The sequence below is a fragment of the Punica granatum genome, chromosome 6, assembly GCF_007655135.1.
Source record: "Punica granatum isolate Tunisia-2019 chromosome 6, ASM765513v2, whole genome shotgun sequence".
In the NCBI taxonomy this organism is placed as follows: domain Eukaryota; kingdom Viridiplantae; phylum Streptophyta; class Magnoliopsida; order Myrtales; family Lythraceae; genus Punica; species Punica granatum.
In genome coordinates this window covers 4,262,142-4,334,230 of record NC_045132.1, presented here as the reverse complement: position 1 = coordinate 4,334,230, position 72,089 = coordinate 4,262,142, and the positions used below count along the sequence as shown (strand labels likewise).

The 72,089-nt window shown below is 37.1% G+C and overlaps 4 protein-coding genes and 1 non-coding gene across 7 annotated transcripts in view; 3 read left to right on the top strand and 2 right to left on the bottom strand.

Moving 5' to 3' along the window:
• Positions 1 to 1,098, bottom strand: part of LOC116209859 (NEP1-interacting protein 1) — a 1,956-nt gene extending 858 nt beyond the window's left edge. Inside the window, exons 1-3 of the mRNA XM_031543589.1 lie at positions 726 to 1,098; positions 180 to 358; positions 1 to 84 (exon numbers count right to left, since the gene is read on the bottom strand). Coding sequence (XP_031399449.1) covers positions 1 to 84; positions 180 to 358; positions 726 to 879 — 417 coding nt within the window. The 5' untranslated portion in view covers positions 880 to 1,098. The remainder of the gene's footprint in view (positions 85 to 179; positions 359 to 725) is intronic.
• A 14,911-nt stretch (positions 1,099 to 16,009) lies between these two features.
• On the bottom strand, positions 16,010 to 17,667 carry LOC116212068. Its single transcript, XM_031546659.1, has 2 exons — positions 16,897 to 17,667; positions 16,010 to 16,528 (listed from the first exon to the last, which is right to left on the bottom strand). The coding sequence occupies exons 1-2, from the start codon at positions 17,665 to 17,667 to the stop codon at positions 16,010 to 16,012; spliced, it is 1,290 nt and encodes a 429-aa protein (XP_031402519.1).
• An 11,306-nt stretch (positions 17,668 to 28,973) lies between these two features.
• On the top strand, positions 28,974 to 36,118 carry LOC116211050 (aconitate hydratase 1). Its single transcript, XM_031545244.1, has 20 exons — positions 28,974 to 29,215; positions 29,330 to 29,437; positions 29,765 to 29,925; positions 30,036 to 30,128; positions 30,322 to 30,507; positions 30,785 to 30,946; positions 31,031 to 31,175; positions 31,341 to 31,483; positions 31,555 to 31,611; positions 31,725 to 31,804; positions 32,073 to 32,148; positions 32,280 to 32,465; positions 32,694 to 32,761; positions 32,845 to 32,963; positions 33,553 to 33,674; positions 33,799 to 33,897; positions 34,066 to 34,545; positions 35,098 to 35,196; positions 35,294 to 35,536; positions 35,687 to 36,118. Exons 1-20 carry the CDS (start codon positions 29,212 to 29,214, stop codon positions 35,759 to 35,761), a joined length of 2,706 nt encoding a protein of 901 aa, XP_031401104.1. The 5' UTR covers positions 28,974 to 29,211; the 3' UTR covers positions 35,762 to 36,118.
• An 8,970-nt stretch (positions 36,119 to 45,088) lies between these two features.
• On the top strand, positions 45,089 to 45,161 carry TRNAN-GUU. Its single transcript has one exon. It is a non-coding gene; the product is annotated as a tRNA-Asn (tRNA).
• A 3,537-nt stretch (positions 45,162 to 48,698) lies between these two features.
• LOC116211631 (DNA-directed RNA polymerase II subunit 1) lies at positions 48,699 to 57,622 on the top strand. Of its 3 annotated transcripts, none has more exons than XM_031546094.1 (14): positions 48,699 to 49,024; positions 49,534 to 49,797; positions 50,410 to 50,709; positions 50,820 to 51,140; positions 51,258 to 51,478; positions 51,553 to 51,694; positions 51,777 to 52,112; positions 52,206 to 52,492; positions 52,915 to 53,173; positions 53,422 to 56,525; positions 56,711 to 56,782; positions 56,920 to 56,973; positions 57,065 to 57,212; positions 57,364 to 57,622. In XM_031546094.1, the coding sequence occupies exons 1-13, from the start codon at positions 48,941 to 48,943 to the stop codon at positions 57,180 to 57,182; spliced, it is 5,562 nt and encodes a 1,853-aa protein (XP_031401954.1). In that variant the 5' UTR covers positions 48,699 to 48,940; the 3' UTR covers positions 57,183 to 57,212; positions 57,364 to 57,622. The 3 variants fall into 3 exon arrangements, 2 of the variants coding, with proteins under 2 accessions (XP_031401954.1, XP_031401955.1); XR_004157710.1 differs by having other exon boundaries at positions 48,941 to 49,024; positions 57,097 to 57,212; XM_031546095.1 differs by having other exon boundaries at positions 48,941 to 49,024; positions 57,097 to 57,622.
• The last annotated feature ends 14,467 nt before the right edge of the window (positions 57,623 to 72,089 follow it).

Genomic DNA, 72,089 nt, shown 5'->3' with positions numbered 1-72,089 from the left:
CTGACTCTGGACTGCACTTAGCATCGCAGGACCAATCCGTTCACGGACAAGTCTCCCACTTAAGAGGCTGGAAATGACATCAATCTGCAATTTGTCGAGTAACGTATTAGCCGGGCAATCTGGAAGTTCAATCCTTCAGCAAGAAAGATCCAAGAGAGCTACAAAGCTAAATAACATACCAAGTAGAGAAGGCATCTGAGTCCCGATTCGTCCGACTGCCAAAGAATGAGAGAAGACTCGAAGACCTCGATAGAGAAGACCGCCCCAGATATCGCACCAACCGCAGCTCCTCTAATGAACCCGCTCTCCGTTTCTTGCCCTATAAGAGCTCCAGTCATGGCTCCTAACAACGTCCCGACTGCAAAACGATACAAATGAGCAAGGAACATAACTCGAACTGATTTGATACAAAGATAGTAACATCAGTTCACGATATAAGAGCTCCTTATCGGAATCTCGATTCCCGAAATGCACAACTTACAACATCAACGGAAGACCAAAGCTTGGTTCTTTTCCATTTTGAAATCTCGATTCCCGAAAACACAAGTAACAACATCAATGGAAGACCAAAGCAGCATAAACGAGAAACACGATATATTTCTAGCTTAAACCCAGATTTTGTCTCTGCCCCTACAAGCTGTTCCATCAATCAAACGAGGAGAAATAGCAGGGGAGATCATACAAGTTCCCTGATTGCATAGGGAAATTAAGGCAGATGAACAAACCTAGTGCGAAGAAGAAGGTGAAGATTGCAGAGAAGACGTTTCCAAGAACAGCAGAGACCGCAAAACGGCACATTTCCTTGACCCTTTCGAAGAGATCGCCGACTGTAGACGTTACGGGCACTGAGAAACGAGGTGGGTAGGCGAGGAACTCCATTCTTGTTTGTCCCCCAGGACACGAAGCAGAAGAAGAAGAAAATTATTTAAGGACCAGCTCAATGAATATGTAAAGATGGGCTTTTTTTTTCTTTTTTTTTTTTGGGAAATCGATGAAGAAGAAGAAGAAGAAGAAGGAGACGAAGAAATTGATTAAATTAATGTCGGGGGAGGGAGATGGGCGAAATGGCGGGGTTCAACTGCCTGGTCGGATCGAAGGGCGAAAATGACTTTATATACATACATACATATATGTTTAGGAAATAAATTATAAACGAATTAAGGAAGGAAGAAGGAAGGAAAGAAATTCCCACATATCGACCTACTCTGCTCGTACTTATTAGCATTTTATTTGATTTTCGGACTCAGGCTGTCTTTCAGCTTTTCGAGAAAAATTATTAGGTGAATTTAAATCATATTATCCCAGTATTGATTTATTATTATGCATTTTTTTAGTAAGTAAATTACCATTTCGATGCAATGTTTACCGTCCCTCTAATTTCAGTAATTCATTAGTCTTAAATTTAAACTTTTATTTGTCACTATGTACTTTTCGAACTTTAGACCTTTTTAAGGTAAAAAATAAAAAAGTCTAATCACCGGGAAAAGAAAGACGTTGATAGTAATTAATTAGTATTTTTGTATGTTATAAAAAATAATTCACTTTTTCGAGGGAGAAAAAACTGGAGAATCTGAAAATATTGATAGAAATTTTGACTAACTCGTGCTCGTTAGTATTGGCATTAAATCAGCAGCCGCGATGATAGAGCGGATGCAACCGTTAACAAAAATCTCCATTTCCCCTGTTCGACGTATATCCGTTGTCTCCCATGGTTGGCGGTGGACTTAATTTTACAGAGGTTGAACATAGCATCAGCCCATCTTGAATCTGTCGATTATTTTATAGAAGGAGACGACAATTGTCTTGAGAATTCAATAGTGGTAGTGCGGTAGTGGCGATATTGCCGCCCCACTGCGCAATATCCGAACTCTCGTGTTCAACCGCGAATATATCAGACGAACTAAACAATCGGCGCAAATACTGGCCTCGTCATCGTAGCATCGCCAAAGGCCTAGTACAGTTTACAGAAACCGGTGTCCCCAAGCACAAGTCAAAGAATACACAACTAGTAATTATTTTTTACAATGCAGTAGAGCGGATTTAAACGGGGAATCTTAGGGTTACCAAATCACATAGGAGTAATCTTGTTAACCACTAAAGTGCTAACTTTGGTAGTTAAAATGGTATAGGGGTAGATCTATTGTGCTTTGTGTCGATCTGATTAAGAATAGATGCTTATGAAAGCATGACTTTTGGACCTTCAAAGAAATCGAGTATACTGGTTAATTCTCTTCTTTATGCGTGTAGAATTAATTAATGGTACATGCATGACGGTATGACTAATTGAACGTCGTGATAGGTATATGTATACTTTTCTAATTTTTATTTCTTGGATGACTTTTCCTTTGAATTTTTATGTGATTCATAGACGATTTGAGCCAAAGATCGAATTCGCAACGTACTGTGGATTGTCAAAGGCACGACAAAGATGAGAAGCTTCTGTTGACAAATTCGACGATTGAGGGCGGATTCCTTCTTCTCAGTATGAGTTTCCATCACTCGTTTTCTCCAGTGAGAGAGGAGACGGTGTCAATAAAAGGTGTGGACAATTTTTATTTTTATTGTTAATTTTCTCTTTTTTTTAAAAAAAAATTGTTATTATTATTCTTATCCTTTTGGTTCAATCATGTGTAGTTTCTCCTGCTTAGGATTTTTGGCTACAAATTTCTTCTTTTTATTTTTTTTCCCTTCACTTTCCGGTTTGGTGTTTTAAATGGTCTTTTTTAGGGTAAATTACATTGATAGTCCAAAATGTTTTACAAATGTTTCATTATGTTTCAAAAAGTTTTTTTCGCTACATGATGGTACAAAATGTTTCAAAGTTGTTTCATGATGGTACAAACTGTCAACTCGAGCTTGACGTCGTCAAGCCAACATTGACGTGACTACTACGTGTCACCTCCTTACTAATGTGGCCGAAAAATTTTAAATAATTCTAAAAATTTAAAACTTTTAAAACTTTTAAAAATAATTCTAAAATAATTTTAAAAATAATTTTAAATTTTACAAACTTTTAAAAATAATTTAAAACTTTTAATTTAAATTTAAAATTTAAAATTTAAAATTATTTTTATTATTTTAAATAAAAAAATTTTAATATTAAATTAAAAATAATTTTAATTTTTTATAAAATTATTTAAAATTATTTTTAAAAATAAAATAAAATTTAAAATATTTTAAAATATTATTTTTTTTTTCTAAATTTTTACTCTTTTTTTGTTTTTTATTATTTTTTTGTATTTTTTTGGACTTTTTAAATTTTTATTTTCTCTTAAATGACGTAGCGCACTATGATTGGTTCCACGTAACAAAAGTGAAACATAGGACGTGTCACGTCAGCAAAATGTTAACGGCGTTAGGGCCAATTGACAGTTTGTACCATCATGAAATAATTTTGAAACATTTTGTACTATCATGTAGCGAAAAAAACTTTTTGAACCATAATGAAACATTTGTAAAATATTTTTGACCACCCGTGCAATTTATCTTTTTTTTTTAAAGGATATTGGTGATTGGATTTGTCTAACATGACATTGATTGTCGATAACACATTTGATACTTTCAGTTTAAGTATTTAGTACCACAGTTCGAGTATTAAATATTTTTAGTACTTATAATTAGTACAAGCGTTTTTTTACTTCTATTTTAAGTATTTGGTATCTCAATTCAAGTGTATAATATTATAATACTTGTGATTTAACAAGTGTTTTTTTACTTATACCTAAAGTACAATTGTTTAGTATTTTAGTTTAAGTATTTGATACATGACATTGATTGTTGATAATACATTTGATACTTTCAATTTAAGTATTTAGTATCTCAGTTCGAGTATTAAGTATTTTTAGTACTTATAATTAATACAAGCGTTTTTTTACTTCTATTTTAAGTTCAAGTATTTTGTATCTCAATTCAAGTGTTTAATATTATAATACTTGTGATTTAACAAGTGTTTTTTACTTATACCTAAAGTACAATTGTTTAGTATTTTAATTCGGGTATTTAATGTTTTATACGGTCAATCACATGTAATAAAAGTATAAACACTTTAACTAAAATATTGAATACTTAAGTTGTAAATGGTCAACAGACCACGTAGGGGCATTTATGATGAAAATATCTTCCATAGGACGTTATAAAATTATATATGTGAATGAAGAACTCATTACGCACAGGACTAATTTGTTTCGATCGAAGATTCCAAGAAGGCCATGTTCTTCAATAATCTATATTATACATGAACTTGACTACACTCCAAGAAATAGGGATAGAATAGTAAATGTCTTCATAATTTAGTAAGCTGTATATAAATTAAATAACCATAATTATTATTATCACTATAATTAAAGAAAATATGTCCAAAAAATATTTAAAAAAGATTTCAATCACTTATTGTTATTTTATTAGTAAATAAATAAATATACATAATTTTGAGAAAATTAAGAACTTAAAATTATATTAAACTTTTCTTTAACAATCATTATTAGTCTTATAAAAGTTAAATTAAGTAAATCTCGCAGCGAAATGATTGATCGTTTTATCTTAAATTATTTATATTAAGAAAACTTAATATATGAAAGATGAAAAAGTATAAGACAACAATAAATACTCAACTTTAAATTTTATAGATTTTACGATTATTATTATTTCATTAATTAAATTCAGGAATTTTGAATTTCACGCTTTTGATTTTCTTACAGATTAACTTGATAATTGGGATTATATGTTTATGACATATTTTATATGAATTACTTGCTTATGAGCTCTTTAATTACATTATTTTGCGTAAGTTTGAAATTTACTGTATTAAAATTCATATAGTATAAAAATAATTTTTCTATGTGTTAATGTAAAGTATCAATTGATACAAATTGTTGTCTTAATATTTAACTTCTCATAATAAAATTGTCTTTACTAAATCCATGCAACACACGGGGTCAATAACTAGTATCGTCGGTCAATCAATCATCAACATATATAGTAAAGTAGAATTGACACATTAAATGTGCAACAATTAGCCTTATTCTATTATTAAAATAAATAAAAGTAAAAATATAAAATGCTTATAATATGCATATTTAGTTAAATATTTTAAGTATATGCACTCCAAAAATCAAGAAAAATAATAATAGAATTTATAGCCCTAACAATATATTATTTATAAATTGATTAATTAAAAAGTTAATATAGTTTCCTTAGTGGGCTGACCTGGCACGAACTGGGTTAGTTAGGGCATGTTAGACTTTTCGATACCATGGTACCCACAAAAAAAAAGTTAATATAGTCATTAATATGATTAAAATTCGAAATATTCAAAGCATTTGACGGAAAAATACATGCAATATTTATAATGCATTATATTTAAATAACTAAATCGATGAATCATAAAAATTACAATTTGTGTCTCAAAATCACACTTTTGACAAATTAACTTATTAAAAATAGCAAAATATTGTTGCTAACTAATTTAAAATAGAAATACTCAAGCACTTGACCTCGAAAATATTTAACATATGCTAATTAATTTAATAAATTATACGGTTTATTATATGCATGTCTATCAATTGTGTTTATAAAGTGGTGGTCTAGGTAAAATACGCATACAATATATAAATATATATCTATGTTATATTTATATTAGGTAAACCACATTAGAATAGTTTATTTTTTATATGTTTAAAAAATATTACTGAGTTAATTATCCAAAAACTTTATAATATAAAAATTAAGATAGTTATAAATGAAGTCAAGTTAATCATATAATGGGAGGTTAAAAACGCTAAGATTAAAAAAGAATGTCACAAAAATTAGAAAAAAAACTCCAGAGAATACGAATACTAATAAAATCTTGTGCAACCCATTCACTTAAGTTTCAAAATAAGCAATGATGCATTTATATTACATAATTAAGACATCACATTTGATTATGTTAAATGCATTACTGATATACAAACATGATATATTTTTATCTGAAAAATGTTTGTATAATCATATGTCTCTTCCTTGCTAATATATAAAGAAAATGATGTTGAAAAAAAGGTATAAATAGAATTATGAGACATATAATCAAGCATAGAAATTATATATTGACATTAAAAGTACAATTAGTTTTACTAAGTTTGATTAATAACTAATGTAAAAATAAAATGTGAATTAATTTGTGAAGTGCGTTAATGAATATAAAATGTAAACTAATTTAACACAAAAAAATGTAAACTAATTTGGATATATAGATAAACATATATAAAAAGACAAATTATACAAAAAAACCTAAGTTTTGTAAAACGTCTCAGTTTTGTCCTAAATTTTGTTTTATAACAAAAAAAATCACATGTTTTGAGAATCGTCTCAGATTTGACCTTCCGTTACCATTCTATTAAGTTTGCCGTCTGTTTGCTTACGTGGATTTCACGGGACTCACAAAGTTTACACATCATCTGATAAACCATATGGTTTTTTTCATTACATACAAATTTTTTGATGAAATTGAGACTTTTTTGAAAATTTGAATTTTTTTATTTAACCTATCTTATTTGTTTATTAATTTATGTCTGAAGTTAACAGTCCATGTATGCAAAATTGACGAAATTTATAATGGAGGTCATTTTTGAGACAATTTAGAAAACTTATGATATGTTTTGTTACAAAACAAAATTTAGGATAAAATTGAGATGTTTTACAAAATTTAGGTTTTTTTGTATAATTTTCCCTATATAAAATTTACAATTCACATATACAATATTATACCCATAAGTATTATAATTATTATTAATGATTATTATTAATTCTCAGTATAGAAGAATATAGTATGACGTATTATAATTAATATTGGTGATTTAAAAATTAATTAAAATTATTAGAGATTATTTTTATAAATTATATGAAATTTTATTCCTTACCAAAAATTAAGAAGTTCTTTAAGTTTTGTTTGCCATATACAGTATTTTATTTAAAAGAATAATAAATATAAAATGAGCTAATAAAAATTGTTACAAGTTAGTAAATCGACATACTTAGAAAACTACTATTATATAATGAAGTAAAAAGTACATGAAAGGACTCAAATTGTTATTGGATTAAAGCGTATCAGATATTCTTATAATTAATGTTACGTAGCTGTATATTTTATCTATACAGAAGTTAATTGGACAATGAAAAGATAAGAGTATATCATAAAAATCTGAAATCAAGATATTGCTTGACAAATGTTATTGTATTTAGCATTGAAACGTAACATCCATGTATCGCACGGGTCATGAGACTAGTATATAATTATACTGCACTCGTCAAAATTATTACTTCCAATAGCTTTCGAAACAGAAAGCTATGCAATAGCAGCAGTACAATGTTAGAGGAGCAAATTTCTACCTGACCGTCCAATATGTGCTAAGAGCGTAGACAATAATTCGATTATATGAAGCTTGTATTGAGATATAAACAGCCGATTCGAATTTTAAAGTTCTTTATTCGTGGTCTTATTCACTCATATATATATATATATATATATATATATAAAATAAAAGAAAGAGAGTTACTATTAATGCCGTTGGATAAAGATACAAAGTTGGGTTAAAAATAGTAATGGCTGATTCAATAGCTTTAAATTTTTTAAGAACAAAATTGACAGAATATCAAACTTTAAAATATATTTTTTCCTAATTTTTTCAACAAAAAAAAAAGGGGCAGAGGGAAAGGATCGGTAGGGTGGGTCTACTGACTGAGTAGATTCTGAGTGAATATTTATGGTCTACTGCTTAATTTATTGGACCCCATGTTTCTGAGGATTGGTTGTACTTATTCAATATTAGAACTCATCCTTCAAAAGTACTACAGACCCATCCTTAGATTTTGTCAAATTTTATTGTTTAATTTGGGTATCAACTTATTGCTCGAAAGATTTTCACAGCAATGTCGAAGAAGCAATTCAATTAATTCATGGCTACTTTTCAACCAGAAATTAGTGAGATCGAGGTGGACATGTTCTGCGCGAATAATAGTTCTCTCAAGTTCCATAGCGATGATTAGCTAACTAACTAGGATTTCTCAATTTAGCATTTATAGATATGATGAAGTTTGCAAATCGTAAGACATAAGCATGCATTCGTCTTTCATGCCAAACATTGTGCAATGGCAAGTCATTCTTTCAACACATTATATCGAACGAGAAGGACAGAAATTAAACTGCAATGGTGAATTGTGGACTTGCAGAATGCACTTCGATCATAAGATTCACGATATTGTACGTAGGGAAATATATAAGATTGTTTCACGTGTAACTCTTCGATCTTAGGTTGCAAAGAACTGAGCGGCCCGTTTGTTTTCAGAGTTAAAATCACAAAAACTTTAACTTTAACTTTAACTCAACCCATTACACAACAAAAATACACATTTCCTAAGTTAACTTTAACTTTAACTCAACACACTATATAACATTTGTCATTTTCCACAATCAAAATCAAAATTACTTTAACTCTGAAACCAAACGCCTCAGAAGTATTTCTAGATCTCCTGTATTATTAGTCATCAAATTGAATGACCATGCAAGTTCGCCATGGCCCGTGCAAGCAAATTCTTAAGAAACTGAAAGATCGAGGATTTTAATTGTCTGTGTAACTCAAGGTATCATTCAAATTTATGTGTACTGTGCCTCAAGACATCATACGTTATGAATGTGTGAGTGATCTATAAATAAGAAATGGTTTCTGAAGATTTTGGTTGTTTCTTTTGGCTAATTAATAGATTGCTTGCAAATAGGTGAAAGGGTTTTCCTTTGGCTTGACGAAGCGGTAATGGAGATCCAGAAAATTCTCAATAGAACATTGCTTCGATCTTAGGGCATGTTTAGCAGCACGAAATGGGGATTTTGATCCGCTACCAAATATGCCGTTAGTTCTCCTTAATAATAAAAAATCAAGAGATTAATTTATTACAATGCATCAATTTGCGGCGCCAAAAAAAAAAAAAAAGAAAGGGGTCTTCCTTAGATTTCGTTTTACTTTAAAGTTCGAAGTACGTAAGGAATTTATGGAATGAAAATATGGACTTTCCCCGTCACCAAATCATTTACTCTTTTTTTTTAAGGATCATATTAATATTAATTATATATCCATATTTGATCGAGTTTCAAGGTCATTGACATGTTGTCGGAGAGTTATGCTTTATCAAGCTTGCACACTTATTAATCATGTTTGTGCTCGCTATCAACAGGCATTTTAACTTGCATGTTATAGAATGAAAAAGGGAAAACAAAAAGGTGTTTCAGAAGTCTGATCATCGAAAATTCTGGCAAGAATAAACCTATTTTTTTTTCTCTATCTTTGAGCTTGTGGAAGAACATAATCAACGCGAGTTTTGCTTATGCAGGCAATAAAGATTTTTCTAGGCTCATATAGAAAAAAGATAAGCCTAGATAAATGATCCTTCTCTTTATTTTTCTTGTTTAAAGGGCTGGAAAGGAGATGTAATAATATCTTGAATACTAACAATCAAAGATTTTGTTGAATCTTATGAATTCCGATCATAGAGATCTTGTCGATACTTATTTTAACTCCAATCAGAGCCCAATTCCTTCTGGCCTGTTGTAGGCCTCATAAGAATTTCGTTAATTTATTATTGGACATTCCATTCTCTGTTTTTTATTTTCCCATGAATTCTTCATTTGGTGGGTAAGCTATAAGAATGACTGGATACAAATCACCATGTGCATGTAAAACCTGCAAATTGGGGATCCTTCAATAAGTCAACCAATTTGGATTATTTTAAATTTAATTAAGTATAAAAATAAAAATAATAACAAAAAAGAGACTTGGAGTGAGCCCTCAATCCAGTCTCTACGCCAAACATTGGAACTGAATGCCTTGCCTTTCTTGTTTGTCTCCTTGGTTTTGCCTCACAAAATTGCTTCTAAATTAGTTTGTGGGCAGCGAGTCAATAGTTTCATCGATTAGTTGCCCTTCTGAATAATTTTGGATAGTTGTTTGATGTCTTGTAGTTGCGCAACCCATGATCGTATCATTGAGATGGCATCGTTTGGTATTAGTGTAGAGCTTATATCCGCAAATATTGCTGCAACGTTATGAAGTTATTCGTGTTCTCACTATACTCATTAGTGTGATTGAGATAGCAAAGGGGAGGGTTCGCCAATAGATGGGACATGAAGGACGACTGTAAATATTCGGACTGTGTTAAGAAATTTTGGCCCAGCAAGGCGTGGCCATCATCGTCCAGCTCACAAACAGTTCAGGGATGAAAATTGTAGTAATTAATTCCACAAAAGGACGTTAAGAGATTGTCTTAATCACATTAAAAATGTTTTGCAGGTTCTTAGATGCTTTTTGAGGCTGAACCGGTTTTTGGTCCTTATGCATGGTCTTGGTTGCAGATAGGATATTGTGCAGCAATGAAATTGAGGGTCACCCACTGCCCGATTCTTCCCAGGAAGAATTTGATGTGTTGGTTCGCTGTCAACAGAGTAAGTGTATATTGAATCTCTTACTGTCCTTACACAGGAAACAAGCATCAGAGATTGAGGTGTGGATTGTTTTTTCCGATGATTATTGCAATTGTTTGGTAAACTTTCAATAGCTTGGCCTTAGTAATTTAACTACCATCATTGGATTCTAGGACAAAACATCCATTTGGAACCGTTTCCTCTCTAATTATAGAGCCAGGGAAACACATGTGCCAGGTTGTATGGGTCGTTCGTGCTTCTCTTCCCATCGGAGTCTTGGACCCATTTAGTCAAACGTTAATATAAGTTATTTTTTGAGAGAAATCTTGATGGTTACTTGACTGCATTATTGACTGGTTGCATTCGTACTTTTCATCTTCTTTACCATCCTCATCTGCAGACATGATGTGACATATTAAGCTTTTCTCCTTTTCATCACGAGAGAGGGATCTATAATGGGATTTTGTCCGCAAAGCATGGAAGTGCGGTTCGTCCATTTTGTAGGGCCATTTTCATTCGACTTAACAATGAAATCGTAGTTGTATTACTTTCAGTAGTCCACTATGTGCAAACTCAACTATTGTTGATGTATGATCTCTCATGAATATCTATAGGGGAGAAAGGAAATATTGAAGGGAACGAAAGGTCATGTCGGCGAGATAGCTTAGGATCGATTCTAGACATTAGCTAGTCCAGTTTCCATTTCGCTCATTCCTCAGAATTTAGTTTTCACATTATATTATATACTTATATGCTTGTGTCAACATTTTTTTCTTTGTTTTATGACACAAAACTTGTTAAGAAGGTTAACTTCTAATAACCTCTTCTGTCGATACTTTACCCACTTGATTTCATTTGGACTTACAATCATTATATGTAATTTTCTTGGGTAATGATAGATAGATGGTCATTAGATTTAGGCAATTCTAAGAGAGGCGGTTCTTGATAATATTTTTATGGGAAAAAGGCAAAACCCCCCAATGTGATTTGGGATCGGAACAAATCGCACAATATTCTTTTGTTTGGGACAATTAACCCCTATGTGATTTGTTCCGTTAAACATAGGGGTTACGGCGTTAATTTTTTTTTCATTTTCAGTCCTCAATCTTTAGCCTTTTATAATCATTTTGCTTCTAATTTTTTCTTTTATCATTCATATCTTCAACTTTTCATTTTATTTCATTTTAGTCCTATAAAGAAAATTGAAAGAGAATGAGGGGTCGGGGCCGTCCACCGAGGTCACCGGTACCCACAGAGGATGCTGGCGACCCCGACCCCTCCACCGAGGTCGCCGGCGTCCTCTGTGGGTATCGGTGACCTCGGTGGAGGGGTCAGGCTAGCCGATTGGTGGCCCCGACCCCTCCTTTTTTTCGATTTTCTTTATAGGATTAAAATGAAGTAAAATGAAAAGTTGAGGATAGGAATGATAAAAGAAAAAAATTTAAAATCAAAATAATTAAAAGACTAAAGATTGAGGATTGAAAATGAAATAAATTAACGCAATAATCCATTATGTTTGACAGAGTAAACTATAAGAAAATTAATTGTCCTAAACAAAAGAATATTATGCGATTTATTCGATTTGAAATAACAATGGGTTTTTGCCTTTTTCCCTTTTTTTAATTCTAATTCTTTCTTTCCATCCTGCTGACGTTTCTGTCAGATCAACTGCTTTATTCAATATCTGATTACATCTTCCAATCATTTCGGGTAGAGTTGAAGTAGGACAAAATAGACGATTTGGTCCCTCAAAGATGCTGCTCACGGCAAGTTCATCCCCGAAAGATTTTCCCTATACTATTTGGTCCGGCCGTTTGAAACCTTTGGACTAATTGGTCCTTCTGTTCCAAACATTGCAAGTCCCTGACGGAAATTGTACTAGACGCCGTGAGCAACGAACAGAAGTCGCCTCTGCTCATCTTCTTCACGCATTCCCGCTCGAATTTCCCCCAAATCGAGCAAACCCTGAGATCTTCCGATTCCCTAGTGTTCTTCCTCCAGCCGCCGCAAGCTTTCTGGTGGTTGTTTTTCGGAGAGAAGCCCGACAGCTGCTCCAGGTTCTGCTTCCTCATTCTGGTTCTGGTGTGTTGCTCGTCCGCTGTGTTCGTTGGTTCTGCTGTGTTGAAATTGCAGATTTTCGCAAAACTGAAGCTCATCTTAGGGCTGCTCTCTCCATAGAGTAGGTAAGATTGAGAAGCAGCTTCCTTTGAGATGGATATTTCTTTGCATTTTCCGGAAGTTTTAGTTCGATAGCTTTGATTGAGGTGGTGGGAGGTATATAACCAGAATCCGAGAGCGCTGGAGTTTAGATTCGATTTTGTTCTTTAACAGTATGATTAAGAAGTTTCATAGTTAGGGAGAGTCTCTAATTCTTTTCCTCTGTACATGCGATCTGCTATATGAGAAGGAGATTTTGATGAGAGTTCAGATTTTAATTTCCATTAGAAATAGAAGCTTCTAATTTATTTATTTTTCCTGAGTTCGGAACCTACTTGTTACTTTCGACTAGTCCTATTCAAGTTCTACAAAATCATTGAAGAGAATACAAATGATGATGGTGATTAAAGTCATCAATTTGAGATGGTGACGGAGTCAGATTATTTTGAGATTCTTAATACATCGTCGGCTCGGAATGTACTTAGCTAAGACTTGGCACGGAACAAGCAAACAAATGTCGGCTCGATAGAATTAGAAGTAGCCTAAAATTCGAAACACATGCATTTGATTGCGCCTAAAAATTCGTACGGACTGTCCGAGCTTGCTTTCATCTGATCAAAGTTGGGAAATAAGTTTGAGTCTTTGCCTTGTTAGGAACTGGTTCTGGTGTTGAGAATTATATTTCTCTACCATTGTCTTTTTTTTTCTGACATATTTTGTAACACGACGAAACCAAAGAAGCAGAAGTAGTAAACATTCTACTGGCAGACCAGATGAAATTTTGAACAGGGTTTATTGAATTTATAGTTTTATAGTTAATTTTATGTATATGGGAATGAGAGTAGAGGTTGATTCTTCTACAACCTGTTTCCTCTGTGTTTCCTTTCTGAAAGCAAGCTCTTTTAAAAGGTTTTTACCTGCTTTCTCATATATATATATATATATATATGCAGATTCCTGGAGATGTGATAGGTTTTATTCCTCTAGGCTTTGCTGTTAATCATTCTTTGATTTTGTAGCTTTTCCAATCTCACAGTGAGCAGAGTTCTCATATGCTTGAGGCTGTGAATTTTAGCACATATTCATGCGGCTGTGAATTTGTGAATTTTGCTGTTGAACTTGGTATCACGTATTTGTATTCTCAGCACTGTGATTTTTGCTGCTGAACTTGGTATCACTTGGACTTGGTAGCACATGAATTTTGCTGCATTTGCTTGGTGCTCTGTTTAGGTACCTGAATTATGCTTGCGTGCGGTTGCTTGGTTTGTTGCCGTGCATGTGCTTGGTGCTTGTATTCACATCACATGTACTTGTATGTTTAATTTCATGGTCCTGCTTTTCAAATTATTAGCCCATTTGGAAGCGACATTGAACAGAGACAGTACAAGCAAAGAGAGAGAACAGAGAGGGGAATCACAATAGATATGGGAGGTGAGGGAAGCCATTGGAGTGGGACAAACCAATATGTCCAAAAGTCCACGGCTTATTCACCGGTTGAGAAATCAGTCAATCTCTGTGGGTGTGGAAGGAAGCTCCTATTACAAACATCTACAAAGAAACAGAGCTATGGTAGGCGTTTCCTTGGTTGTCCCTTATGGAAAAGAAGTGATCTTACATGTGGATACTTTGAATGGGTTGATAATGAGGAGCAACTTGAAGTGCAGCAGACTGCAAGACCTCGGACTGGAGCTTCTTTTACATCCCCGAAGAAACAAGCTTTAAATGGAGAAGATAACAAGCTCATAAAGAAGATGAAGAAGAAAATTCGAATGTATGAACATGAAAACAAAATGCTTAAGATTGCATGTGGTGTATTGGTTTTCATCATTGTTTTAGTCGTAGTTTGTGTTGTATTGAGATGACTCTAGTATTGATAATATAATACAATGTTTGTCTTTGCGTAATCTGCTGTTATTGTTGCAAATTCTGCGTGGCTTTCTGTTATTGTTGTCTGTAATGTATTTTTTAGACAGAATACAGAAGAAAATGCATTTTTCAACAGAATACAAAATAATTTGTATTTTTTCACCAAATACATAAGATAAAGCGTTTTTTCAACAGAATACAAAACAATTTGCATTTTCTAACAGAATACATAATAGAATGCATTTTCACAACAGAATACATAATAGAAAGCGTTTTTTCAATAGAATACATAACAAAATGCATTTTCACAACAGAATACATAACAGAATGCATTTTCACAACAGAATACATAATAAAATGCATTTTCACAACATAATACATAACAGAATGCATTTTTTCAACAGAATACAAAACAAAATGCATTTTCACAACAGAATATATAACAGAATGCATTTTGTCAACAGAATACATAACAGAATGCATTTGTTCAACAGAATACAAAACAAAATGCATTTTCACAACAGAATATATAACAGAAAGCGTTTATCCAACATAATACATAACAGAATGCATTTTTTCAACATAATACATAACAGAATGCATTTTCACAACATAATACATAACAGAAAGCGTTTTTTCAACAGAATACATAACAAAATGCATTTTCCAACATAATACATAACATAATGCATTTTCAACTTCAGAATACATAACATAAAGCGTTTTTTCAATAGAATACCACACATAATACATAACCACAAACATACAACTGCCTATATGGTCTACTAACTCCTGAAGATCTTCGATTAATGGTGTTTGATCCTTGTGATGAGCTTGAATGAGAAGTTGAAGCTGAAGCTGTTGAAGCTGGTGCAAGTCCTCTTGGCCTTATAGGAGGGGCTCTATAAGCATGAGTACTCCAATTGCCTCTACCCATCACTGCTGCAGGGAACCTGAATGGAAATGTACTTGGACTTTGAGATGGATTAAATGGTGTTGGAGGCCTCCAATTAGGACCTTGGTTTACCAGTATCCCCATTCCTGAGCTAAAAGTCCTTCGTTGAACTTGTAAAAACAAGATTAGACAATATGTTGGCATCCCTTAATTAAAACAAAATTGCAATACTCAATGTAAGTTCAATCAACCTGTGCAGAAGAATGTGAAGCCGATCGACTGGATCCCATTGAAACGGGTACACTAGGCCCGAGGATGATAGAGTCTTGAGACCCTACAATGGGGACTGAGGGGTCTAGGGGGGCTTCAACCTATCAAAAGAGCAAAACGATTTGCATTTATAAGACACAACTAATTAAATTTATCATAATTAACATAATAAACAATGGTCAAACCTGTGAATCAGATGCATTTAGACCCTCCATTGTTCTTCTATTTCCCCTCGTATTTGGAGCATCATTAGTGGCTTCATTCATACATCTTCTAATGTTATGACCAGCCTCTCCACATTTAGAGCAGTGAATCTCACCATATTTTCTTGTTGCCTTGGACGAGTTGACAGAGTTGCTTGCCTCACCTTCAGATTACCTTCTCCTTTGCTTAGGCCTTCCAGCTGGTCTTTTAAATGCTGGTGGTTCAATTGGTGACAGTTCAGTTTGGTGCCAGTCACTTTCACCAGTAATTGGTTCGATGTATGGAACATATGTGGCTCTCCATCGTTCAGTAGAATACCACGAGTGAACATACTTCTCGGGTTCCAAATTATTATAAGCCATGCAAGCAATAGCATGTGCACATGGTATCCCAGTTAACTGCCACATTCTACAACTACAAGTTCCAACACCTAAATCTACCACCTTGCATTGAGGCCTTTTCCACACTTGAAATTTGTAACCATCTGCATCACCAACCCACTCAGGAGTCCAATATGAACTATCTTTTCTAGACTTGTCTAGCCTACTCTGTGCTACTGGACAAATTGGACCCACAAAGCTATTTGCCTTCAATCTGTGCTTATTCATCTTCCCCATCAAATAACATCTAATCTCTTCAAGTATCGTAATGATTGGCTTACCTTTGAACTTCACAATCTTCGAGTTAAACTGCTCACAAGTATTATTTAGTAGATTATCATTTTTAGAATAATCACTAAACCCAGCTTTGCTCCAAGCGTTAGGATTAAATCTCTTCAGCCATACCGATGCATCCTCATTCATTCTCTTAATTATCATCATATTACGTTCAAACTCCACCATTGTGGTACTTCTTACACATTTCCATAGTTGCTTGGTTAGTTCCATGTTCTTGAATTTGCTATAGAAATTCCTCCATATGTGCAATACACAATTTCTATGTGGAGCACCAGGACATAATTCCTCCAAAGCCAATTTCAACCCTACAAGAATCTTTATTGTCAAATAATATTCTAGTTTTATTCAATATTAAAAAATAATAGTTAATTGATAGGTACCTTCTGCTGATCTGATATAAAGTTCCAACCATTGTCACTGTACTGTCCAATATCCCCAAGCAAATTACTCAAAAACCAACTCCATGTATCCCTATTTTCTTGCGCAACAACAGCTATTGCAATCACATAGAAATGTTGATTGCCATCTTGAGCAACAGCAGACAGTAACTGTCCTCCATAATATCCCTTTAGAAAACACCCATCCAACCCAATGAGGGGTCTGCATCCTTCTTTAAACCCATGTACATTTGCATTAAAGCAAATGTATAGCCTATCAAATGTTGGTGGCAGCTCTAAAGTAGGTCTATCTACTGTCAAACCAAATGTAGAATTAGGATTCCGCCTCCTAAGCTCCTTACAATAGTCCCACAATTTTTGATATTGCAACCTCTCAAATCCCTCTACAATTTTCCTGGCCACGCTCATTGCTCTGTATATCTGATAGTCATATACATGAATATCTCTATACCTTTTAAACCACTCAAAAGCATCATGTGCTGACATTGTCAGGTAAGATCTTAATTTATCAACAAGTTGAGCAGCCAACCACTTCTTATTAGCTTGCTTGTTTTTGAACCCCCTAGCACAAGTATGTGGCTCCACGAACTTCTTTATTTTGAAAGTTTTCACCTCATTACTCCAAGAACAAAAGATCTCCCATTTGCACCCTTCCGATCTACACTTTGCCCTAACCCTTTTGTTGTCATTCTTCACAAACTTGAACACCCTTCCTATTGCTATGTTATAATCTGTCACAGCTTTCTTGAACATAGTTAAGTTTGTGAATAACATATGTAACTGTAATTAAACCTCCCCAAACGTGGCATTCTCATCAAACTCGGGGTACTTTCTTAACTCCTCTTCACCATTGTCATCATCAGAGATACACTTGTCCACTAACTCTTCTGAAATATAGCCTTCCTCTTCGTCACTGGATATAACCATATCCGTTGTTGTTGGTGATAATCTAACAACTATTTCCTCCCCATTTTTAGAATCTGATCGATCACCAAGATGCTCTTCTTCTTCACCCAAATGACCTTCAACATCGTCATTAACCAAAATGCATTCTTCATCCCAATAAACTCCTGAATCAACATGTTCAACACCTTCATATTCAAACTGATCCTCCTGCCTATTTACATCAAATCCTTCAAAATTATTCTCCTCACCAACCTCATAATCATTCCTTCACAAAACCAAACAATATAGTTAATATATAATTAATACCAAACAGAAAGACCAATTGGAATGAAATAGATATTTATCTCTATAATGAGTTGGAAAAAAGAGCATTCTATACTTTGATAATCTTTTTTCTTCAACTTAATAAAGTGATCATTCTGTCGCGAAACTTAAGTAGTGTTCTTTATATCATTCCAACTAATTTTCATACAAATATCATATATTTTCTTTTAAACTCCTATATATAAATAAATGCATATAATGACATTTTGGTCAACCAATTATTTTTTAATTACAAATTGAAGATTACTGTATTGCTATATGAGAAGAAAAGGGGGTATCTTCCTTGTGTATATAAAAGGGACTAATTAAAGAAGAATATAGATATAAATAATCACATTATTATAGTGAAATTGTCATTTTGGTATCGGTTTTGCTAATTCTGTAATCTAAATAGACACTCACAATAGCCACCTAAAACCAAAAAAAAAAAATGCACTCACAATGTAAAAATTCTGGTTGTAATAAGATCAATCTTATTAGACACGATAAGAAGGAGGTTTTACAAGTACAGGAAAAATTAAAGCTACTTCATAACCATAATAAAATTATAAAAGAGTAGACATTAACATGTACCAAGAGCAGCATCACGAAACCTAGAAGTTTATTATCCATGAGTTCATACATTTGCTACAAAAAATATAGAAAATACTGTTCAAGAATGCTGGAGCGAAGAAGACAAAGAAAATTGCAGGTCCAACACATTCTAAGATAATTGATGTTACAATTAAACTCATGTGCATAAAACTGTCGAAAATACCTACTGCATTGCAGCACGAGAAGCAACACAATACGGATACGCAAATACAGCAATTGTACTATAAAGGTATAATGATTACTGATGATACGAAGAGTCCCCTGCTTCCAACCAAAGTTTGACAAGTGAACAATGCCAAACATGAGAAGCGATGCTCACATCCCAGTGGCAACACGATGTCACATATCGAGGCACAGTGGACTTCCAATTTCATTCACGGGAAAGCACAAAAATCCATCAGATCAAAAAAACAAGTAGTTGGTGAGCGGACATGCATCCCATAGAGCACCAGCAATAATTGGTAGATTATTACGCACCCGACGGCGAAGAAGACAAACACAAGAAAAAAAGATAAAACTTTCCAAGGAAATGAGTTGGATGACATAATTCCATTTTCCATTCTCAATTCTGTTTAAAGTTTTGCTTTTTGGATTGTTGAGACCAGTGATGTATTGTAGTTAGAATGCAGAAAATAATTAAGTTCTTTCATGTATGTGGAACTTCAATAGATTATGTTCTCACACATCCATATCATCCAGGATTTGAACTTACCGACTCCTCATGTGCAACAATCGGGCTTCTCCCACGAAAACTTTAACAACACAGCAGAACAGACTGTTCGGGCAGCAGAACAATGACCAACCAACGATCAATCGGGCCTTCTCACACCAAAACGTCAACACAGCAGAACAATGTTTGTTCGGACAGCAGAACATAGCCCGACAAGCTCGACTTCGGGGAGCAGAACACAGCAGAACCAGCGCGACTTCGGGGAGCATAACACACCAGAACCAGCGCGACTTTGAGTTGAGCAGAACCAACAAACACAGCAGACGAGCAACACACCAGAACCAGAATGAGGAAGCAGAACCTGGAGCAGCTGTCGGGCTTCTCTCCGAAAAACAACCACCAGAAAGCTTGCGGCGGCTGGAGGAAGAACACTAGGGAATCGGAAGATCTCAGGGTTTGCTCGATTTGGGGGAAATTCGACGGGAATGCGTGAAGAAGATGAGCAGGGGCGACTTCTGTTCGTTGCTCCCGGCGTCTAGTACAATTTCCGTCAGGGACTTGCAATGTTTGGAACAAAAGGACCAATTAGTCCAAAGGTTTCAAACGGCCGGACCAAATAGTATAGGGAAAATCTTTCGGGGATGAACTTGCCATGAGCAGCATCTTTGAGGGACCAAATCGTCTATTTTGTCTATTGAAGTTGCCTTAGGCGGATCACATGGGGTCATGCTGCTTTATTCATATCTAGAAAACATTATCTATAAAACAAGCTCGTCTCCTGGCCTTCAATTTTCCTTCTTTCAGGATATGTCTGAAATTTCCTGCTGCCACATACTCTTATTTAGATATAGACGAGTAAGGATATTAGTTATATATGCTGGAAAAAAAAATGAATCTGGTGAATAAAATGAAGTGTATTTAGAGTGTTTTCCATGATTTGGAACATACTTGTTTGGATATGTTATTAATTCTCCACTTCCGTTCCAAGTTTACTCGTATAATTCGTAAAAATTGTGAATCACAATGATTATATGTCACGTTTGGTGGTTATGCCTTACGACCATCACATATTTTTATATCTGGAGTCTACCTTTTTTGTAACTGAAAATTACTGTACAAGTTCGACTTCATAGAGAGTGATCTAGTGAGTTCTCTAAAATGTGGCGCGAAAGTCATATAGCAACTGAACTCTCCGGCTATTATTATTATCGAAGATAAGTCATTATGATATATAGTCGCCTCTCTCGGTTGGGCTTAGCTGAGTTAATACAATCTTTAAGCTACTATATACCATCAGAACGTGTCATACACCTAATCGTCTTTTGTTCAACTCGATATACTAATTAATAATGCATAACAGTATTGAGACTACTGCATAATCTTAGTCTTCCCCTCTTTTTCTTTCTTTTCTTCTGGCAAAATAGATTACTTCAAAATATCTCGTTTTAAGTCTCATATAGTCTTGACATTTGTGTCTATTAGTCTCCATGGTTATAACTTATAACTAATTAGTTCATTAACACTTGAAATTAAGTTGAAAATTAAAACAAAGAAATAAGATTACACCTATCATTTGGTGACTGGTATATGACAGAATGGTCATGTGGAAGTATATTGCCAAAACAGTCAGGTCATTATATGTTTTTCACACAATAATGACAAACAGATGCAAATCATCTTATGGAAAGGATTAGAGGGTAAAATGCAGTTAATTTTTTTTATTATAAAATAATATACCTGCATTAAAGGATTATATTCCCATTTTCGTATGAATTTTATTTCACATTCTAGGTGTGTGCATCATGGCCGACTGAATAAAAGTGTTTTTAAAGTGTAAGAGAATTCTGAACTCATATTACACCTACACAAAGTTCCATGGTGAGTTTAATGATATATAAATACATATATATATATATATAATATATGAATAACATACTAATTTTATTTAAGATATGTGATACTTCAATAGCAAAACGAAAACACCTGATGCACGTGCTAATACACTAGTCTGAAAATGAAAAAAAAAAAAACAAAGAATGGATTGTAAGAGTAAGCCCTCAAGAAATTGGCAGAACAAATCTACTTTGTACTTCATGCAAATTACAGATTGAATCACGCTTTCATATACTTCTTATTTTGAATTAATCACGTTGGTGCATGCGATTGAGAAACGCGCAAGTATTCAGAGTATTTGCCCATCTTAGGCTGATGGTGAATGGAACTGATGAGATAAACAAGTGACAACGAAATATATAATATATTATATTATTAGGTTATAAATTTAATAATACTAGATGCGATTCAATCGTGCTACACGCATAAATTGCATTTTGAAAGAACTAAAACAATCAAGAAAAAGAATTTAAAAAAGGGTTTACTTTTACTTCCACTACTTTTTCCCCTCAAATTTTCTATTGGTAACTCTTTCTTATATTTCTCTTTATAAAATATCTAAATATATTATCCTATGAAAAAAAAATTGCCGAGAACATGGATAGTTACATTGAACGTGGGTAGTTTTTCTATCGTGAAAGCCAGAAGATTTTTTCCGAAGTTTTTTTCCCCCCGTTGTCTTCACTTTGATTCATTTATTTGCATATTTGGTTTCTTGAAATTTTTCAAGGACATTCTTGTACGTATACTTTTAGGGAAGGCTTTCTCTTTATAATTAGTACTGGATTTGGGGAACATTGATCACTTTTACAGTTTTACTTTTTTTTTTGGGTGTTAATTACAGTTTTTCTTGAAAATAAAAGTAATGACAAGTTTGTGGTACTCTGATGGGAAAAATTCATGTTGGAAACCTGATCATGTTGGGTTGAATTTGAAAGGTTTCTCAAGGTAAATTAATTTATGCTACCATGAATATGTGTATCAAATACCATCGATTCGAGAATGGAATACGTTCCTTTTGCTTAATTAATAAAAGTTGATGTGTATTAGAAAATTTCCTTTATTCATCAAATCTTATCTTACTTCCTGAAGGCATATTAGAAAACAGAAAACCTTCAACTGTTCATGACACATGGCGAAGAAAAAGCAAAAAGATTTTTGATCATTTTATTCAATGAATCTTTTCTTATAATGATGTGGGCAAAAAAAAAACAAATTATATCATTATACAAATTCATGCGCCTACTATCATGTGTGATAAGTCCATTGAACCCCCCTTTTTTTTTCAATTCTATTATATTAGTGCTCCTTTACGACAATATTCACCAGTAGAATTACAGAAGAATTTATGATTAGGAAAACTAAATTGAAAAGCTTAAAAGGCCTTTTATTGGGCTGGAAACTCACGTTGGGGGTAAGGATCTCTTAATGGGCTCTCTCGCAAAATATTATATATATCCAATTGACTCAATTGAGGGAGAGAACCGTAGAAAGGAGAACGACTAAGACGAGAATATAAAAAGAGAATTAAATAGTAAAAGCTGTTTAAACGTCACCCGAATTAAGAAAAGGAAGAATGATATACATAATCTATTATAGGTATTTAAAGTAGGTTCCCCGAGCTCGTGCGAGGAGGAGCTTCCGTTCGTGCGATGTGAGTCTACCACGTAGTATTCTTGAGCAACTTCTTAACTCCTGGTTGATCGATTTTTGGTATACCTAGCAACCGAAACCTCCCATGGAAACTGAAGTTAGAACATAAGTCAATAAATTTTCTCGAGAAGACACAGATCATATCTCTGTGTGTTCTCGGTTACATATATCTCTCTGTGTTTTTATATGCACATGTGCTGTTCTTTGAGATTGATCACAAAACAGAGGAGCGAAGACAATTCCAACCTTCAAGTCAGCTATGCAAAACCAACGTTGCCTGACCATGGCGGCAAAGCCAAGCCGGAGTAATGAGGTGCTGGATGTTGAGCATTAGCTCTGGAATGCTGATCTGGTCGGGGTGCAGTTCGACTTCATCAGCCCCAAGCGGCCTGCCAAGCTGAGCCGTAGCGAGTCGGACTCAGCGCAGGTCACGTCAGACGGAATTTTCCCGTGTTCCGCTTCATCGCACCCAACCTCCAATCTCAATCTCAGGTGACATCAAATTATCAATAATCTGGAACTGATTATGAATTTTCAGTTTTTCTAATTGTAATTTGATGGATCATCTCACATATCGATAAGTCATATTCTCCAAAGAGGGAGAGGTGGCTCCAGTGATCGCGGACGAATATGTGGAGACAAAGCACTACAAGGAGCTCGGCTCGATCGACAAGCAGCATCACAAGGTACGCACTATTCGTTTTTCGCGCGGCTTGATTACTTATATGCGTTTGAGCTTAACGGTCATGAATCAAATGATTCTCAGACGGGCAATGGATTCATAAAGATGGAGAGCGGAGGATACGAGGTCGGGTCTGGTATCCAGCTGGAGAGGCCTGGCGGAGTTGGAGAATATTGCCGACCGGAAAACACCGGTCCGACCCTAACAACCAGATTATTTTGTCTGGATGGATTAACCGAATCATCTATTACCTTATTTGGATCCGACTTAAAAGAGTTGGAAAAAAAAAGGAGAATTTTAAGAATATTGTAAAAACTCAAAAAAAAAAAAAGAAATCTATCCATTCCATATATAAAAGTATTAGGTGTTTCTCTAATTTTAATTATTTCAAAAATGTCATTGTATTCTCGTATCCTCTTGACTTTTTCAGGCTCGTGACTTTTGATTGCTCACTTTTACTATATATATAGCTCTTTCTGTTTATCGCCTATTTTTTACATTTCATTACCTCTCATCCGTCTCAACTGAGTTAGCCCTTCACTACAAGTACGTTTGCACTATATTTTTGTATTGGCTTATAACTTCAAAATTTTACTCATCCATATGTTCGTTCTTAACATTCGTTATCTCATCATGCTCAACATTCTTTGTCTCATCATTGTGCCTGGCTCGCTGTGATGTAATTGATAGTAAATTCTACTCATGCCGATATGACTTGCAAAGAAACCTAAATGAACTTCGAAGAGAATTTCTTTACGTAGTTGGTGGGAACAAAGAGAACTTTTTTTTTCAATAATCTGATGCTAAGAACTTTATATGCTATATATAAAAGTACGATCTCCTCTACGTTGTTTCTCCCATTTTTCTTCCTAAAATACCTCCGCCACTTATTAGTTTTTGCCTAGATTGGTGACTCATGATATTTCAATAAGTATCATTTTAAAATTCTGGCCAAAGATTATTTACTGTTTCATCTTCAAATTAACGCACATTCCATGCAACATATATAATGTGATTATTCGTCTATAATATCATGTCATGAATTAATTGGCGTGAACAAAAATTATTTTTTTTAAAATTGTTGTTGCTTCTGTCATTGAAAGAACACCTCAATATGTGAATGTCTAGACTCACATATAAGCACAGGGGTTTTAGTATTGCTTGATTTTAGAATTAATTAATATGTTAAAATTTACATATTCTATTAGTTACGTGTAATCCAATAGTTGAAATCGTAATTCTAAAGGTATTGAATATATATTTATGTATGTTAGTACTATTTTTTTCTGTGATCGTCCTCTATTAATATGATTGAAACAATTTGCTCCTTCTACATGGATATTTCTTCTTCTTCTTTTTTTTCATTTTGATGATTTAAAACTTAATGTGTTCATGAATGCCTTAATTCCATGGAGATTATTTATCAATTGATATAATGATTTCTTTCGTTTCTATTATCTAATGATTTTAGTTTCCTAAGACATGGATATTTCTTAAATAATCTTTTTGCTCTTATATTATAATTGTAGCAATTGAGTTTATGTGTGTGTGTATATATATATAACATCGATAATATTCCAATGAAGAAGTATAATGTACAATGTTTAATATATTAGTTTTTATTATTTAAGTAAAAACTTGAAAAGATCTATTTTCATATTTTTATACAACATGAAAGTCATTAATATGATATTTATAAAAATATACAATTTACTTATGAAACTAAATTTGATGCAAATTGAAAATGCAAATATTCATAAAAGAAATCACTTGGTAAAAGAATTAATTATATTTTTCTCACATTTGTATAATTCATTCATTATTTGAGTTCCCAAAATACAATTATGTCATTACATAAAATCTTTCAATTAGAATTTGTTAATTTTGATAATATTTTAACACATATTTGAGCAAAATAAACACCGTCAAACATCCATGCATTAAACGGGAAAATGTAACTCTCATATCATATGTATATGTTAAAATAGACTATGCCTATAATAAGTGTCCTAATATAATAAATAATCCTAATATTATAAAAACTAAATTTCATGAATTGAAAATTATAATAAATAAAATGTTATTCTAAATAAAATAACTATAATAGTAATATAATAATTTTTAAGATACAACAAACAAGTCTTATACAAACATTAGAAAAAAAGCGCGAAACAAATATTTATTTTAATTGGACAAGACTTGAGAACAAGTCTGAGACAAGCACTACAAATTAAATTATAGTTAATTTATATACAAATAAAAATATAAAGAATTGGCCAAAAAAGAAAATATAAGCACCATGAAAAAATTTAATTGATCATATATACGATTTTCATAACAAAATATGTCCTACAGAAAAACTGATGACACTAATATGAATATAAGCTCATAAATAGAACAAAAAATAAAACTTAAAAATAAGAATGTCATAAGCACTCTTTAAATAAAAAAAGTAAAAGAAATTTTTGTTTTAATTGCGAAACTATATGGCATATTTATATTTTTAATTGACTTAAATATATGATGCATATTAATTGAAAAAACTAGTTTCAAACTATTATTAAAATAACTAATTTACTCTAATTTTTAATAAAAAAATATTAAACATTATTATATGAAAATTAAAAATAAAAATTATTATCTCATTTAGTCTTGATAGCAGCTAGTTCCTTTACTACATCGTTCAATTCAAAGGGTTATTCTAGCATCTGCTTTCATTTTTAATTAAAAATTAGTGTTTCAAAATATAAATAATTACAATAAAAATGATGGAAAGATATATAAAAAAGAACCTGCAACGCACAGGCTAAAAACACTAGTACCTAAGTAAAGGAGAATTGGTACAATTAATAATGTGAATTAATAAAGACAAAAAAAATGATAAATTAATTTGAATATATGAATAAAGATATATAATATAAAACTAATTATATAGTTTCAAAAAGGGGTTATTACGCCATATATTCCACGGTATCATTCATTTTTCAAATCTATCTAATGGTTTAAAAATTACCCAGAAAGACCCATGATTTACAAAAAAATCATAGGTTTGATTTCTTAATTTGTTAAAAAAAATAATTTCTTAATTTTATATTTTGATTTTTGGAAAGGAGGGAATTTCAGTCCCCTCTAATTATTCTGATTCCATTCCGTGTTAATTCCGAGATCCGACCAAATATAGGTTTTGAATTAGAATTTCAATTCTAATCATTCAAATTTCATCCTTTTTTTTCAATTCTACTCCCCCTCAATTTCATCCAGTGAACCAAACGCCATGGTAGTACTTTGATTTTGGGCGTTAGTATAATAATATATTTTGAAAGTACTAGGCATTTAAAAAAAGTACCGCACCTTTCAATAGAAAGAACCATCTTATTAAGGTCATAAATTGTCACCTTATAACATCCCTATATTTATATTACTAAATGATATGGCATACGTCTTTACCTAGAAACCTAGATTTTTCAGGTTCATATCTCGTGGTGGGACTGTCTATGAGTCTTATTAGTTAAAATTTTTTTAAAAAAAATTTCGTACTAAGTTCAAGGTCTCATTTACAGTTGAGAAAAGGGATCATTGTTTAAAGAGGAAATTACGCCATATATCATATGGTTTCACCGGATTCTCAAATATATTCTATGCTTTAAAAATTACCAAATATATCCTATGATTTACATTTGATTATAAATCTATCTCGCCATTATATCTTTCTTCAACATTTAACAATGTTGCTGACATGGAACGTAAGTGGATCCATTCTTGCCATTGTAGCCCTTTAACTGGGATAGGTTTGAGGAAAAAAACAAAAATCATGGGATAAGTTTGGAGCCTACTTACGTTTCATTAACAAATAAATTGACGGTGGGATAGATTTCGAACCAAATGTAAACCTTGAGATATTCTGAATAATTTTTAAAGTATATTATAGATTTGAGAATCCGCTGAAACCATGAGATATATGGGGTAATAACATCTTTTTAAAAAAATATATATTTTTCTCGATATTTGAACACTTTTTCGATTTAGAATTTGACGTGTTTTCCATTTCAAGCATTGACTCATGGTGACATCAAATGCACAACAACCCTAGCTCACCATTTTAATGATTAATCACTTAGAAAAGTACGACATTTACATTTTTTTTTAAATATAGTACGACTTTTAAAAAATAGCATAAAAAGACACGACATTTGTATTTTTTTCTTAAATATAGCATGATTTTTGGAAAGTAGCATAGAAAGACACAATCCTTGCACTTTTTCTTAAATATAACATGACCTTTAAAAAATAGTATAGAAACACACAACATTAAGGTTTAGCTGCCATTTTAGCACATCAAAAAAGAAGATCATGCCTAAAAGTCGTGCATTCTACTCTATTTTTTAAAGATCATATTATATTTAGAAAAAAATTCAAAGATCATGCCTTTTGTATTGTTTTTCAAAGATCGTACTATATTTAGGAAAAAGTTTAAATGTAGTATTTTTCTAAGTGATTAATCCCAATTTTAATGACAAGCAAGAGCTCTGCTTAAAATTAAATAATAAGAAAGGACCAAAAGGTAAGATTCGAAACAATTATTCTCCTTATATTTAGTAATAGTAGTAGTAATAATAATAATAATAATAATATACCAAAACAAAAAACATTCCATATATTTATGTATATACATAAGAAAGAAAAGTAAAATAAAAATTTAAAGGTTATGATTCACTTAATGGAAACTTGATCATATTGCCAATAGTCAGCGCTCAAAAAAGAATTGTTTTCAGTAAGTGAATTATGATAAAATCTTAAATGATCACATTTCATATTGACATGATGATGGAGATAATAAAAATTCTTTAATGATAAATAATTATGGTAATTATTCGAGTGATTAACATCAATTTTCTTTTCTCATACAATTTAATTGAATATTCCTCACGTCACTTAACGAAATAAGATTACCCAATACCTTCTCTAGAATTAAGAATGTAGCTTTTATCTCATCTAGAAAATACAATTGTCATTATAATAGAGAGGATCAATAAGGTTAATAAAGAGACAAGTAAAATAAATGGAAATAAATGAATTCTAGTATAAGCATCGACCTCGCAACATTTTGATTAAGGAAACGTCTACAACTTGATCACATTTTCTTAAACGTCGTCACTCACAAGAGAATCTTTAGAACGATCTTTCACATACTTAAATGTGACAATGAAAAAACTTACGATTTCAGTACTTTCTCACGATACATAACGAGATCCGACTTTACTTGGTCATATATATGTATATATATATATATATATATTGATATTCATCATATGTTATCCATGATTGCTAGATGGGAAGGCAGTTCGAGAATCGCCTCACTTAAAGCATCTCCGGTCCCCAAAATTATATTAAGGAAAAAAAAAAGGATTTTTCTGTGGGAGGCCCCCCCTGCAATGATATTCTAACCTCTCTGTCTCTGCTCTGTCGCTCCCTTTCTCGCTCTGTCTGTCTCGCTTTCTGTAGATCTCATCCTAAAACCTCCAAGTCTCCCTTTTCCTCTGGAGATTTGATCGGATCTTTACCCCTCAATCATTTCATGGGTATATACCCACCAGCTTCAGTCTCCTCAGTTGTTCATTTCTATCTTCTGTCTGTACACGTATGGCTTAGCAGCTTCGGTTTTCATTAATTGTGCTGATTTGGTTGGTGGGCAGCTTTCGAGAATCCATTCAAGAGCATACTCAAGACCCTCGAGAAGCCCGGCGGTGCCGGCGAGTTCGGCAAGTACTACAGCTTGCCGTCCCTCAACGACCCTCGAATCGGTCGGTCACTGCCCTTTTTCCTTCCCGCGCTGAAAGTTCGTAGATTTATTTCCTCGAGCAATAAGTTGAAATGGACTAGAAAGGATTGATATTTTTTTTTCCCCTTTTTGGATGTCTTTTCTCGGTTATGGGTTATCGAGGATCATGGTTTTTCTTGAATCTCTGCTGTCTTGTCCTTTTCTCTTATATGCTCTGTCTTGTGGTTTCTTGCTGGGAAAATGTCTCGTTTCAATTTATGGTATATTTCTTGAAGAACTGGGTATGGTATAATTCAGCAAAAGTTAAGGATTGTTGATGGTGGGGTCGGTTTTGATGGTGATGTTGCAGATAGGCTGCCCTACTCGATTCGGATTCTTCTTGAATCGGCTATTCGGAACTGCGATGAGTTTCAGGTCAAAAGTAAGGATGTCGAGAAGATCATTGACTGGGAAAACACTTCCCCTAAGCAGGTTGAAATCCCATTCAAGCCCGCGAGGGTGCTGCTTCAGGTATAGAACCCTTTTTAACTCTCTTCAAACCTGCTTATGCTACAGATAATTCATAGTTCAATACTTTTCCTTGGAGAAATTTAAGTGGCATTCTGTGATTGTTTTATCAGGATTTTACTGGGGTTCCAGCTGTCGTGGATTTGGCTTGTATGCGTGATGCGATGAATAGCCTTGGAGGTGATCCGAACAAGATTAACCCACTGGTGAGCTTGCTTCTGTGCATTCAGTGTTAGCTTTAGCTTTTTCTCGAACTGAGTTCATTTTCAATTCGGGCTTTACTCTCAATGAAGGACAGTTATTCTTCAAGTTTGAATGGATGCAGAACTCGCAAATTTATGTCGATTTCATCTTGAAAATGGGTCCAGTAGGTTCATTTGCAGATTCTTTTGCTTGCAGGTTCCTGTAGATCTTGTGATCGATCACTCTGTTCAGGTTGATGTGGCTAGATCAGAGAATGCTGTGCAAGCAAACATGGAACTCGAATTCCACAGGAACAAAGAAAGGTTTGGTTTTCTTAAGTGGGGATCTAATGCATTCCACAACATGCTTGTGGTTCCTCCTGGATCGGGAATTGTCCATCAGGTACTGGCAGCATTTTTGTGTTTCGGAGCATGGAAAGGTCAATATAGCTTTTCTTTTGGTTGCCACATAAGTTCTGCAAATCCTGGAAAGTTGGCGTCTCTTCATGAAGTTCATTTACTGGGTCTCAGTTCGTTTAAAATGGGGGCTAGAATGTCTAACCTGGCAGGTTGTCTGTGGTAACCAATCTACATACATGTAGGATGAAGGCAGATAGCTTCCTGCTTTCCTGAAATGCACACTTTGTTAAATTGACTGTTTCATGCATTTTGATTTGCAGGTGAACTTAGAATATCTTGGGAGAGTCGTTTTCAGTACAAATGGCATCCTCTACCCTGATAGCGTAGTCGGGACTGATTCCCACACGACCATGATTGATGGATTGGGTGTTGCTGGGTGGGGAGTTGGAGGAATTGAAGCTGAGGCTGCAATGCTTGGTCAAGTATGATATCTGAAACTTACTGACTGGATAATAACATTGTCCAAATTAACTGTCTTGAAGCTTTTTTATGTTTATATTGTGTAGCCTATGAGCATGGTCATTCCTGGTGTTGTTGGATTCAAATTAACGGGAAAACTCAGAAATGGTGTGACAGCTACTGATTTGGTCCTGACTGTTACCCAAATGCTGAGGAAGCATGGAGTTGTTGGCAAGTTTGTGGAGTTTCATGGTATGCAAGTTGATTCCTGTTTGTGGCTTATTTCATTTCTTTTCTTGAAATCCAGGAAAAGGGGAAAGTTTTACAAAATACAAAAGGAAAACTAGCACATTTGATGAATTTCGAGTAATTTCTGGTCCTCACTTGTGCTAATCGTTTATGGACTCTCATTTGCAGGAGAGGGCATGAGTGAGCTCTCGCTGGCAGACCGTGCCACAATAGCCAACATGTCTCCCGAGTATGGAGCAACAATGGGTTTCTTCCCGGTTGATCATGTCACCCTTCAGTACCTCAAATTGACTGGAAGAAGCGCAGAAACTGTGAGTCATTGCCAGAAGTTTCATGAAGAGTAATGGGGTTTATTTGCTTACAAATTGTATGTTTCATGTAGGTTTCCATGATAGAGTCTTATTTGCGGGCAAACAAGATGTTTGTAGACTACAGTGAGGTGAGAACTTGTGAAATCTCATACTCGCATTTCATGTCCAATTATGTTTTTTGTATAGTTGAAAGGTTAAGAAACCCGATGAAATCCTTACCAAGAATTATTGGTTGAAGCAGCCCATGGTGGAGCGAACATATTCTTCATATATGGAATTGGATCTGAAGGATGTCGAACCTTGTGTCTCGGGCCCAAAAAGGTAATTTAGTATCACACAGTTTCTAGGTTCTCTTTTGCAATTATTAGAAATGAAACCTGGGAAGGTTTGAGGGGGTGGTGATCTTCTAATTATTAGATCCTCGCTGTATTCCTGTATGTATTCTTGAGCTTCTCAAATTTAAGTCTCTCATTGACTGCCCTTGAGTTCTCTCATCTCTGGGACTCCTCTTCATTGATTTAGAATCCTGGTTCTGTTGAGCCTTTTATATCCCTTTAATTATTTTCTCTGAGAGCTGAATTTTATCCAGGCCTCACGACCGGGTACCATTGAAAGAAATGAAAGTGGATTGGCACGCTTGCTTGGACAATAGAGTCGGATTCAAGGTGAGAATCTCTATTATGTTACTCTCGTGACTAGTGTTACTCTCGTGATTAACAACAGCCTTCAGAGATGTGAAACCTAGACATTAATTGAATAAAGCATGTTGGCTTATTTTCCTTGCACCAACTTTCAGGGTTTTGCAGTGCCTAAGGAATCCCAGTCAAAGGTTGTAGATTTTACATTCCAAGGGACCCCAGCACAGCTTCGCCATGGTGATGTTGTTATAGCAGCTATCACGAGTTGCACGAATACCTCGAATCCTAGTGTGATGCTTGGTGCTGCTTTAGTTGCGAAGAAGGCTTCTGAATTAGGGTTGGAGGTAAGATTCTCTCCTTTTGAGGATTACAGGTGCCATCTCTATTAGCGGCTAAGATGAAAGTGTTCTTTCATTTTTTTCCCCCTTCTTGTTTTGGTCTTTCACGTCATCTATGATATAGGACCCCATAGTAATTTTTGAATTTTACGTGTTCTCAGTTTTAAAATGAACACATGGTTTGTTTTTTCGGTAATAGATGGATGATATTTGATTTGGATGAACATTTGGCAGGTAAAGCCATGGATCAAGACGAGTCTTGCTCCAGGTTCTGGTGTTGTAACCAAATATCTGCAGAAAAGGTACTTTCATCGAATGAGTCAATGTTGCCTTTTTGATAACTAGGTTTAATGCATGAACTGATCAATAAAGGTTGTTTTTGCAGTGGTCTGCAGAAGTATCTGAACCAGCTGGGGTTCAACATTGTGGGCTACGGGTGCACAACATGCATTGGAAATTCTGGGGACCTTGAAGAAGCAGTTGCATCAGCTATCAGCGAAAATGGTAACTATTTGAATCCCGCAGATAAGTTGAGCAGTTAGTAGGAGCAGACTTCGGCGCGGGGTTATGTCTTGGTTTTGATAGGTTTTTATCCCCTTTTCAACATGGTATACTCTACACACGGTCGTCACTGCCTGAACATGATTGAGTCCACCAACTTATGGGGGTGTCATGGGCTTGTGGAGGGATCTGAGAAATCATAGTTTTCAAGTTTTACGTGTCGAGTTACATTCGGCCACACTGTCATTTAAACGGTGTAGCCACCCACTTGGGTTTAGAATTCTAGACTTAACCTAGCTTAATGAGCTTCGGTGCATTCATGGCCTCAAGATAACTCCTTAATGAGCCCCCTCATTTGGAAAAAGGAAAGGTTGTCTTTATTTGTAACATGTCTCAGTTTCATCTCTATACTCTTAGTACGACATGTATCTTTGGTTGAAGGAGTCTGCCTAAAATATATAAAGTAAAAACAGAAGAAATCATCAGTTTTTACTTCATATCTTGGATTCAAGAAAAAAATAAGGCTACTTGTTTTTCTTTTTGGGGCCCAATTAGGCCACTTACTGAATTTTCGAATTTCATGTGTGACCAGATATTGTAGCAGCAGCTGTGTTGTCTGGCAATAGGAACTTTGAAGGTCGTGTTCATCCATTGACGAGGGCAAACTATCTCGCTTCTCCTCCCCTCGTGGTTGCCTATGCTCTTGCTGGCACAGTATGTAACTTGTAAATCCCTCTCATGCATATTTTCTTGACGCATTTATTTAGCAGGGAATAACAATTTGTTTTAGACTCAGCTAAGTTTCAGTTGTGTTTCTTATTGAAAATATATTTTGCAGGTGGACATTGACTTTGAAACAGAGGCTGTCGGGGTGGGCAAAGATGGAAAGAACGTGTATTTGAGAGATATTTGGCCATCAAATGAAGAAGTAGCAGAAGTGAGCGTTAACTTTTGAGCTACGGCTGTAATAATGATCATTTTGAAGTTTCAAAAAAAGCTGTTTATAAAGGATGGCCTCTCGAGAAAGATAAATTTTTCACTGAAAACATTTAGTAAAATTAGAATTCCAGGCTTATCTCCTTCAATTGCTTGCTTTCTTCCTCAGGTTGTTCAGTCAAATGTCCTGCCAGACATGTTCAGAGCTACCTATGAAGCAATCACCAAGGGGAACCCCATGTGGAACCAGCTGACTGTGCCCTCTAGCACCCTCTACTCTTGGGACCCGAGCTCAACTTACATCCACGAGCCACCCTACTTCAAGGGCATGTCCATGTCTCCCCCTGGACCATACGGAGTCAAGGATGCCTACTGCCTCCTTAACTTCGGGGACAGCATCACAACTGATCACATCTCACCAGCTGGCAGCATCCATAGGGACAGCCCTGCTGCAAGATACCTGATGGAGCGCGGTGTCAACAGGAGGGACTTCAACTCCTATGGTAGCCGCCGGGGCAATGATGAGGTAATGGCAAGGGGAACCTTTGCGAATATTCGGCTAGTTAATAAGCTCTTGAAGGGGGAGGTAGGGCCCAAGACTATTCACATTCCCAGCGGAGAGAAATTATCGGTCTTCGATGCAGCCATGGTAATTCATTTTTCACCTACATACTTAAAAGTTCAATTTTTGTATCCAATATTCCGTTACCCGGCATACTTAAGCTTCATTTGGTTTTCAAATCTAAATCTTACTCGACTCAACTTAACTTTATTTTTCCCTTAATTCAACAACACAATCATTACATTTTTATTTTTTTCTCTAATTAAATATAAATTCTCTCACATACTTTTTTTCTAATCATTTTTTTAATTAATTTTTTAATAATAAATTCCCTATATGCTTTCACATCTATATATACATATCGGTTTTTTAATAATAAATTTTTGATCTACTTTCACATCTATATATACATACTTATATATATTGTTACACATCAATATATTTGTCAACACTTGCAATTAGTGCACAAAATCAAGTTGAGTTGTATCATTATCCAACTCGAAAACCAAACGCAAGCTGAAAGTTCAGTTTTTGTAAATATTCCTTTTGGCACAGGACTTGCATGATGTTACATGTCTGTTCTTGGTGTTTCCTGGTAGAGTTCGATTTGTAACATGAATTGTTCTATATCTGTTTCAGAGGTATAAGAGCGACGGGCAAGAGACCATTATTTTGGCTGGCGCAGAGTATGGTAGTGGAAGCTCCCGCGATTGGGCAGCCAAGGGTCCGAAGCTTCTGGTCTGTCCCATGTCATTTTCTTTTTTAGTCCCAAAAAGTTCGATCCGCAAGAATCTCACCTTCTAGGATGAAACCATTAACTATGACTTGGTATCAGGGTGTTAAAGCTGTGATAGCGAAGAGCTTCGAGCGGATTCACCGAAGCAACTTAGTTGGAATGGGCATCATCCCATTGTGTTTCAAGCCCGGCGAGGATGCTGATACTCTTGGGTTGACTGGCCACGAGCGGTTCACCATTGACCTCCCGAACCGCGTGAGCGAGATAAGACCAGGCCAAGACGTAACGGTGGTTGCCAACAGCGGCAAGTTGTTTACTTGTACACTGCGGTTTGACACTGAGGTAACAGAACTAACTCTGGCCAATCACGATTTAATTGTACCCGAGGCTTTTTCACCCTCTGTAATCTGATCCCGCCAAAGAGATCTGAATGGTGAAAGTCTTGCACTCAATTTCTGTTGTTTCTGATATGGTTTTGTATTTACCTTGTAGGTGGAGTTGGCTTATTTCGATCACGGCGGCATCTTGCAGTATGCAATCAGGAACTTGATTGGTGCGAGCCACTGAGTACAATGATCGGGCATATTCGAGTAAAGAGCTGGGTTTTGCTTTTCTCAGGGTCTATTCCAAGACCAAACTTTCTTTCACTGCCACCATGGTCCCCCACAAAACAGATGCAGGGGGCAACAGATGAATAAAGCGGCAGACACGAACTTCTGGAATGTCATACAATGAGTCGTTACATTTTGTATAATGTATCCACTCGTTGATTGATAGTTTGACATTGGCATGTTTTCCTGTACAACACTTCAGAACTGTTTTACCGGGTTTGGAGGTGGAACAATATACTTTGTTGTTAAGTTTCTTCCTTGACATAGGTTATGTCCGACGGCACACGCCAATGAAAGCATTGGCCTTTGTTTACCCCTTCGTATGCAAAATGGTCCCATATAGAGATGATATGTTGAAGCTGAACCAACACGTTAGAGGGTTCTCGGTTGAAGCAGTCATGCCTTCTGCAACTCAAACGGACAACCTTCTCATCAGCTTGATTTCGTTAAGCTGCTTGCGTCCGGTCATTTTAGTTTATCAGCTCCTGACTGCTTATAGCCTCGAGAGATTCTTCATAAAAACTTCATAAGAACTTATGCTCTCCGGAAATGGAACAAAGAGGTCTTCCATAACCTTCAAACTCATCAAAGAACTGTATTCCTCTTTGGAACAACAGCAATCGCTAGACTCCCCTGAGCGAAACATTCAAGTAATTGCTGAAATGAGGAATGGCTGAAACGACAAGAGCTCCATTGGAGACAAAAGTCTTAGGCAATGTGGCTTACTTCCACCGCCTAGAACACTAGATTCTCCATCTTACCGCCGTCATCTGTAGGGGCCCCAACTCAATCGACTTACTTAAAAACCCAGATAATTCCTGGACCTCAGATGCTCGGGTCATTGAGCAAGCGTTCGTCGCCCACTTCACCGACCTGTTCACCACTTCATCTCCATCTTCAACCGAGCCTTCCATTCTCTTTTCCCTCCTGCTATCACTTCAGAGGAAAACAACACCGTATGTGCACTACCTGACCTCCTTGAAATACAAAATGCTACTTTCTCTCTTGGAGCTCTCAAAGCTCCGGGACCTAATCGAATGTCAGCTCTTTTATACCACACCTACTGGGGGATCATCGGGAAGGACATCACTCAGGCAGTGCAGAGCTCCTTACGAGGTAATTTCATTCGTAAGAGCCATAATCATACTAATATCGCCCTCATTCCAAAAGGTGACAATGCTCCAAAATATTGGCTTCCAGACGGAAAACGGTGCTTCCTAAGCTGATCTCCCTATGCCTTTTATTGCTGGTAGAAATATCTCTGATGATACTGTCATTGCTCATGAGGTCTTTCATTTCTCAAAACTCATAAAGGACCGAAGTTCTATGTGGCAGCCAAAATAGATATGGAAAAGGCCTTTCATAGGGTCGAGTGGTCACTCCTTGTTGAAGTCATGCATGATGTGAAAAGAGGAGAATCGATTGAATAGAAGGTGATAATCTTTATTGATGTGACAACCGTATATATACAAAATAACTCGTAAGTAAATCAAAAAAGGATACTGTATAAACTATACAAAGAATATCCTAAGAATATCCTAGAATATCCTAAGAATATAAGAAGATTCTAATGTAACAAATCTCGGAGAATATGTGGAAATATCTCGGAAATCATGGCATATCCCGTAATACTCCCCCTCAAGTTGGAGAATGAGGATCCCGAATTCCCAACTTGCGAAGGAGTAAATGAAAGCGATCTCGACCGAGAGCTTTAGTGAACAAATCTGCCAACTGTGAATGTGTCGATAAATAAGCTGTAGAAATAATGCCTGACAGTATATGATCCCGGATAAAATGGCAATCGATCTCAATATGCTTGGTTCGTTCATGGAATACAGGATTTGCCGCAATATGTAGAGCGGCTTGATTATCGCAATACAAGAGTGTAGGTCCAGGTATTGTGACGCCCAAAGAAGATAGAAGACTACGTAACCATATGACCTCACTAACAGTTGCTGCCATAGCTCGGTACTCAGCTTCTGCAGATGATCTGGAGACTGTGGTTTGCTTCTTTGTTTTCCATGATACTGGACTACCACCAAGTGTGATAAAATATCCGGTGACTGATCGTCTAGTCATTGGACAGCTAGCCCAATCGGAATCACAATATGCTACTAAATCCATGGAAGCAGGTCGTAAGAATATTCCCTGTCCCGGTGAGCATTTGAGGTAACGAATGATCCTTAATGCTGCATCCCAGTGATCCTTTCGTGGGTCCTGCATGAACTGGGAGAGGATGTGAACCGAGTAAGACAACTCAGGACGAGTTATGGTCAAATAAATTAGACGACCGATCAAACGACGGTATCTAGTCGGTTCTGATATTGGAGAGCCCGAGTCCGATGATAGACCATGACGTTGTTCCATAGGAAAGTAGGAGGGCTTCGATCCAAGTAAGCCGCACTCATTGATGATGTCGAGTGCATATTTCCTTTGATTGAGAAATAAGCCCTTCTCCATGCGGGTTACTTCTATCCCGAGAAAGTATCTTAAAGACCCCAGGTCTTTAATGCGAAAATGAGTATCAAGATATCTCTTAAGAGATGTACAGTCTTCAGAACTATTCCCAACGACAATCATATCATCCACATAGACTAGTACCGCAAGAAATTTCTTATCCCGCTGTAGTGTAAAGAGAGAATGATCGGCTTCAGACTGAGAGAAACCATAATTGCGTAGGGCACTCGTAAACTTAGAGAACCAATTGCGAGACGCTTGGCGAAGACCATAAAGAGATTTCTGAAGACGACACGCATAACCTGGGCGTCGATGAGAAAATCCCGGGGGTAACTTCATATATACTTCCTCTTCAAGTTCCCCATGAAGAAATGCATTATGGACATCTAGTTGATGCATTTCCCAATTATTAGTTACTGCGAGAGAAAGCAGAACACGTACCGTAACGAGCTTGGCGACGGGTGCAAAAGTTTCATGAAAATCCACACCCTCTATTTGTGTGAATCCTTTTGCTACAAGACGAGCCTTGAAACGTTCAATGCTGCCATCCGCATGACGTTTAATTTTGAAAACCCATTTGCAACCAATGGGTTTCTTGCCTTCGGGAACTGGTTCTATTCGCCAAGTATTGTTAGATTCCAAAGCTCGTATTTCAGCCTGCATAGCATTACGCCATCGAGAATCTTGTACTGCTTCTTGGTAGGATCGAGGTTCAACCTCATGGTCCAATGCCGCAGTATATGCAAAATGATAATCAGTAAATTTCGAATATGATAGACATGGCTCAATTGAATAAGACTTACCCGAGAAAGTCGATGAAGTGGGTGTGCTCGAATTGGAGAGGGGGGGCTGAATTTCAACTGTATGGCAAAGAAAATCCTTGTGCCAACTGGGAGGATGTCGATTTCTGTCTGATCTTCGTAACTGAATATTCTGATTATCTGGAGTACTATCAGCATGGGTAGGAGAAAGAGGCCCAAAATCCATGGGCTGAATCAGTGGACTGTGTACAGAGAAAGGAAGCTGGGCCGCAGAAGGAAGAAGCTGGGCCTCGGAGGAAGTGATCCGGGCCTCGGAGGAAGAGAATTGGGCCTCAGAGGAAGGGAGCTGGACTGCAGGCCGAGCTGGAATATTCTCCAGTTCTGCGGGCCGATGATCAGAAGAAACGGGCTGGACTGCTGAATTAACTTCGGGCTGGGCATGTCCTGATTCATCATTGGGCTGAACTGATTTGAATTTATTTTCTAGCTCATAATTCTCCCCCTTGCTTCCATAATCCGAACCGGGCACAAAATCCAAGAACAAGGGTGTGTCATTCTTGTCAATAATTCTATTGTCCAACCTCTCTTGAGAAAAAGGAAATGTGTCCTCAAAAAATTTCACATCCCTAGAGACAAATATTTCTCGTGTTTTCAAATCATATAAGCGCCAACCCTTCTTACCGTATGGGTATCCCACGAAAATACACTTACGTGATCTTTCTCCAAATTTGTCTGTTACGCTTGACCTATTATGTGCGTAGCAAAGACAACCAAATACTCGTAGGTGAGAATAATCAGGTGGTTTATTGAATAACATCTCAAACGGAGTTTTACCCGATAAAATCGATGATGGCGTTATATTGATGAGGTATGCAGCAGTGGTCACACATTCTCCCCAAAATCGTGTTGGAAGACTTGCCTGAAATAAGAGTGCCCGTGCCACGTTTAATATGTGGCGATGTTTCCTTTCTACTCGCCCATTCTGTTGTGGAGTATAGGAACAGGAAGTCTGATGTATGATGCCACGTTGTGAGAAGAAATTTTGTATTTCTTTGGAGAGAAATTCCGACCCATTATCAGTCCGAAGAATTTTCACTGATCTTTCAAACTGATTTTGTACCAGATTGATGAATCCAATTAGGTTATATCTGGCCTCGGCTTTATCACGTAAAGGGTATATCCAAATAGCTCGACTATAGTCATCAACAATCGTCATGAAGTAATAAGCCCCAGAAAGTGATTTAATTTTGTATGGCCCCCATAAATCACAATGAACTAATTGGAATAAATAGCTCGCTTTATTGAGACTTATTGGAAATGGAGAACGAGTTTGCTTTGACCTATAGCAAACATCACAGTCCTTATGACAACTGGAATTAGATGTAATACCCTTAAAAATAAGACGACGTGACGGGTGCCCCAAACGGTTGTGCCAAAGCTCATTATTTTCAAATGTGACTGCGGAAGCTATGACTGACGATGATGACACACGCCGTAAATAGTAGACCCCCCCGAGCATTTCACCCACTCCAAACGTCTTCCTCGTGGTGAGGTCCTGTAATAAGCACATGTCACCATGAAAAATCACCCGACAATTAGAATCAGTGGATAATTGAGCAACTGATATTAAATTGCACTCAAAAGATGGAACTAGTATGACATTCGATAAATTGAGATCCCCAGCGATATGAATGTTTCCTTCCTTAGTGGCAAGAATAGAATTGCCATTAGGAAATCGAACCCTGAAATTCTCAATAAGTCGACTAGAATTAAATAAGTCAACCCTTCCTGTCATGTGGCGCGAAGCACCCGTGTCAATAATCCATTGATCATCTGGATTAATGGAAATTAATTTATTACCGACAAGAGGCTCAGCTGAGTGATTATCTCTTCCGACTATGTCAAGAAGCTTCTCGAACTGGGCTGTGGACAGCTCTGAAATTTTGCTGGGCTTCGGACCAGAGCTGGCGGCCTGGACTGCATTTGAACGGGCCTGCAGATTACTCGGCCCAGTCGCTGCATAACTCGGCCCATGTTTCTTTTGCTGCTTGGGCCCGCCTTTGCCTTTGCTCCTGGGCTCCCAATCCGTGGGCTTTCCGTGAAGTTTCCAGCATGTGCTGCGAGTGTGGCCCATTCGGTCACAGTGATCACAGTAAGGTCGTCCTCCCGATCGTGCGTCGGGTTGATTTGTTCCAGCTCCCTCCTTGACATAATAAACTGCTGCCTCTGGTCCCGACTCATGTCCACGAGCCACAATCTTTTGTCGCTCCTCATGAATCACCATGTAATAAATTTTGTTAAGAGAAGGAAGTGTATCAAGACTCAGGATATTGGAGCGCACCATACCGAACTCCGGGTTGAGCCCCATGAGAAATTGATATGCTTTTTCTTTCTCGCGATGTGAAGTCACGAATGCTGCCGCCGCACAAGTACAAGTAGGAGCCGTGAGAAAATTCTCTAGCTCATCCCACAAGACTTTGAGATTGGAATAATACTTTGCGACGGTTTCACCTTCCTGTCTCATCAGACATAAACGAGATTTCAATTCATATATCCTTGCTTCGTTACCTTCCGAAAACCTCTCTTTGAGGTCATCCCAGAGAGTCTTCGCATTTTCGATACATGCGACACTCGATTGCAAATCTTGATCGAGAGTATTGGTTATCCACGCCACGACCATCGAATTGCACATGATCCATTGCAATTCATTGGCATCTCCCTCAGCTGGTTTTTGTACTGAGCCATCGATGAACCCAAGCTTATTCTTTGCTCGAAGTGCATTAGTCATTAGCCTGGACCAAGTGAGATAATTCTCACCATTCAAAGTGCAGGCGATGATCTTGATTCCTAGCGCATCGGATGAGGTGACAGTATAAGGTGAAACAGCGATGATGGATCCCATTCCTACTCCAGTGTTTGCTTCCATGGGATAATTGGAAAATAAGAAACGAATATCAACAAGGATTTGATCGGTTTCAAGACTTTGAAGCTCTGATACCATGTGAAAAGAGGAGAATCGATTGAATAGAAGGTGATAATCTTTATTGATGTGACAACCGTATATATACAAAATAACTCGTAAGTAAATCAAAAAAGGATACTGTATAAACTATACAAAGAATATCCTAAGAATATCCTAGAATATCCTAAGAATATAAGAAGATTCTAATGTAACAAATCTCGGAGAATATGTGGAAATATCTCGGAAATCATGGCATATCCCGTAATACATGATCTTGGTTTTGATGGATGATGGATCCATTGGGTTCATCAATGCATCTCTATTTTCTCATACTCCATTTTCATTAATGAAAGCTCCCTTCCGGTTACTTAAGCCATCTCGTGGCATTCGACAAGGAGATCCATTGTCCCCCTTTCTTTCTTTTCCTATTAGCTACTGAGGCTCTCTCTAGACTTTCGTCCTATGAGGAATCATTAGGTAATATTCAAGGAATCAAAATTGGTCTTGGCTGCCCTCCCATGACTCATCTTCGTTCTGCTGGACGACCTATTTCTCTTTGCTGAAGCGACTGATTGGAACCTGCTCCACTTATTCAGTCTTCTTGATCAATACCAACTCTGGTCAGGACAGAAAATCAATTGAGCCGAGTTTGCTCTTTTCTTTAGCAATAATATGCCTAACAAACTTGGGAATCATTTTTGCGCTCTTCTTGAGCTCAAAAAATGTCAGATGAAATCCAAGTATCTCGGTCTACCACTGTATATCCAAAAAGCCAAAACAAGATACTTCGAAGACATTGATCGAGGCACTCAAAAACTCAGCTCTTGGAAATCTAGGACCCTTTCTCAAGCTGGTAAAAGTGTGCTAATCCGTACAGTTGTTGTATCCCTCCCAGCTTACACTATGACTTCCTTCTTCTCCCAAAGACTCTCTGTCAAATACTTGACTCCATGTTCTCAAATTTTTGGTGGGAAAACAATTCTCTTGGCAACCCCAGGATTCATCTTAAATCTTGGGACCTACTTTGATCCCCAAATTCAGTGGAGGTCTCGGGTTTTGAAGGGTGTGGGATCAAAACATTGCCTCTATCTTGAAACTTGCTTGGGCAATTTGCTGGAACTCCGATAGACCATATGTACAGCTCTTACAAAGGAAATACTTGAAACACCAGCCTTTCTTCTACCATACTCCCAATTCAAGATCCTCATTCCTTTGGACATCGGGACTTGTACCACAATTCCGCTGTTAAGAAAATGAGCATGCTTCAGGATAGCAAATGGTCGGTCCATCGACATATGGACGGAACCATAAACAACCCTAATTTCTTGCCCAATGCTCGATTAAACTGCCCTATCACCTCAAAATACAGATGGGTGTCTAAAACTTATTCTTGCAAATGGAATCTCCTGGAATGTCCCTCTACTCCAGTCATTATTCGATAACTCTTCCACTCACTGCATTCTTGAAATCAAGCTGCATCCAAATGAACCTTTTGACTCTTTGATTTGGCAATCAGCAACTAATGGTCTTCACTCAACTATCTAGTTGACCAAACCACTCATTTCCCGCAATCTCGTCTTTCCAAATCTGAATGGAAACGAATTTGGAGGGCAAAAATTCATGATCGTTGCAAACTCCTCCTCTGAAGACTTATTTAGGAAGCATTCCTATTTGCATCCATACTCGGCCGAAGATTTTGTATCACAAATACTGATTGCTCTACTTCTGTCATAGTCAACTAGGAACTTCCATTCATGTATTCCTCACTTGCCCCTTTGTTGAGATTGTTTGGTCACTCTTGGAATTGCCCATTCGAGTCAATAGAGCAAGGATCAGTTCCCCGGTACATTGGATCAGACTAATTATGGGAGTTGACCTTGACCTCAACATTCCTCACCATCTGCAACATCATTTCCAATTACAAGTTGTGGTCTGCTTTGATGCTTTATGGCAGTAACGAAATTCAAACAGGGAAGCTCCATGTATTGAACCCGCTGAAAATAGCCCAGGAGATCACAAGGAAAACTGCCATTTACAAACAAGCTTGGCTCGAGAAACAGCATACATCACAGATTGGAACATATAGATGCATTGCCCATCAAAGCTCCCCTGCACTTCCTTCGACTTCACGACTCGGCATATCATCTTTGCACTCTACGACACGCTTGGACCTTCAAATCCACCTCCACTGACCCTCTTGAAGGGGAAGCAGAAGCTGCTTACCTAGCTATCTCTACAACTAAGGAAGTGGGTATTGCCTCCTTGCTTCTAGTAGGTGATTCCATGGACGTCGTAGATGCTCTACATGATCTCCTCCAACAACTCTGTCGTTTTTTCATTCCTATGTAGCTAAGGCTAAAGACCTTTTATCTCATTTTGTTAGTTGGGATATTGGCCGAGGAACTCGAATTATCTCACCCATAATCTTGCCAGCTGGGCAGCAATTTGTAAGCACAACAGGTTTGTCCTCGTCTCCTCGCTTCCCTCACATGTTCTCTCTAGGGAGTCTGAGATTCCATTAGAACTTCTGTTTCTTTATCTATTAATGACATATACATTCTTATTCAAAAAAAAAAAAACAGAAGAACTATGTTACGTAAAAAAAATCATATTCGCTGAAATATGATTATGTTTTGTCTCTTAATTACTTCGTGAAAAAATATTACACGAGCTTTTTTAAAAAAAAATTGAAATTTGTTATAAACACTTATTATACTTGTAATAATAACACTTAATCAATTTTTATTCATCAATATTATACTAGATGGAAACAAAACTAATTGTATATTCATAACCGATACATATAATTTGATAATTAATTTGCATAACATATAACATAATATAATATAATATAATACTAGGGCAAAATGCCCCCATGATGCCGCGGGAGAGGAACGTTTTCTTATCGATAAGATCGTAATCATAATTTATGCAATACTCAATTTAAATAATAAATCAATATATAGTAATAGGATGAACTATTAATTCTTTAAATATTTCTAACTTTGAATTCTCTTTATTCCCATCCAGATAAGAAGTTTTATAAACTGGGTTATCTTTATAGAATGTCTCTTTAAAGTTGAATTCATCCCCCTTTCCATTTACTCGGATTAGCTCAGTGGTAGAGCGGTCGGCTGTTAACCGACTGGTCGTAGGTTCGAATCCTACTTGGGGAGATTTGATTCATTCCGAATTAAAGAATTCAGAATGAAAGGGTTCGCTTTGACCGTTAAGAGTACGGTAACCATTAGAGTTCTTACAAGTTATATTAACTTATATAGTAAACCTGAAGTAAAAGTTAATATATTTTTATGGTTACTCCAAATTTTACATTTATAATAGTTACAAACTCATTTTTTATGTCATTTAATTACTTTGATTACTGATATTCATTAGGATATTGAAATATAGAAAATAATTTACCTTATATGTTACAAAAAAATCATTATGATAGGTTATGACTTATATCATTGACAAAAAAATGTTAAAAGAAACTATGCGAAATATATATATATATTAAAAAAAAGCCCGAACTTCAATGAGGAAAAGGTAAAAAAATTATGTTTTACAATTTTATTAATTTATTTAATTTATTTTTTTGTGAAAGACATACATTCCTTTTTTCGATGTGTACTGCAATAAGAATGATGCACTTCACTCCTCTAGAATAATGATTTGACAAAATAAAAATTGGTCGCGAATTTAAAAAGATATATATAATTATAAAGTCCTTTCACAAACTTTTTATTAGAAGGATTTAGAAGCGCAAGGGAATAAATTAGAAATGTGTAACCAATGTAGCTTGGTTCAGGGGATATCGACACTTGTTTATTCTAAGCAACACGAACTCGAGTCTTGTGTGTGGAGAAAATCTAAGAAAATGCAAATATTCTACCACTTAGTGGGCTGATTAATTTGAGCTAAATTAATCAGAACTCATTAGACTTGCGAATATCATGATACAAACTGGAGAAAAATGATAGAAAATGTAAATAAACAAATAATTTTATTTATTGAGTCGAATTTGAGTATTGTATGTGAAAAAAATTCACGATTGAGGAAATTTTACGACTTAGTTGATCGACCTGACTCAAGTCGAACTTGATTCGTCATAATTGATTGGATTTCTGAATATAAGATATAGGATAAAAACTCAAAAGAAATATAGAAAAAGTAAATAAATAAAATAATAAAAATATTTTAATAATCAAAGGACTAGAAAAGGAATATTGTTAAAGAGTTTGGAAAATATCACTACTCTCCCTCTCATTGCTATGGACAATTTTTTATTGTTTACTATAGTAATACTATAATATAGTATAATGTTTACTATAATAATATAACATAACATAACATAACATAACATAATATAATATAATATAATATAATATAATATAATATCTCGTATATCATATTTTAATGAATATTTCCTGCATATTGCACCGATTTTATTCACTGGTTATATATACTGAGAGTTACATAAAAAAAGAAGAAAGAAAAAAAACAAATGACTACTGCTAGAAAGGACGTGAGGTCCAAGGCATATATATTGACTGAAATTTGCCACATTCGTATCTTCCAAGCTTCAGATGTGTAGATAAGATATCTGCAATTTATTTTCGAACTATCATGTTCATCACTCAACGATTCAATATGAGCATCAATTTTTCAGTCACTAAAACACACGTAATTTCTAACGGTACTGTCACTATATAGCATTGATCTACAAGATCATATTATATACATCTTCTCCTCGAAGCAATCTTTTTTTTTTTTTGAACATATTATATCACCTCTACGATGAGACAAATTTTCCATTTACAAAAATAAATAAAAAAAGTCCAGCATTTTCACCTTGGAGTGGGGATGGGTATGTACTATTTATCCTGATATCTTCTATCTTCCATCTATTATTATAGGTATTTAAAATGGGCTCCTCGAGCCTGTGCGATGAGAAGCCTCCGTTCGTGTGATGTGAGTCTGTCACGTAGGATTTTTGAACAATTCCTCCACTCCTGATTGAGTATCTTTTCATTCATCTTATTTAATTTAATTACTCATTGAAAGTAATTAATAAAAAAATTAAAGAATGTGAGAGATGAGCATAAGTTTATTAGTATTGTAGTGGTAGAAACATAGTTAGTTGAGTCAATTGTCTTGTCTTCAAAACTTTTCATCCAATTTTTCTTATTTTTATTGTGCTTTTTTTCATATTTTATTTTTGAAAAAGAAAATTTTTTAATGTGGACTTGACACCGTTAATTTTGCTTACGTGTAATTTATCAGTGATTGCAAATTAAAATTATTTAAAAAGTAAAAGAAAAAATGAGAAATTAAAATAAAATTAATTAATAAACCTTTAAAAAAATAACGATGAGGAGCTTGATGGTCGCCGAGAGAAGGATCGGATCAGGGGCTCCTCCTTCTGGGTCCCTACAAAGTGACACATATATCATATGTCCAAAATGTTACATGAATATGGAACTTTTAAGATGAGAGTTGCAAATATGTAACTCCTATTACTACAAAATGTAAAAATTGTCCTATTTTTATAATATCAATACGCAAAATATTTATTATTTAATATAACTATTCATATGAAAAGTTATATTGGATTCAGCATCATACCGTACATTGTTTCTGAATAAATATCTTTGAAAAAATAAATAAAATCATCTATACAAATATATCACAAATAAATTTAAAAGTTTATATTAAAAAAAGAGCAACATATAACAATAACAAATCTATACTCTCAATCAATGTTACATCTACTAATATATAATACTACGTGTAAGCCATCAACATAATAAGTCATAGAAACATAAAAGATTTTATTTATTTATTTAAGATAAATTAACAAAAAAATTACAAGCGTCGACTCGTAGGTCTCAAGTTTAGTTTGAGCTAAAAGAGAGTTACAAAAAAATAACTCTCTCATAACTTGACAGGTGGCCCAATAGAACCTCTCCTTTTGTTTCATTTCTTTTTTATTTTGTCTATCTTTTATGTTTGACAAATTAGTCCCTCAAACTTGATTTTTCTTTATTTTAATTATAATTTTACATTCTCATTTCTAGATTTATATTTTAATAACTTCTTAATTAAATATTTTCGAGAACAAAGTGATGGAGTAATAAATTTACGTAAAGAAAATTAAGAAATATTAGAGATATTTGATAAAGTTAGAATTTTAAAATTTTAACGATTATAATATTTGATGAGTCAAAGTACTCAATATGATATTTTCGAATTAAATCATCACGATACATGTGATAACCACATTTATATAACATTTCTCTATTTCCATGTTATTTTTTTAGTTTTATATTTATATAACACTATGTTTGACTGAATTTTTAATTTTAAAATTAATTAATTCAATAACTTTTACTGTAATAATATGATACATTACATACATTGAAAAATATTTTATGAAGGTTGCATTGCAAAATAATAAGAAATAAAATGTCCAAAATGATTATAATGATTTTCAATTTATTAAAATATAATTTTTTAATTAGAAGTCTCAATTTCTTATAAAATAAACCGCGACAACGCACATGTGTTTTTACCAAAAAATATCCAGCAAAACAGATATAATAAATTTCAATCCTAATCGGGACAGGGTTACGCAAATCCCACGGAACCAAACAGCCCCCATTAGGGTCGGTTCTCTCCCTCTCCGTCTTTAAATACCCCCTTAGGGGGTCGGGAAATTTCATTTGGTTCTCTTCCTGCAAGAGAGCTTCTTTGAGGAGAGATCTCCGTCCTCTCCCGATCTCTCTCTCTCTGTGCCCTCTGCTCACTGCAGAGCTTAACCGCTAAAATTTATAACGGACAAAGCAGAATCCCATACTCGGGGAGGAGGAGGAGAAGAAGAAGCCTCCATTGATTCCGAATTTGGACTGTGTGAAAACCCTAGGGTTTACGGAGTAGAACCAGATCGATCGCCATGGACTTGAGGTTCCCCTTCTCGCCAGCGGAGGTCGCCAAGGTCCGGATGGTCCAGTTCGGCATCCTCAGCCCCGACGAGATCGTAATTCCCCCCGCCCTCTCCATTCGGTTTCCGCCGTCTCGTTTGAGTTTCCTGTTTGGTCTCCGGGAGGGTCTTGCAGTGGGATTGGTTTGATTCTGTCGTTGAACTCGGTCTGCGTAGTCTTGTGTATGAGTTGTTACTCCCCCGGCCCCAAAACTAGGGTTTTAGGGATTGGTTCGCATCGGGTATCCCTCTAGACACTCCGGAAGTGGTTGAGCTAGCCTTATGCAGCAAAAATTCTGTCCCCAACAATGACTTGTCTGCCATTGAATTAGGGTTTTCTTACTAGCTTTAGCAGTCGATTGATGAGAAATCCTCTCTTAAAGTGTGAAAGAGTGTTTGAATTAGTTCTCTGCCGTTCTCCCGAGTAGTGATCTTCAAAGGACTAGCTTTCGGGGATTCATTTTACGTCGACTGATGCATTGTTATTGGCTGTTAAACTAGTGGTCGGTCTTTCTGAATCCTTTAATGTCCCGAAAAGCTAAGTTTTTTCTCTTTGTGGTTTGCAGAGGCAAATGTCTGTTATACAGATTGAACATAGTGAGACAACGGAGAGGGGCAAGCCGAAGCCCGGTGGCCTGAGCGATCCTCGGCTTGGCACAATTGATAGGAAACTGAAGTGTGAGACTTGTACGGCGAACATGGCTGAGTGCCCAGGTCACTTTGGGCACCTCGAGCTCGCCAAGCCTATGTTCCATATCGGGTTTATGAAAACTGTGCTAAGTATCATGCGCTGCGTGTGCTTCAACTGCTCAAAAATCCTGGCTGACGAGGTATTATGCCTGTTGGTTGGCTGGCTCCTAGTGTGAGACTTGGTTCCTGCATAGTCTTTTTCAGCCTTCTTCGCTCTCGTGCGACTCGTCGAGTTGGACTATAGAGCTGTTAAGTGCAGCTTATTAAAGTTCTGCTGAATTCAAATTAGCACGATGACTACATTTACATGTTAAAATCAGTTATTGAAAGTTTGACTCAAGAAAATGCCTGATATGGGATCCCAAAACTGAGATGACTGTCAGCGTAAAGGAAAGAGAGAATTTCTCCATGGAACATCAATTATTCAAGTTGCTGAGTTCATTTTCATAACGGAACGTAATAACAGATTATTGGAGAGAATGTTGTTATATCAGATTGGTTTAGTCCACTGTAAATCAGCAAACAGCACAAAAGATCTGCAAAGGCTTTACAAGTTTCTAGTTGCTGTTTAGAAAATAGTTGTTGAGGAGGGTTGCTTATCTCGCAAGCACATCCCTTTAAATATTTACTTTTACAGCCTGAGATGGTGTGGATTATCTCGATGTCTTAATTTAAGATACTTAGAGGCGATTCGAGGCGTTATAAATTGCTAGCACAGCTTGTGATCTTGGATCATTCTATTATTATTTCAGGAGGAACACAAGTTTAAACAAGCAATGAGGATAAGAAATCCAAAAAATAGGCTTAAGAAGATACTGGATGCATGTAAGAATAAAACCAAATGTGAAGGTGGTGATGAGATTGATGTCCAAGGTCAAGACTCCGAAGAGCCAGTTAAAAAGAGTCGTGGCGGCTGTGGCGCCCAGCAGCCGAAGCTCACAATTGAAGGTATGAAAATGATTGCGGAGTATAAGTCTCCGAGGAAGAAAAGTGATGATCCGGACCAGCTTCCCGAGCCTGTTGAAAGGAAGCAGACCCTTTCTGCAGAAAGGGTAATTTACTTGCATTTATGATAGTTTCTTATGTGCCAATCCTTCGTTACATATATGATTTTCGAGTCTCTGCTATTTGTGATATTGATCACCTTTAAATGTGGATGCAGGTTCTAAGTGTTCTTAAGAGGATAAGTGATGAAGACTGTCAGTTATTAGGTTTAAATCCAAAATATGCTCGTCCGGATTGGATGATCTTACAAGTTCTGCCTATTCCTCCTCCTCCTGTTAGGCCATCTGTGATGATGGATACATCTTCTAGAAGTGAGGATGATTTAACACACCAGCTGGCAATGATCATAAGGCACAATGAGAATCTGAGGCAACAGGAAAGAAATGGAGCGCCTGCACACATCATATCGGAGTTTGCACAGTTGTTGCAGTTCCATATCGCCACGTACTTTGACAATGAGTTGCCCGGACAACCAAGGGTCTGCTGGCTCTCTTATTCAAATGAATTCAGATCTGTAGATTTTTGTTGGTAGGCAGGGGCCCGCTCTTATTTTGTAACCGCTAATGCATTTATATACTGTTTTGTTACTGCGCAGGCTACACAGCGATCTGGTAGACCCATCAAGTCAATCTGTAGTAGGCTTAAGGCCAAGGAAGGCCGTATTAGGGGGAATCTGATGGGTAAAAGAGTTGATTTCTCAGCACGTACTGTCATTACTCCAGATCCAAATATTAACATTGATGAGCTTGGAGTCCCGTGGAGTATTGCGTTGAATCTGACTTATCCAGAAGCAGTGACTCCTTATAACATTGAAAGGTTCATATCATATTTTATTGAACATCTTCCCTGTGCTTTACATGGTCGACAATCATAAATACCCTATTTTACAGGTTGAAGGAACTTGTGGAATATGGCCCTCATCCTCCACCTGGTAAAACTGGTGCCAAGTACATTATAAGGGATGATGGACAACGTCTCGATCTCCGATACTTGAAGAAAAGTAGTGATCATCATCTGGAGCTGGGATACAAGGTATTGTCTGCATTCTCCCTTATTCTAGATTGTGTTTTCATTTTAATGAGCGCTCTGTCTCAGACTGGTAATATTATTGCAGGTGGAGCGGCACTTGAATGATGGAGACTTTGTCCTCTTCAATCGGCAGCCTAGTCTTCATAAAATGTCTATTATGGGCCACAGAATCAAGATTATGCCTTACTCAACATTCAGATTGAATTTGTCAGTGACATCCCCATATAATGCTGATTTTGATGGGGATGAAATGAATATGCATGTTCCGCAGTCATTTGAAACTAGAGCAGAAGTCCTGGAACTAATGATGGTTCCCAAATGCATTGTGTCACCTCAATCGAATAGACCTGTGATGGGAATTGTCCAGGATACACTCTTAGGATGCCGTAAAATCACTAAAAGGGACACTTTCATTGAGAAGGTAATTTTCACCTGAGCATGTCTTCTATCTTCTTTCTAGTTAGATGACTGCTTTGTTTTTATCTTGGTAATGATCTCCACCATACTTCTGTAGGATGTTTTCATGAACACCTTGATGTGGTGGGAGGACTTTGATGGAAAAGTTCCTGCTCCGGCTATTTTGAAGCCTAGGCCACTCTGGACAGGCAAACAAGTTTTCAATCTCATCATTCCAAAGCAGATTAATCTCATGAGGACTTCTGCTTGGCATTCTGAGTTGGAAACGGGCTTTATAACTCCAGGAGATACGCAAGTCCGAATAGAGAAGGGAGAGTTGCTCTCTGGGACTCTCTGCAAGAAGGCTCTCGGAACATCTACTGGAAGTCTTATACATGTCATCTGGTACAGATTTTAAGCTGCTTTAGTAGTTCAAACATATGCCTTGACAATTTCTTAATGAAGGTAATCTGATGTCTTTTAGATGGCACACGAACATTTCCTTAACAATTCAGTTTCATCAAGTGGACAGTGACAGAGCACCTTACTGTCTTAGCTCTTGAGAAGGCTTCAATTTTATTGTCCAAAGGGGGGGGGGGGGGGGGGGGGGGGGGGGGGGGGGGGGGGGGGCTTTTTAAAAGACATATGGAAGCTGATTGCACTTTGATAAGCTTATCTGGAAATTTTGACTTATCCTCATTTATTGCACTTCTCATTCTGCTTGTTGGGACCTTCCTGAAATCACACCTGAATTGACCTGTTTAATGTTGGAAGTGCCATTTTACGCCTCCTAGATTTTGATTTCTATTTAATGTTCTTTTGACCAGGGAAGAAGTTGGTCCAGATGCAGCCCGCAAATTTTTGGGACACACGCAGTGGCTTGTCAACTATTGGCTTTTGCAGAATGCTTTCAGCATTGGTATCGGAGATACAATTGCTGATGCAGCAACTATGGAAAGAATTAATGAAACCATATCGAAGGCTAAGGATGAAGTGAAAAGACTTATAAAGGAAGCCCAAGAGAAGAAGTTGGAGCCTGAACCTGGAAGAACAATGATGGAATCTTTCGAGAACAAAGTGAACCAGGTCAGTGGAACAGTTATTGATTCTTCCTATTTATTTTTCCATGCATCAGTTTTCTTTGAGTTGTTAATTGTTTCAAGGACATTTTTCTTGCACCAAACATATAAGCCAGGTTACAGTTTTCTTTGAGTTGTTAATTGTTTCGAGGACATTTTTCTTGCACCAAACATATAAGCCAGGTTAAGAACTTAGAGTAGTTATGAAAGGGATGAGAAAGAAATGGAGAGCACTGAATCTTTGTTATCTTTCAGGTGTTGAATAAGGCTCGTGATGATGCTGGAAGCAGTGCTCAGAGGAGTCTGTCTGAGAGTAACAATCTGAAGGCCATGGTTACTGCTGGGTCTAAAGGAAGTTTTATCAACATATCACAGATGACTGCTTGTGTGGGTCAGCAAAATGTTGAGGGTAAGCGAATCCCGTTTGGATTCATTGATAGAACGCTGCCCCACTTCACGAAAGATGATTATGGGCCAGAGAGTCGTGGATTTGTTGAGAACTCCTACTTGCGTGGGCTGACCCCACAAGAGTTCTTCTTTCATGCAATGGGTGGTAGGGAAGGTCTCATTGATACGGCTGTGAAGACATCTGAGACTGGATACATTCAGAGAAGATTAGTGAAGGCTATGGAGGATATCATGGTTAAGTATGATGGAACTGTCAGGAATTCTCTGGGAGATGTTATACAGTTTCTGTATGGGGAGGATGGTATGGATTCTGTGTGGATTGAATCTCAAAAGTTGGACTCCTTGAAGATGAAAAGGTCGGAATTCGATAGGGTGTTCAGGTACGAGCTAGATGATGATAACTGGAATCCTGATTATATGCTGCCAGAACATATTGAAGATCTGAGAACTATCAGAGAAATTCGAAATGTGTTCGACGCTGAAGTTCAGAAACTAGAAGCGGATAGATACCAGCTTGGAACTGAGATTGCTACGACAGGTGATAATTCTTGGCCATTGCCCGTCAACCTCAAAAGGCTCATATGGAACGCACAGAAGACCTTTAAGATTGACATGAGGCGTACTTCTGATATGCATCCAATGGAAATTGTCGAGTATGTTGATAAGCTCCAGGAGAAGCTGCTGGTTGTTCCTGGAAAGGATCTTTTGAGTGTTGAGGCTCAGAAGAATGCTACTCTCTTTTTCAATATATTGCTTCGTAGCACTTTCGCTAGTAAAAGAGTGTTGAAGGAGTACAGACTCACTCGTGAAGCATTTGAATGGATTTTGGGCGAGATCGAATCGCGTTTCCTTCTGTCTCTGGTAGCTCCTGGAGAAATGATTGGATGTGTGGCTGCTCAATCCATTGGCGAGCCTGCTACACAGATGACTCTCAATACGTTCCACTATGCTGGTGTTAGTGCAAAGAACGTTACACTTGGTGTTCCCAGGTTGAGAGAAATTATTAATGTGGCCAAGAAAATAAAAACCCCTTCCCTCTCGGTGTACCTTAAACCTGAGGTTAATAAGACAAAGGAAAGTGCCAAGAATATCCAATGTGCTTTGGAGTATACTACTCTCCGCAGTGTCACTCAAGCCACAGAAGTGTGGTATGATCCTGATCCCATGGGCACGATAATTGAAGAGGATATTGATTTTGTGAAATCATATTATGAGATGCCGGACGAAGAGATTGCCCCTGAGAAGATCTCTCCTTGGCTGCTTAGGATAGAGCTGAATCGGGAAATGATGGTTGATAAGAAGCTAAGCATGGCAGATATCGCTGAGAAGATCAACCTTGAATTTGATGATGATCTGAATTGTATATTCAATGATGACAATGCCGATAAACTGATCTTGCGGATCCGTATAATGAATGATGATGCCCCAAAAGGGGAGATGAACGATGAATCTGCAGAAGATGATGTCTTCCTTAAGAAGATTGAAAGCAATATGCTGACGGAGATGGCTCTTCGTGGCATCCCAGATATTAACAAGGTGTTCATTAAGAATGGCAAAGTAAACAAGTTTGAGGAGAGTGATGGCTTCAAGCCTGAGACTGAGTGGATGTTAGATACTGAAGGTGTCAACCTCTTAGCTGTCATGTGCCACGAAGGTGTTGATGCAAGGAGGACAACAAGCAACCACTTGATAGAAATTATTGAAGTCCTTGGTATTGAGGCAGTTCGGCGGTCCCTCTTGGATGAACTGCGAGTCGTTATATCATTTGATGGATCTTATGTGAACTACCGGCACTTAGCTATTCTGTGCGATACCATGACCTATCGGGGCCACTTGATGGCGATTACTCGTCATGGTATCAACCGCAATGATACTGGGCCATTGATGAGATGCTCCTTCGAAGAGACAGTTGACATTCTCCTAGATGCTGCGGTCTATGCTGAATCTGATTATCTGAGGGGTGTGACTGAAAACATTATGTTGGGACAGCTGGCGCCAATTGGAACAGGAGACTGTGCCCTGTACCTCAATGATGAGATGTTGAAGCATGCCATTGAACTTCAGTTGCCCAGTTATATGGAGGGTCTCGATTTTGGAATGACTCCTGCTCGGTCTCCTATATCTGGGACTCCTTATCATGAAGGAATGATGTCTCCAAGTTATCTGCTGAGCCCGAACCTCCGTCTTTCTCCCATCACAGATGCTCAGTTCTCTCCTTACGTAGGCGGGATGGCATTCTCGCCTGCTTCTTCTCCAGGATACACCCCCTCCTCACCGGGCTACAGCCCCACCTCTCCCAGTTACAGCCCGGCATCGCCGAGCTATAGTCCCACATCACCGAGCTACAGCCCGGCGTCACCAAGCTACAGCCCGACGTCACCAACTTATAGCCCAAGTTCTCCTGGATATAGTCCAACTAGTCCTGCATATTCACCTACAAGCCCTTCGTACTCTCCGACCTCCCCCTCATACAGCCCGACCTCCCCCTCATACAGCCCCACCTCCCCTTCCTATAGCCCTACATCTCCCTCTTATAGTCCCACTTCTCCAACATACAGTCCCACCTCACCTAGTTACAGTCCGACATCCCCTGCTTATAGTCCAACATCCCCTGCCTATAGCCCCACATCCCCTGCATATAGCCCAACTTCTCCATCCTATAGCCCCACCTCGCCTTCCTATAGCCCCACCTCGCCCTCGTATAGTCCAACTTCACCTTCTTACAGCCCCACCTCGCCATCATATAGCCCTACTTCACCGGCGTATAGCCCAACATCTCCCGGGTACAGTCCAACATCGCCCAGTTACAGTCCTACTTCTCCGGGGTACAGTCCCACATCTCCTAGTTATAATCCTCAGTCAGCAAAGTATAGCCCGTCACTGGCATACTCGCCGAGCAGTCCGAGGCTGTCTCCCTCCAGTCCTTACAGTCCAACCTCTCCTAATTACAGGTGAGAACTGCTGTACATGCTGCAGGTCATTTTCGTTTATATGGAAACAAAGTCCTCCAAAAAATATAACTGAAAAAGAAAATTTGACAGTGTGTGGCATGCTGTCTTGTGGGTCTTTGTTAACATTACGTTCTTATTGCCATGGCTTTACATTCGAAGACTCACTTGTTTATTTGTGGTGTCAGCCCAACGTCACCTTCATATTCTCCCACGTCGCCATCGTATTCACCTTCAAGCCCAACCTACAGTCCTAGCAGGTAAAGCTTTTTGCTAAATACTTGAAGGATATACCCCGGGAGACCCTTTCAATACAGTGTCTATATTTTTAACTAGACTGGGTCTTCGTGTATTTGCTTGATTGATACAAATGAGTTTTTGTTCTTTTGTCATGTAGCCCATACAATACTGGTGGAGGCCCAGATTATAGCCCGAGTTCTCCCCAATACAGGTGAGATGGTATACAAATTTGGGTGGGTGTAGCTAGAGAGGGAAGTGAATTTTACAAGGTACTTACTTTTGTTGCTTGTACATAAATGTAGCTTGAGTGCTGGGTATTCTCCGAGTGCACCAGGTTACTCACCATCTTCGACCAGCCAGTACACCCAAGCAAGCAATAAGGATGATCGAAGCAAGAAGGATGATAGGAGTGGTCGGTGAAGTGATATTTTTTGAACGAGAAAGCTCGAGGTGAGGACTGCTGTGGATATTCTTGGGGCCTGAGGCTACTAAGAGATTTCTGTATCCTCCACTTTGTTTGGATTATATTAATTAAAAAAAATCACTGTGATGTTTAGAAGAATGTGGAGTTGATACCGACTCTAATTCACTCGATATGCAGGTGGTCCATCAATGAAGCAAGATCCTGTGAAATAACAAACTTCGAGTGCAGATTTTTCTTTTATGGCAGTGGATTGATTATATTTGCTTCTCTTGTAATCTTGTCAAGTCAGCGAGCGTGCTAACGTCTCAAAGGCTGACTATGTGAATGAGGCACTATGTTGATTGTAACATTAACAGGAGCAATGACTTTTTTTCTATGCGCTTCTCTCCCTGCAAGGGAGGCAATTAATAGAATGATGAACTTGCTATGCACATTACAAGGGGTTCGTGTTGCGTCTCTTTGAACTTTCTTCCTGGAAACAACCGTTACTGGATATCTTCGTAACACCGCAAGGCATTTGGCCTCTTATTGTTCGGTGGTGTTCATACTATGGATGGATCATGGATGGTTTTCCAGTTCTTTTTTTGGTTTAGTTCATTCTTGCTCTGGTTCGGTGGAGGGTATTTTCACGGATTCGAGTTTCTACTGTGAAGTTCCATATGTGATAAACAAATGATAAGGGGGTTGCGGTTCTCGGGTCTTAGCCCTAGAACTTAATGGACGGGTTAGTTAGAACTCAATGGATGTGTTAGTTGCTTTTGTGATTTGCACGCAGAGGAAGATATCCTGGGAGGCGGCTGCTGTTCTTGATATTTCGAGTTTGGATCTTCTCGGTACATTGCGAGAGGACATTTGATGAAATGTGCTGAATTCGATGTGGATGATCTACTGGACTCATACGACCACCCCCAAGCACATGGAGATAGTTAAAAATAAGATATACAACAGATTAAAATTAATTTGGTCAATGAATTTGGAAACCGAAACCAAATAAAATAAAAATAGTAAGGAAAAAAAAATGGAAACCGTGAAGATTGGGAATTGGGTGTGTTGCGAACAAATTGAGCGCTGAAAGGGAAGCATCGACGATGAATGACGTCAACAACATTTGACAAAGCCGACTTTGATAAAAACAAATAATACATGAGATGAAGATATGACTTATCTCCCACCTCCTCAATCTTTAGGCTTGTACGGAAATAAAATTAGTTAAAAAAAACAAAATGTAAAATTTGAAATAATTTAAAATAGATGATTGATATGCAGTAGTAGCCAATGATTTTAAGCCCAGCCCGGTTGTCGAACCGGAGTCTTCACCGAGTCATGGGTCAATCGGTTTAATCAGCTCAACAACTTGTTTGATAATTTTATTCTTTTTTTAGAAAATTATAAGGAATTATGGAATTATAGAGAAATATTTAAAAATAGGGTTAATTATCTAAAAAAGTAGGACCGGCAATATTTGACACGACATCATAACACGACGTGGATACGACACGAAGTTAAGTGGGTTTTGGTTAAAGCTAAATGTGTTTCGTGTCTAAACATGTCAAATCCGTTTAGACACAATAAATAAACGTGTTTAAATGGGTTCAATCCTTGTAACCCGTTTAGACACGGTTAGACCATTTTATATTATATGTTATCGTGTTAATAAATTTGTTACACATATTGTATCAATTTATAGAAGAAAATACACTAAAATCATCTAAATTTGTTTATATCGTGTAGGTAAGTATAAACAGGTTAGACACGCTTAGTTAAATGGGTTAGATATGTCGTATCCGTGTCAACCAGTAATCAAACATGTCGTGTTCATGTTTGAAAATCTTAACACGTTTATTAAACATGTAATGTTCGGATTTAGAGCTTTTTGACATGAATCCATTATATGTTTAAACACGATGCGACGCATATTGTCGCCTCTATAAAAGCATTAACTATTCACTTTATTCGATTTATAGCACAAACTTTTGATAATTATTCAAAAAAGCACCAACTATTAGGTGACATTTGATAGTACTTAAAATTTAATTTAATTAATTAAGAAAAAAACTTTATAAGAAGATGAGATGATTGATAAGAATGAGGAGATGTGTTTTGGGGAGTTAAAGATATTCAATAAGTGAAAAATGATGTATAAATTTTTTTTAGGTAGATAATGACATAATTTTTTAATTTATCTCATTTAGTAATTTTTAATTTAATGATCAAGTAATTTAGACATTCATCTCTCATCTTTCCCTCCTTCTCCCATGTATTTTCCCTTATAATTTAACTTATAACTAACTTCTAAGTACTATTTGATTAAATTGAAACAAATGCACCCTTAATCTTTACCGCGTTTAGCATGCGGTTAGCTCCCCATGAAATGTGATAGAAAATTCCGACGTAACGTGTTAACGGTGATGGCATGGCTAACGGAAGCTGAGCTAGATAAGTCAGCACACTTCGAGGGGGGCCCGAAAACAGTGGCGAGCTGAGATGGGTCTGAGTCGGAGAGGAGGGAACTGGGGCCGGCGAGCGCCAGAGTTTGCTTGGTGGTTTGGAAGATTTGGCCGCCGACGTCGATGGTGACGATGTTTAACTCCGGCTTCGACTGATAAAGCCCAGTTGAACCACCCGACAGGGCTAGAGTTGGAAAAGAGCTTGATAGAGACGGCATAGCTTCGATCTCAGACGAATCGACAACCCGAAGAAACAGAACTTGCAGAAGTCCAGAGGATTGAGGAATGGGAGGGAGACGATAAAGGAGGTTCCTTCGAATCGCCTTCTTCCTCTTCCTTGGCGGCTCCAGCTCTGGATCCTTGCTCCTGAGCTTTTCCTTCCTTGCGGGCATCCTGGAAGCTCTAAAATGTGCCCCCTAGCGAGGGGCTTCTCAAGGTGATGGTTGGTGTCAGTGGTCGGGAGGGAAGGAGCGGCGGGCTCCGAGGACGAGTTGCCGGAGTAACGGCTGAAGGACTTGAGCCGCTGCAGGACATGAGAAGGAGATCTGGCAATGAAGACGGGCTTGGGCTTCTCCTCGCCGTTCTCGTGCTCTGTTTCTTGCAGGGGAGCAGAGCCGCGGCTGCAGTCCGCGTAATGGGTCTCCGCCGGAGGGAACCTGGGCGAGTAGGAGTTGATGGACTTGAAATGACGTTTTTGCCGGTCCCTCTCATAACCTCGAAGAAGAAATGTGCGGGGCAAAGAGGTTTTTTCTCATTTTTGGGTCACACCCGAAGTGTGCAAATATATCCGACTCAGCTTTCGTTAGTCATGTCATCACCGTTAACACGCGACGTCGGAGTTTTCTGTCACATTTCACCGGGAAGCTAACCGCATGCTAAACGTGCTACAAAAGTAATAGTTGGTGTTTTTTTGAACAATTACTAAAAGTTTGTGTTAAAAACCGAATAAAGTAAATAGGGTTAAACGTGCTACAAAAGTAATAGTTGATATTTTTTTGAACAATTATCAAAAGTTTATGCTAAAAACCAAATAAAGTAAATAGTCGATACTTTTTTAGACAATTAACCCTAAAAAATATGGAGTTATATAACATTGATGAATTGAGTCACAACATGGTCCTATACTTCCTTAAATTATATAAAATAAAGTCACAATTTAAAACTATATGTGGCAAACAATAAATAAAGCAAATCATATATCAAGACTTTAACTGAAGTATGAGTTCAATTTGCAAAATACACCTAAATTTTGAAAGAGGAATGATATGCATATATATATATATATATTCTCTAATTCGTATGTTTCTTCTTATTTTTCTTACCATAAATTGCGATAAATTGCGGAAAAAAAGATCTTTCTTGGGATAACCAATCTAACCGTGATTGTTGAACGAATTAGGTCGGCGAGTCGGCTAGGTTTACTGGTTTTAACTGGATTTTTCATCTAATTGAGTTTTTGTCAAACTCCGGCTGGACAAGACAATGGGTCTTGGATTAACCGGTTCAACCGTGATGGTTGAGAGAATTAGGTCGACTAGGTTTACCGGTCTTGACCGGGTTTTTCATCTCATTGGGTTTTTGTCAAACTCAGCTTGGACAAGACAATGGGTATGGGATTAACCGGTTCAAACGGCTGAATTGGTTCGGATTTAAAAATATCGGTAGTATTTTTTATAATCATTTACCAATTTGGACGAAATTACATTTTTTATGATGTCGACAATACATTTATCAATACAAGATTTAATCCAACTTATATTTTTCAGATATTTCTCGCCAAATAATTTTTCTTTTTGTCCAAAGCAATAATAAAAGAAGTGCTAGTAAAATCTACTATCGAATTTCTTTTTTTCCGGTAAGTTAAACGGGGCAAACCCCTACAAGAAACTATCATCGCATTTTTAAACAAACTCTTACTTTAATTCGGTGCGTTGGAGGGAGAATATTTCGCTTTTTTTGTTTATTTATTTTCACGTCTGATTGACATATGAATTTTTTTCCCCCAATTGAGAAAAAGGTAGAATAGTAAGATGCCATAGCGAGGATTAGTCGGAGCTTGAGATCATGATCTGGACTTAAAAAAGAGGACTAAAAAGAAAAAGAAAAAGAAAAAGAAGTGGCTGATAATTTCTCCATTGACATTATCAATCAGGTCTTGCCCTAGAATTCATTCCATTTGTTTGCTGCTGACACAGTGCACGCGTACTTCTCCGTCAAATATACACATTTTAAAATATATATATACACGTCTATGTATGTATGTGTATATATATATATATATATTATCGTATTGGTAAGAGATATGATGATCGTCAAGCGGTCAGATACTGTATATCGCTAATATTTACTCAAAGATAATTCTTGTTTGCTTGAATGATAATGAATATTTTTTTATATATCTACAACAAAAATCGATATAAAGAAAAATGACTAACCTAATATTACAAGAGCGGAATATAATAATTTATTTGTTAAATAGATTACAAAGGATAATAATGAAAAGATCACATCATAAATAATATAATAGATACAATTGCAAGTTGTCATAATTTCGATAACCACCAGCTAGCAGCATTCCATGACGGAGGAATTCATTTGATGAACGGATTGAAAAGTTAAACTTCATAATTAGATATTACGTTCGTGGAGGAATTCAAATAACCCCAATGAGGCAAAATGGGAATAAATAATATATATATACACTACGTGGAACTTGCGGTGCATTGGTTGGGAACTTGATTTGACGGCTCAATTATTTGATCATCTCCCACGGAGAGTTGCTTGTCAAATCTTCTCATAATGAAATCACAATGACAGAAATAATAATATCCTCTTCTTCAAAGGATTTATTATTGTGAATCTTGTGGCCACTTTGAAAGCTATTATGTTGGATAATCTGTCACCGTCTATTGCCGGTTTTCATGTCAATTCCTCTCCTCCTCCGGCAACTCACTTACAGAGATAACTAACGATTGGAGTCGTTCTGGAGGATTGTATTTTGTGGAGGAGACATCTACATATGAAATGAAGAAAGTTTTACTGTTCTCAGATTTTTTTCATAATCTAAATATTTTTAAATTTTAGTTGATTTTTCTAAACGGATAGAGTGTTGTTAATTTTGGAATAAATTAAAAGTATTTGAGCGACATTAATTTAAGATAAGTTGAGATTGAAAGAGATTATTGATATGCAATAGTAGTTTTTATAATCATCTACTAATTTGATGGACAAAATTATGGTTTATGTTCATCAAAATTAGAAGAATGCACCCGCGCTATACACGGAAAAGGAAATAAAAAAATAAAAAAATATCAACCATAACTTGTATTATGCACGGATTTTATTACTTTCCCATCAAAAACTATAAAGCACGCAAGCGGAAAATCAATAGAATTGTCAATCGTAAAATTCAAAATGTAAATTTCGAAACATACAGGTTAAAGTAATGTTTTAAATGGGCAGCTTTTCTTTTCGATAGAGACGGCAGTTTTTTTTTTTTAGCTAATAAATGGGGCAGCTACTCACCCATGAATGTGTTAATTTTTATTAACCGACAGCTTCTCGCATACTGGACATTTTTTTTATTTGCCAAAAAATAGTGACAAATTACAGTCATTCAATTTTTATGTATTTTTTATTCATTTTATATTCAAAACTTTCATTGATTTGCCACGCATGTAGCGTAGACAATTTGGGAATATGAAAATGAGACCGATGGACCATCTCCGACTTTCATATATAAATGTATAGATATAAGTATTATAATTAATTATGGTAATAGTTAATAAAATGTTGTTATGATGAAATTAATTATGATAAATAGTTCATAATAAAATATTCTTTTTTCAAAAAATAAATCGTGCACGGCTTACCAAAAAAAAAATTGGTCCACCTATGTTGGTTTTGGGGAGGGAGGGAAAGAGAGGGAGTGGGAGACAAAAGAAGGAAGTGGTGGCAGTTATTTTGTTGAAATTACAATGATGTCCTTGATCTCATGGCTAATGTAATTCAAAACATGTGTAGCGTAGGTATTTTGGGAATATGAAAGTGAGACAGATGAAAGCATCTCTAACTATACCCAAATTTTACTGTGTATAATTTTAATTTTTTTCACACCATATAAGACTAATATGAAACATTAGATCACATCTCATTTAATAAGAATCATCCATTTTATATTTTTTTTAAAAGTATTTTCATTCTATAAATTTTCAATAATGTTACAAATTAGCCCATGGGAGGTCGTTAGAATCCCCTTCCTGAGACAGCAGAAGGCCGAGAGCTTCATAAGGGCGGCCCACTTAAGGGCCTCCTCATCGTCCTCAGCCTTTGAGGACGACATCGAGAACACGCCCATCCTGGTGTTATCCCTCTATACCGAGGAGTTGTCGGCCCTGTTTAGGATGTTGCTCGCCTTGGATATGTCCCCACCTTGATCCATTTCCAAGACCTCTTTAGACTAGAGTATAGACTGGAACAATCTGGTGTGGTTGTGAGAGTGTGTTGAGGGAATGAGACAGAGGACCAAAGCATTTATTTTTTGGTGGTGCAAGCCTATGGTTGTAGGGAAAGATTGCAGACATGTATACTTCCTTACAATCTTCAAGGTACAGTATTCAATTTGTTTGATTGAGCATCTCGTAAACCGATTTACTTAATTGGTTTAGTTTAATATTACACGTGGGGCAATAATAAGAATCCACATCATCAATCCGGATTTATAATGGGATTGAAGACGGACAGAAAGAATTGTGAATAAAAATCACATTTTATATAATAAAGGGATCATATTGTGATTTTTCAAGGATATTTTTGAAATTTTAAAATTTATAAAAAATAGACGGTTCAGATTAAATTGAGAAAAATTTAAGGATCTAAATTAGTTATATATGATTAAAAAAAGATGTGCTGAAAGAGTAATATTTTATATGATAGTATAGATAATAGTATAGTGAGCTTGACAAATGAATTTTTTATTCTTTTTTCCTTTGGAAAGTTGAAAATCAATTATCCAATTGGTACTTTCATATGATAAAAAAGTAGTAATAAGATGCCATAGAGAGCATTTGTTGAGCTTGAGCTCATCAGGACTTTAATAGGATGACTCAAAAAGTTGCTGATCAGTTCTCCATTCCTTGGTGGGCCCTAAACATACATCTAATGAGTTAGATGTTTATTAATTAGACATAAAAAAGAGGATTTTGTTGAGTCGATTTCTCTCTCACGTGGAGAGTGGTCCAAGACCCATAAAAATTAAAGATTATGAAAAATATAACAGAAATTTTATAAATTTGGACTTTTTTAGAGTTTAGTATTATAAGTTTTAATTTAAATTTAAATTAGAGTTTACTCCATAACCCGCTTTTAATCCTATTTGTTAATAACCTTTAGGCCGTGTTTGTTTAACTTTAACTCAACATACTATACAACAAAAACACATATTTTTCAAGTCAAAAATTTTAACTTTAACTTTAACTCAACACACTACATAACAAAAACACACGTTTGTCAAGTCAAATTTATAATCACATCTCATTTGTCCTTTTTCACAATCAAAATCAAAATCAAAATCAAAGTTACTTTTGCTGCGTTTGGTTTCATAGTAGGATTTTAAAATCAGATTTTGATTTTGAAAAAGAGTGGTATAAATGAGACTCACCCTTTGACTTTGTATGAGTTATGTTGTTTTGTTGTGAAAAAAAGTGGTATAAATGGGGTCCACTCTTTGACTTTGTATGAGTTATTTTGTTTTGTAGTAGGTAGAGTTAACTTAGAATTGTGATTTTAAAATTGCATTCACAAACCAAACAAGGCCTAACTCTGAATTCAAACGCACCATTAGAGATCTACTGATGCGGATTTCACACAGTCAAATATGTCATAAGTGGTTGTTAATTGTCCATGTGGTAATTTTTCAATAGGTTGAAAATTTAAAAAGGAATTTTAGGAATTAACATAAGAAATCCATGTGGCAAATTTCTATTTGTTGAAAACATTTTAAAAATTAAACTTTAATCAATTATTATTTTTAATAAGAAAAATAATTTTTTTTAAAAAAAAAGAAAAATCGAAAGGGGACGGAGGCCAACGGTGGGGGCTTCGACTCAGATCACAATCCATGATTGGGGTCACCGACGCCCCCTTCTTTTGATTATCTTTTGTTTTCTAAAATATTTGTATTGTTAAAAATAATAATGAATTATATTTTAATTTTTTTAAAAAGTTTTCAACAAATAAAAAATTGCCATGTGGACTTCTTATACTAATTTTTGAATTTTTTTAATTTTCTAATATTTTAATTTTTAGCCAATAAGAAATTGTCATGTTGACAATTAACAGCCACTTATGACAGATTTGACATTGTGAAGTCCACGTCAATAAATCCCTAACGATTGTTAACCAATATGATTAAAAGTATCATATGGAGCAAACATATAAGATTGAAAAATTCAAATTGAAATTTATAGCACTAATGTCCAAAAAAGTATAAACTTATAAGGCTTTCGTTGCACTTCTTTCATTAAAGATTACATCCACCGAAAAAAAGAGAGATTACACGAATGGTATCGAGTTTAAATATATAAATATTATTGAAGAGCATAGGGGTGTGCAGGTTCGAGCATCTTTTTTTTTCTTGGTAACCGAACCCTACTATGTTGGAGATAAGTTCCAAGATTTTGAAACAAAATCATATCATGTTGGGATCTATAATCGAAACCTACTAGAACCTGAATTATACTACAAATTACGGGTACCATGTTAGAACTTGTAACTTTTTCTTTTATTTTTTCTTCAAATACAATAAATGAAATATACATGTGCGCATCCGAATTTCGTCTCGTCGGGGCACGCATGCGCGCGCCTAAATGCAACGCGGCTTGGGAGTGTCCACCTTCCCGGGGACGCGCGACGGACGCACGTGAGAAGGAGTCGCCACTTGCCATTTTACGACCCGAAGATCGAGGGCCGGCAAGTTACCCGGGTCTAGGGGTACGGGGTACACCTAAGATGCTAAGGCAATAGTCTGTACGGAACCGAAAATTCCGAATTCGGGGGTTCTATTACGTGTGGGCCTATATCCCACACGCCCTTTCGGTACTCTAACTTGTCTAGACTTGCCATTTTAATTTAATTATCGCTTTATTAAGTTTCGCTCATCTTATGCGTTTTGACACCGTAAATTAGAAGAAATACTCTAACCGTCCACTCTCCGACCAGGATTTTACATGAATAAATGTATAATGTAAAACCTTATATTGTTCTCTCAAATAAATAAAAGACAAACTACAATGACTAAATCCCGGTCGGTTCGCATTCGGCCATGATTTCACTCATGCTCACCGTATAGTTTGGAAAAGACCGAAAATTAAATTAAATGCGCACTCGGTGTATGGGGGTATTGGATCCCGTGATCGACGGTTATGGGCGTTGGACCCAGTGTGAATCGAGTCCTAAGGGATCAGGCTCGATCCGCATAACAATCAAGTGCAAAAGATGTAACAAGCAAGCTCAAATAAACAATCAATGGGGTTTTGTTATCGCCGAATTTACGTGAATTAACTGATTATTACCCGAGGTATCTTGGCATACAAATCCTACCTTAAAACAAGCAAAAGGGGGTGATGGATAGGGTATGTAGCATCCGGCATTATTTTAACGGATTCGACAGACGTGATGTCCATAGTCAAGTCTCGAATGTGTGGCTTGTTTTTAGATTATTCTGTATCATGACAATATGGCTTTTACAAATTAAGAGTGTTTTTCACCTAAAAACCCAAAACCTAACCCTCTATTTGACTATTTGACCATGTTTGATTAAGCCGAGTTTGAGATTAATCCGTTTTCCCATGTTTTAACCCGTTCTAAACACAAACCTACACTAGAGTGACGGCAGGACAAGAACCGGTAATCATGCCCTTGAATCGGTAAATATGTGTGTGCATGAAAATCAAGATTACGTTGTACGTATCTCGGTGCTTTTGAAATTGTGAATTTTGAAAAGGGCATGATTAACAGTTCTTGAACTGTCGATACGATTACAGGTTATTAAATCGGTTTGTGCAATTCATTTAAAAGTGTCAAGTGATTTAATTTAGCCAAATTTAACGTCCCGATTATCCCGTATGTAGAATTTTAGGTTAGTTAGAAATTTGCCGAATGCTTTAGTCTACGGATTTCGAGCCGTCGAGATAGTCATTAATTGACCGCCCGATAAACTCTAATTTCCGACATGGACACATAATTACAAAAATGAAATATTTAAATGGGGCACATGCATTGTCGGTGGGTGATCCAAATAGAAAAGGGTCGGATATTTTAGAAAATGTCTAGGGGGCTGAATTGAACGATTTTAAAAGAGCAGGGACTGATTTGAAAATTCTGAAAAAATTGGGGAGTGATCTGAAAATTCTAAAAGATTGGGGACTGATTTGAAAATTCTAAAAAATGGGGACTGTGTAAAAAAATTACTGAAAGTGTCCTAGGGCTTATTTGAAATGAATTTGAAAATCGGGACTGATCTGAAAAATAAAAAATGGCCCCATAACTAAACTGAAACAACTCAGAAAGTTCCTTGGGATGCTTGAAAAATTCTGGGAATTTCAGGACTGATTGGAAAATAGTAAAATGACTGGGAATTGATTGAAAAGAATTTTTGAAATTCGGGGGAGATCTGAAAAGGGTGAAAATGGTCCCGGGACTAAACTGAAACAATTTGAAAAGTTCTTTGGGATTCTTGGAAAAATTCTGGAAAATCCAAGGACTGATTGGAAAATAATAAAATGACCGGGGCTTGATTGAAAATAATTTTGAAATTCGGGACAGATCTTAAAAAAAATAAAATACGTCCTCTGGACTGAAATGTGTCAAAACAGAAAGTTCGTAAAAATCGAGTTCGGGACAAATCCGATCACCCACGCGACCCAAGAACACTCATTTCACATTATATCCATCAAGCAAGCAATAATAATCAGGAAAGGAACCCTAATCATGCCACTAAGTCGAGAATTTACCTAGTTCGGAAAGTTGATGGGCTTATCTGTAAAAAAAAAATCGCCGGATGAATCGGGCCGGATCGGACCGGGCCGCCCGAAGGAGAAACCGCCCGGAAGAGAAGCTGGGCAAGACTGGAGCGCCTTGGGCCTGAATGGGCCGAGCCTGCAAAGGAAGAGAAATGGGCCGAGGCCCGTTAGCCGAAGGGTGGTCGGGATCGGGGGGCAGCGGCGGCGCGAGGCTGGGGGCGGCAATTTACGCCTCTGGACGCCGCGACGACGGCACGAAAGGGCGCGGGAGATAGCTCTAGGCGCCGCTTGGGCCACGCGGTGTCTGGTTTGGACTTCACCGAGGTCGAAACGGCCGGAATCGAGGGAGTTTTCGCGATTTTCCGGCGACGGTCCCGAATTGCACCGATCTCCAAATTCTCTCAAACGAGAGCCAATTTTTCCTTTTTTCCCTCTGGGTCCTGTCCCTCCCCCTCCGAATTGTATTTCTGTCCATTTAATTGCAATTCCATCGCCTTTTCCGTTAAGATTTCGGCCGATTTGGCCGAAAATCGCGGAAATCGCGATATTGGGGTTCTGGGCCGGCCGGGGATCGCGGGCAGCCGGCGAGCGCCGACCTGCCCGAATCTTTTTTTTTTTTAATTAAATGCAGGCGGTCCCGGGCAGCCGGTCAACGCTGCCCGGCCTGCCCGGCCCTGCCCGAGCCTTTCCCTTTTTTCTTTTTTTTTAATACATATATAATTAATTTATTAAAATTAATTTAATTTAATTTTTTTTAAAGAAAATGTGATAAATTGGGAAATGACAATTTTGTCCCCCATGGAGCCGATGGACCGAAATTAGGTGCTGACAGCTTGCCCCTCTTTGGTTGCGTGCTCGGATAGAGGATGCAGCCAAAGAGTATAAGAAGCAATTCGTTTGGTCTTGGCGACCGTTTGGCAATTCTCCTCGTTTTTGCTAATATGTGGGCCTGTTGCAAAAATAGTAAGAACTATAAATTAGTAAATGTGGACGCATACTTGAAAGACATTAAGTGAGGACACGAAGTCCAAAATGCAGTGAATGCGGACACGAAGTCCGGAAAGCAGTAAATGAGGACACGAAGTCCGGAATGCAGTAAATGATGACACGAAATCCGGAGTGCAGTAGACTCGGACACGAAGTCCGGAATGCAATGGATGTGGACACGAAGTCCAAAATGCAATAGATGCGGACGCGAAGTCCAAAATGCAGTGAATGCAGACACGAAGTCCGGAATGCAATGAATGTGGACACGAAGTCCAAAATGCAATAGATGCGGACGCGAAGTCCAAAATGCAGTGAATGCAGACACGAAGTCCGGAAAGCAGTAAATGATGACACGAAGTCCGGAATGCAGTAGACACGGACACGAAGTCCGGAATGCAATGAATGTGGACACGAAATCCAAAATGCAATAGATGCGGACGCGAAGTCCAAAATGCAGTGAATGCGGACACGAAATCCGGAAAGCAGTAAATGAGGACACGAAGTCCAGAATGCAGTAGACACGGACACGAAGTCCGGAATGCAATGAATGTGGACACGAGGTCCAAAATGCAGTAAAGATGCGGACGCGAAGTCCTGGACGCGAAGTCCGAAAAGCGGTAAAGATGGACACGAAGTCCTGGACGCGAAGTCCGAAAAGCGGTAAAGATGGACGCGAAGTCCGAAAAGCGGTAAAGATGGACGCGAAGTCCGAAAAACAGTAAAAGATGGACACGAAGTCCTGGACGCGAAGTCCTGAACGCGAAGTCCGAAAAGCGGTAAAGATGGACGCGAAGTCCGAAAAGCGGTAAAGATGGACGCGAAGTTTTGGGCGCGAAGTCCGAAAAGCAGTAAAAGATGGACACGAAGTCCTGGACGCGAAATCCGAAAAGTGGTAAAGATGGACGCGAAGTCCGAAAAGCGGTAAAGATGGACGCGAAATCCGAAAAGCAGTAAAGATGGACACGAAGTCCTGGACGCGAAGTCCGAAAAGCGGTAAAGATGGACACGAAGTCCGAAAACCGGTAAAGATGGACACGAAGTCCTGGACGCGAAGTCCGAAAAGCGGTAAAAGATGGACGCGAAGTCCGAAAAGCGGTAAAGATGGACGCGAAGTCCGAAAAGCGGTAAAGATGGACGCGAAGTCCGAAAAGCGGTAAAGATGGACACGAAGTCCTGGACGCGAAGTCCGAAAAGCGGTAAAGATGGACACGAAGTCCTGGACGCGAAGTCCGAAAAGCGGTAAAGATGGACACGAAGTCCTGGACGCGAAGTCCGAAAAGCAGTAAAGATAGACACGAAGTCCTGGACACGAAGTCCTGGACGCGAAGTCCGAAAAGCAGTAAAGATGGACACGAAGTCCTGGACGGGAAGTCCGAAAAGCGGTAAAGATGGACACGAAGTCCTGGACGCGAAGTCCGAAAAGCGGTAAAGATGGACACGAAGTTCGGGACGCGAAGTCCGAAAAGCAGTAAAGATGGACACGAAGTCCCGGACGCGAAGTCCGAAAAGCAGTAAATGTGGACACGAAGTCCAGGACGCGAAGTCCGAAAAGCGATAAAGATGGACACGAAGTCCGAAAAGCGTTAGAGATGGACAAGAAGTCCTGGACGCGAAGTCCGAAAAGCAGTAAATGTGGACACGAAGTCCAGAATGCAGTAGATGCGGACACAAATTCCGGAAAACAGTAAATAAGGACACAAAGTCCAAAGAACGGTGAATGCGAGAGGAAGAATCACTGTTATGGGGTAGCGTAGGGCTATCTGTTCGGTGTTAAGCCGGTATTGTGCTGAAATAATGCAGTGATAACTGCGCCCTGTCGCTGGTCGTGCGCCCATGGGTTTGTTTGGCGAAGTTGACGTGTGCTCCTTTTTGGGTCCTTCACCCGAATAAGGACTGCGACCTGTCAAACGAGACAGACATACGCCCGTTCGGGGGGACGCCTCCCGGGATCTGTACACTCAGACCTGTATGTAGGAAAACGATAACCAACGATCGTTGTCAGTCGGGCAGAACTTGCTGAAATTGCGATATGTAAAGAAATCTATGTAATGATATTCCGGGAATTTAGATTCAGTGGCCGTTTGAGGGGTGACCGCGTCCTCGGGTATGACATGTATTTGACTTGAAGGAATGGCCTTTGCAAGACGGGCATGACCTGCAGAGTTTTTGCATGAAGGTAAAAGGAAGGATCTTTAGGAATCCTTTGAATCAAGGATACGACGATTTGAACTCATTTCGAGGCATGTCTTGAACCCGTAGAGTCGAAGAGAGTTTGCTTGCATTGAAAACCGCTAAACCACTACTTGTCATAGCTCCACACGAGGTGTCGCAGCTCTTTCGTGGTTGAACCGACAATTTCCCCTAATTTTTGCCCAGGCCGCAAAACGCGCGACGACCTGACGGGGTATTTTATTTTGACTTTTCTCTCATGAATGCTCTCCTTTTGCTA

What these genes read in the sequence shown, in the direction of transcription:
- LOC116211631 (XM_031546094.1), top strand. Translation starts at nt 48,941, where the DNA reads ATGGACTTGAGGTTCCCCTTCTCGCCAGCGGAGGTCGCCAAGGTCCGG. An exon ending in TCCTCAGCCCCGACGAGATC is followed by an intron (nt 49,025 to 49,533) that starts GTAATTCCCCCC and finishes TGTGGTTTGCAG; the next exon opens with AGGCAAATGTCTGTTATACA. An exon ending in TCGAGAACAAAGTGAACCAG is followed by an intron (nt 53,174 to 53,421) that starts GTCAGTGGAACA and finishes GTTATCTTTCAG; the next exon opens with GTGTTGAATAAGGCTCGTGA.
- LOC116212068 (XM_031546659.1), bottom strand. Translation starts at nt 17,667, where the DNA reads ATGTTCAAGAAAGCTGTGACAGATTATAACATAGCAATAGGAAGGGTG. An exon ending in TTATATCAGATCAGCAGAAG is followed by an intron (nt 16,529 to 16,896) that starts GTACCTATCAAT and finishes ACTTGTGAGCAG; the next exon opens with TTTAACTCGAAGATTGTGAA.
- LOC116211050 (XM_031545244.1), top strand. An exon ending in CTTCTGAATTAGGGTTGGAG is followed by an intron (nt 32,466 to 32,693) that starts GTAAGATTCTCT and finishes AACATTTGGCAG; the next exon opens with GTAAAGCCATGGATCAAGAC. An exon ending in ATCAGCTATCAGCGAAAATG is followed by an intron (nt 32,964 to 33,552) that starts GTAACTATTTGA and finishes ATGTGTGACCAG; the next exon opens with ATATTGTAGCAGCAGCTGTG.